This window comes from Tachypleus tridentatus, chromosome 13 (genome assembly GCF_004210375.1).
Source record: "Tachypleus tridentatus isolate NWPU-2018 chromosome 13, ASM421037v1, whole genome shotgun sequence".
NCBI lineage: Eukaryota > Metazoa > Arthropoda > Merostomata > Xiphosura > Limulidae > Tachypleus > Tachypleus tridentatus.
This window is the reverse complement of record NC_134837.1, coordinates 125,993,099-126,065,187: the sequence shown is the minus strand read 5'-3', so window position 1 is coordinate 126,065,187 and position 72,089 is coordinate 125,993,099. Positions and strand designations below refer to the sequence as shown.

The window sequence follows — 72,089 nt, the reverse complement described above, 5'->3', positions numbered from 1 at the left end:
TGGTGATGACTAGCTGCCTTCCCTCTAGTCTTACACTGCTAAATTAGCGACGGCTAGCGCAGATAGCCTTCGAATAACTTAGCACGAAATTCAAACCAAACTGTAATTATTTTGTTAAAATTTGTTTGGATTTTTATCTCAGGGGCATTAGTACGAGTGTCGTGTATACTCACAAACAGAACTATTTTCGTTTGGACTAAAGTTATCCTATAATTATAATTTATATTTGAAACAGCAATAAACGTATAAAATTAAATAAATAATTTGAATTAACTAAATTTTAACTCCAAAGTTTGTTTTTTTCATGTGTGGAAAAGAATGAAAAGTCGTTTTATCTTACTTTTTAATTTCTTGATGTAATTTTGTTTGTTTTGAATTTCGCACAAAGCTACTCGAGGTCTATCTGCGCTAGCCGTCCCTAATTTAGCAGTTTAAAACTAGAGGTAAGGCAGCTAGTCATCACCACGCACTGCCAACCGTTGGGATACTCTTTTACCAACGAATAGTTGGATTGATCGTTATATTATAACGCCCCAACAGCTGAAAGAGCGAGCATGTTTGATGTGACGGGACTCGAACCCGCAGCTCTTGGATTATGAGCTGAGTGCCTTAACCACCGTACTGGGCTCGAACTCATTTGATGCGATAACATAAGAATATGAATTAGAAATAAGAAAGGTGGTGTAGGCAGCCATGAATAGGGAATCATATTTGTTTGACTCTCATGACTTGGGAGGAGGACGTCGAGATTGATAACTATATGTGTAGCTAGAAACACCCCCAGTCTGTAATGGTGGAAGCAAATAATTTATTAATTAATAATCTGTTTCAAATTTATTGCTTCCCAAGTGACGTATCTTAACCATTGCGACTTTTCATGCTAATCTAAGATCTTGATCCTGCAGTATGAAGTTTTGTTTTTGTTTTATAATTTTGGTCAAAGCATACAGTTTGGTTTGTTTTGAATTTCGCGCAAATTTAGCAGCGTAAGATTAGAGGGAAGGCAGCTAGTCGTCACCACCCACCGCCAACTCTTTTACCAACGAATAGTGGGATTGATTGAACATTATAACGCCCATACGGCTGAAAGGACGAGCATGTTCGATGCGATGGGGATTCGAACCCACTTCCCTCGGATTACGAGTCGAGCACATTAACCACCTGGCGATGCCGGGCCTGAAAAACGTTTGATAATGTTATTCATTAAAAGTAAGAAGATAATATATTTTAATAAAAACTTTAATACATATGCTAAAAATACAATCGGGTAAAGTTTTAAATTGTAATAGGTACCACAAAGTAATATTATTAGTAATATTGTTGTTAAGCGCAAAGCTATATAAGTGGCTATCTATCCTCAGCCCATTGTGGTTATCGAAGCCTGATTTATGAGTGTTGTCAGCCGTCAGACTTATCGCGAAGTCACGTGATAGAAGTAAACTAACGAAACAAAAAAAAAGTGAAAAAAAAACAATTTAAACCAGCAATAGTTAACGAAGTACATATCTAAATAAAACTTTTGGTATAATTTTCGAAATATTTCTTATTATTTGAAGTAATGTCAACCTTGTTTTTAGTCGAAAGGCCTCTGGATGTTCACCCATTTATAATAATAGTGGCTTGTTTTCTGAACATCTAGTAGCCTTGTCTTTCCTAACTTTGTCGAAAATGACGAAAATTAGTAGAAGGCCACCTTTTGAAAATAATCAGGAGATTACTATCGAACTAGCAAGATTTTAAATCAAAACAGTACAACACAAATTAATAGCTCGTATTATTCATCATTGGCCAATTTATGATTAAATCATACGTGAAAAAAAGGAGAAAAACTTCAATGTATTGTGTTACGTATTACAATTTCAAATAACCGGAACTTTGAGTTTAGAAGTTAATTGAATATTAATATGTATCAACTTTATGATATTTGCCAACAAGACTTATACATATAATTTTCTTTCTTTTTTTTTTTACAATAATATATTTTAATATACAAACAAAATATAATACAATATATAATAACGGTTATTACTAATAGTTATTACAAATTATGGTTTATATACAAGAGTTTTACAAACTTACAAACAATACTGATTCTTATATCCGGTCTAGGACTGAATATTTTATCGACGATCTATATCCACAACGAGCACATTAATTCTGAGTTAATATTGTCACACCTCACTTAAGCAAGCTAGCTAGCTTGGTTGGCCTCACACCCTAACAAGAAATTTCCGGCAAAATATTTAATGTCCTCGTACAAAAAAGTTGAACTTTTTATAATTTTCGAAATCTACAAACGTTTCTGGTCCAATTCTAAAGCATTCCACTTGCGTTAATCACAGTTATAGCTTCCGAGGCCTATAACACACTGACTGTAGCTGTCCAATAATATTCTTCTACTGTCTCAGGGCTAGATGTTTTTATTCGAATCAAGCGAGTTTCTAAAACGTTTAACAATGATCTAGCGCGTTTTTTAAAACAAATATTGTTGATTATCACCCTCAATAATCTTCTACAAAATACGAGAACAAACAGGACTTACTAAATGCACAGTGAAGAATATACGTTACACGCAAAAGAAACTATACTGAAACAAGCGTATGCATTAAAATAAATGTATAGTGGTAAATCCATTACAAAAGTATGAACTATTCAAAGGCCCAGCATAGCCAGGTGGTTAAGGCAACCTGAGGGTCGCGGATTCGAATCCCTGTCTCACCAAATATGCTCGTCCCTTCAGCCGTGGAGACGTTATAACGTTACGGTAAATCCCACTATTTGTTGGTAAAGAGTGACCCAAGAGTTGGTGGTGGGTGGTAATGTCTAGCTGCCTTCTTTCTAGTCTTACTATGCTAAATTATGGACGGCTAGTGCAGATAGTAGCCGTCGTGTAGCTTTGCGCGAAATTCAAAAACAAACATAAATATGCGAAAGAATAAATTGTAAACTGGAATATTAAAGTTGCATTCACACAAACATTCCCAAGTAAAGGAAAGGAAGATGAAATTGAACAGAAAGGGTTAGGAAACCATAGGGACAATAATGCCATGTGTTTCCACTAGGGGAGCCACTGTGGTATTTTTTCAACTTTTATTGAATGTACTTACAAATACTAGTTCTTGTATCAGCAAGATGGTTGTTCCTCTCCTAAGCCCACAGAACCCAGGAGATATCCACCAATAGAGGGACCTATAAAAGCTCTAAGAAAAGTAAATTAGAGTATTATGTTAGTGCAAATAGCAGTGGATATATGAAGTAAGAAAATAAAATACGTCAGATAAAATGATAAACTAAAACACAGGTTCCCACCTTCTTACCCCCAAACCCACATAAATGTGTTTACTAAACAAAGTCTTACAGATTCTATCCTCCTCGGATCAGTAATTCATCCTATATTAAAGTGAAATTGACTTAGATAAGTTGGCAAGTTACTTAAATTTTCAAGTAATTTGTTTTAATCGAACGTGTTATCATTTCTTTCTTTCTTCTTTTTACCTATATTATGAAACTCAACATTTACCGTCGTGGACTCTCTACAATGCTTATGTCTTCACGAGACATCAGATTTCTCGTGATTTATATGCGCGAATGTATTTATTACACATCAGATTCTCGCTTACTATAGAAATGCTAATAGTTTGAAACAGCAACAAAAGTTTTTTTTCTTTAGTTGTACATTTTTAAAATTATTTTTCATGTATTCATTGATATTAGCAATATCTTCCATCTCTTTTCACGTTATCATAAAGAATGTACTTAAGCCTGAGTTTTAACCATCTAGTTTAAACCAATTTTAAATAATAAATATTGTGTTTAGTCGTGCTTCCGTTGACGCAAACGCAAACTAACGTGGCAGGGGTTGAGTTTAGAGAGAGAGGAATCAGAAGAATTCATTCTCCAACTGGGGTGTTCAGTAACGTTGGGGTTCCTCTTCGTCCCCTTTCGTGGAAGGTTATTGAATTTAGCTGGGTTTGTTTAACTCTTTTTGGGTGAAGGAGTGAAGTTGGTCATAATATTGATGAGCGAGGCAATGGTAGCACCGGAGAAAACAGCCAGAACTAGTCCCGAAAGGCAGATGGCATAGTAAATGTGAACATAACCGCGAAACGACCCGATTCAGGGCATGGCAATAAAGTTGCCTTGGCTGGAATCTAAAAATTCAATGCCTAAGATTTTGCTGTGGGGGGGGATGGAAGTGCCCCGAGTAAAACCCACTTTCACAGGACAGGTGCCGAAAGATTTGTTTGTCCACCTTGACCTTCACTTTGTCACCTCTGCCCAGACATTTTCCAGTACATTTTCTCTGAAACTAAGAATTCCGTTAACGATTATTTAACTAAGTTCTTATAGAAACAGATATTTTTCTAAGTATTATTCAAAACGGTTTGTTACCTAAGTTTCATGTGAATACTGCTTTAAAAATCGTGAAAAGATATTGTTATTGTATTGTTGTTGTTTCTTTGTTGAAGGAAATCAAATGAAAATTTTAGAGTTGGAAGTCTATAAACTTATGGGGATTCTAAAGTTTTCAAGGTACAATGTCGTAATTAAACTTATATTGCAATGCGTAAATTTTCTAATTACCATTCAATATTGAGTATTCTTATAAACAATGAAGTATGGTCAAATGTTAATAATAGCGTCAGCATTTCCATAATGAATTCAGAATATTGATGTATAAACATTTTCCATACATTCGGTAAGATAGTAGCGTATTCAAGTGATATATTCGTCCACTGTTTAATTTCTCCAGAAATATTTGTTTACATCTATGGCCCATTGATGTAAGCTGAAAACTACGTCTAGATGTAGACATGGCCGGCTATAGCCCCTTTGAGGCAATATACCGTGATAATGGAGACCCCTTTCTTAGGGCGATTCAAACTTGACACTTCCTTTACAGGAGGACTGAGGCCCCTATGAGGCTGCATGGGTTGCACCCCCACCCCCACCCCCATCTAAATCAGGTATTAGATGTAGGTCACATTTTGTGGAATCTGGAATTGTTCTTTGAGCCCCTGGACAAGCGAAGACTTATATACTTCAAGGAATTTACAGCACCAATGTAAATGATGTATTTTTGCTTAACTTTGATAACTTCTTTTGGGCGCTAAAAGTTAATTTAAAATAGATGCTATCAGCAAGGTTACTTAAATATATATCCACACTATCAACGTAATCACGTGATTTGGTCCACCAATGGTGTTTAGACGTTTGGGACAAAGTCTCTACATTCCACCACTTCACAAAACAAGTATCTCAAATTTTAGTTCTGCATGTCTTCAGACATATAATTACCAATTTCCTTCAGAACAAGTCATCAAACTTTTCATCATTGCGGTAACAAAACTTAGCGTGGAATTAGCCATGAAAATTAGATCATCCGAATCTTATCTGATGCAGCAATGTTTTTTGTTTAGGTTTTTTCTTTTTGTCGTTTGTTTGTGTTTGTATATACAGTTCAATTCGATACTGGCTTTAATGCTCTCATCAAATTTTAATCAGGCCTACTTTTACTCTCACAGTGAAGTGCAAATCGAATGACGTATTTAGTCAGTCTTCTGGAAAACTCTTACCATATACTATTGTCAATAACTGATCACTGTTAGTAAAAACAAACAAACAAACAACAATAATGTTCAGCCTTACACGAACCTGGGCGTGAACATCTTTCAATTCCTACTTCTTCTCCACTGTGGAATACTGGTATTACCTGGTATTTTCTGGATCACTTTATCTTAATTTATCCAAATAATTTAACTCATTTAGTAACTTACCATACAAACTTACTCCACTGTGTGGAATAAATCTGGAATCCTTTTTCGAACTTTCAGGTGTTGTAATAACTTCATTTTTGGTGCATAATTTGCTAATACAATCCTTTATTTTTAAATACATATATATCAAAAGAGAAAAAAATAAATAATGCCCTCAACACATCCTAAAATTAAACGTAGGTAGATGGCACTAGTTTAGCGACTGTCATTTCGTTTTGTTTTTCTTTGTGTGAAATTTATTTTATCTTATTTTTTTCAGCTTAGAATTGTTCAATTTATCAGGGAAAGGCAGCCAATCAGCATCAATTTACTACCCCCTCCTTGTTCATGTTAAGGGATTGACTGCTTCTTTTATAACGCATTCAGAACTTAAAGTGCAGGAAATATTTTGTAGTATTGCACGGATTCCAACTTGGATCCCTTCCTGCGCAAAGAAATTACTGGATTTCAGTTATAATAGTATGATACTAATTACAATAGTACGGGGTGTAGCCTAACAAAATTATTAAACCAGGTAGAGAAATATTACGAGAAGAAAGATGTAAATTACGTTTGAGGTATTCAAACTCAGTATTTCCAGTATTTAATAATCTTATAGAGTCAATAACATTAGTGTTTGTTTGTAATTAAGCACAAAGCTGTCCACTACAGGTATCGAAAGACGGTTTCTGGCGTTGTTAAGTCAGCAGATATGCAGCTATGTCACTGCGGGGTCCGTTAATAATATATTGTTGCGTCATGCAGTGTTCGAAGTAAGTGTTTTTCATCATTATTTAACTCATGTAGTGCACACTGGTGTGCTGAAGGCGTGTTAATATTAGAAGTAAACGACCTTATAATTCCAAAATGTTTTTACTTAATTAGACACTCAAAAACTTCACATCTTCTGCAGAAGCTTTCACTAAAACACAAACTGGAACTTACAGTACAAAGTTTATTAATGAGGTTGTTTATTTCTAGTACTAATAAGTATTGCTGATGAAAATGTTAGTCATTTCAATTGCAAGGTGAAATTTTTATATGTGTAAATATTATTATTTCTCCAAAATACATTAAATGGCGTGTGTTTTCAGAAAGCAAAGCCACATTGAGCTATCTGTTGAGTCCACCGATATAGGAATCGAACCCCTAATTTTAGCGTTGTAAATCCGAAGACTTCACCGCTGTACCAGCGGTGGACTACCTCAGAGGGAAGTCCATCAACGTATTTTCCAAAGATTCTGCGAAATAAAGTTAACTTCGTTGTTACTTGTTGTAGCAGACCTTTCATTTAGCGCAAACTACACAAAGGCGAATCTGTTCTCTGCTCATCGTGGAGATTCGAACCTAAGATTTTAGCATTGTAAGTCTACAGACTTATCTATTACCTATCGGGTAAGTTTATCTCCCCCAAAAAGCTGTCCCTCGATGGGACAGCGGAAAGTCTTTGGATTTACAATGCTACAATTAGGGGCTTGATTCCCCTCGGCGGACACAGAAGATAACCTATTGCAGAGATGCCAACCATTATGATTTGAGCGTAATCATTACGATTTTGGTGTATACATTACGACTATACGCTCATACAGACAAATATTACGACTTGTTGCAAGTCCCAAATTATTATGTATTATATAGGCCTATACAATAAAGTGATAAATTGTTCCCCCAGGGCTTGAAAGAGGTGAAAAAAAAATTTCTAGTGAGATACAAATAAAGTTTTATAATAAATAAAATACATAGTCCAAATGGTTACTTGCGATAATCATGTTTATGCTTGAAATAATAAAAAATATTTGTATCTCCGACGTCTACCAATAGTTTGAGTGCGGTGCTTCTCCATATTGGGAACGTGGGGGAATCCATAGTTACGTCATCAGCGCTTGTCAGCCAATCAGCGCTCGCGAAGATTGGTATTTCTCGTTTTCTAAGCGGCATAGAAACACCAATGCGATCATTCACAAGTTGGAAAAAAAGAGGCCTCGTTCATCAGATTGTCTTGTTTCTGGCAAATCTAAAAGGACTAAAACTGTGAATCAAAAATTTAGGAAAGAGTATAGTGCAAAATATCCGGTCATTGCATTAAAAGTCAGTGACAGTCGTGCGTTTTGTACAATTTGTCACATCGATTTTTCTGTGGCGTATGGCGGGGTAAACGCTTGTTTCAGACATACAAAATCGGCATCTAACCAACAAAAGGCTGAGGGGAAGACAAAAACGATGCAGATAAAAATTCAGAATATGAAACCATAAATGCAGAAGTGATGTTCATGCAATTCGTTATTGCTCATAATTTACCCCTAGCTGTAGCCGATCATTCAGGACATCTATTCAGAAAAATGTTCCCAGACTCTGATATAGCGAAGAAATATGGCTGTGCTAGAACCAAAACTACAGCCATTGTACAAATGTTGGGTTGTGAAGATGACAAAATGATTTCAAGCATACTTTCTAACAGTGTTTACAGTTTAGCCACAGATGGATCCACAGACATGGATGACTCAAAACTGTATCCAGTGGTTGTACGATATCTGTACGGGTTCTGTCTACAATCATTACGCTCAGTCATTTGAAATAGTTGACATCTCTGCTATTGTGGCTTTGCTATAAGAATTCCTCTCAAAGAATGCTGTAGGTAATAAGGACTGGAAGACATTTTTGTAGAACATATTGAATGAAATACAACATCCGGACAAAATTAGAAGCGGAAATTTGAAACGATTAAGGAATGTGAGATTTTATATCCATTTTGTTAGAACTGGAATGTATTAATAGTAATGCTTCCACTAATATAAAATATGACTAACGCATTTTGTGTTGTATTGATGGAACATGAACAGCACGATGGAGAAAAAACAAGAACTGTATTTTGAATTAGTAAATAAAAAATAAAAACGCGTTTAACCATCGTGTCGTGATCCAAGAGGAGCAATTGTAAGTCTGAACCCTAAACTTTAAAATTGGATTTCGATACCCGCCATGAGCAGAGCACGGTAGCCCATAGTGCATCATTGAGCTTAACAACAAATAAACGATCTTATTGTACTAAACTGTTTTGTATAACACGACATTTTCTAAAAATATCCACAGAGATACTAAGACTTTTAGGCTATTAGCCAAAAACCTTATTCTATCCATATTATAGAAATCAAAACCCGTTTTATTTTTTCGATATTCAGACTCGTTAGAGAACCTTATTTGAAACATAATTTAAAATACAATTTTGTAGGCACCCTTGTTTTCCTCAATTCAGAAGACTTTCTTTTATATTGTTATATTGCAAAATAGAACAAGCTCTTGGATATGATGGCTTTAGTTGGACATCACTATTATCCTTAAATTTCCCTCATCCATTACTTTTATTCACTATAACGTGAACGATAAAAACTAGTGGGTTATAATTTACTGAGGGTTAATCACAATTTATAGAAAAGAAAACTTATCCCACTATTATAATATTAAATGTATTTAGATGCGAGAGATGGCGCCAACAGAGATGCAACAGGCACATTAATGTATATAATCTCACAATGAAAACCAACAATTCGATGGTGTAGTGACATCTGGTTGCGTTAAAATAAATAAATAAATAAAAAGCCTTCAACATTTCCCAGAGAAATTCAAAAAGCAAAGTGATTAGGACAGTTACAGTTTGAAACTCTGTATTCCAAGCAATATGGAGCAACGAGCTCATTCGCGAAGTGAAAACCATGTTTAATACGAAAAAAATATAGCTTACACTTCTGTTGAACAAAATTAGACGAATTAATTAACACAAAATAATATAAGCAAGTACTAGAGGGTAACGAAGGTAAACAAGATTCCAGCCAGATCTGGACATAAACGATTGCTTTCCCGAGAAAAATGGCCGAAAATTGCAGGAGACATATTCTATCAAACATATGTTAAGTACCTAGATGCAACTCCATTAGACTTTGGTCTACTAAGACATGGTTTCAGAAGCCATTGTCTACAATTGTACTCTACCTAAAAGTAAACTCTCCGTCCTTTACATAACTTTATCACAATAGATATTTATTACAATAGATATTCCAATTTCAGACAACAATGCGTGATCAAAGACGTTCAGAATATCTCCAAAGGTTTTTTTTTGTTTGTTTGTTTTTGAATTTCGCGCAAAGCTACACGAGGGCTATCTGCGTTAGCCGTTCCTAATTTTGCAGTGTAAGACTAGAGGGAAGGTAGCTAGTCATCACCATCCACCGCCAACTCTTGGGCTACTCTTTTACCAACGAATAGTGGGATTTATTGTAACTTTATAACGTCCCTATAGCTGAAAAGGCGAGCATGTTTAGTGCGACAGGGATTCGAACCCGCGACCCTCGGATTACGAGTCGAATGCCTTAACCACTTGGCCATGTCGGGCCATCTCCAAGGGCAACGTGAAATTTCAGTGATTGTTTTAATAAAGTGTGATTAACCCTCGCTATTACTAAACCTTAACACAATGAGGAACGTCATAATAAACTATCGTACGACTTTTTTCAGATATTGTTCACAGTCTAGAACTACACTAAAATATAAAACAGGGTCACAACCTAGTAAGAATAAGCAATGTCTTATACACTCAACTACAACAATTCTGGTATTAGTTTTCTGGATTTAAGATAAATATCCTAAACTGTTATAACCCGAATTCGTTAACAAAAAAAGCCTCTAATATAATTTAATAATTCATTTAAATGTCCCTACTTTGATTTAATAAAATTATCTAAAACCTTGGTGCAGCCAATCAACAACCAAACACAACATTCTTTAATAGTATGAAACAATGGAAATAAAGTACACAGTAAGTCTCAACTATATCAACAGAACCAATCACGTTAATATAACATTATTTTCAACAATAAAGTAATTCAGAAGATTAGTATTGGTCGATAAATCTTTAGACGACCAATCAGGGTCTGAATATATTTTACTTTCAACTATTTATAGGATTTAAAAACAAACACGATGAGCTAATGCTCCATGTTTTCTTTTTTCAATCAGTATTAATTTACAGAATTATGCATTTGATCCTCAGAAAGAGTCACGAGGATTGACGAAAACGTCACTTGTACGACCAACATTTAAAACGAACAGAAACTGTCCAAACAGCTTACTGGCCCACCTCAAATAATGCATTCTTCATTAACAAAATGAGTATGTTGTTTTCTTTCTCCCCTTTCACACTCTTTCGTTTCATTTTGGTTTGTTTTTAATTTCGCGCAAACCTACACGAGAGCTACCTCTGTTAGCCATCTCCAATTTAGCAGTGTAAGACTTGAGGGAAGGCAACTAGTCATCACCACCCACTGCCAATACTTGGTCTACTCTTTTACCAACGAATAGCGGGAATGGCCGTCACATTATAACGTTCCCACGGCTGAAAGAGCGAACATGTTTGGTGTGATGGAGATTCGAACCCACGACCCTCAGACTACCAGTCAAGTGCCTTAACGACCTGGCCATGCTAAGCCTCGAGAAAATAACGATCAAAGATTCATTTAGTTATACATAATCATAATTACCATGTTCGTTTTGTTTGATATTCTTACTGAATATTTTATAAAACGATTGTACTCTGCATTTTAAATTTTTCTACGTCATAGTGCATAAAAAATCACTTGTAATTTCAAAATAGCTCGACATGACCAGCTAGCTGGTTAGGGAGCTTGACTCGTAATCGGAGGGTCACGGGTTCGAATTCCCATCACCCAAAACATGCTCGCTCTTTCAGTCGTGAGTCCGTTGTAATGTGACGCTCAATCCCACTATTTGTTGGTAAAAGAATAACCCAAGAGTTTGCGGCGAGTGATGATAACTAGCTGTCTTTCGTCTTGTCTTACACTGCTAAATTAGGGACGGCTAGCGCAAATAGCCTTCATGTAGTTTTGCGCAAATTTCAAAAACAAAGGTGTAAGTTCAGAATAAAGAACCAGGGTTTTTAGTAATATAAGCCTTCAAACTTACCTCTGATCCACTGGGGGGGGGGGATTAAAGTTGAACGACCCAGTAAAATCGTGTGACCTAGTTGTAGCGTCTGTAATTAGTCGAACACAATGGATTATCTGTACTCTGTCAACCACGGGTAACTAAAGCCAGTTTCTAGCGTTGTAAGGTTGGAGACGTGCCGCTGTGCCACTAGAGGACGTGTTAGCAGTCAATTACAAAAATGGTAACAAGGTGATTAACTGCTTTAAGCCTCGAGAAATCATGAATGAAACTCGGGCACAATGATCCAATTAAAGTTTTCGAAAAAATATAGCAATGATATACAACTGTGTTATGAGACACATGATATATACGGTCTGTGGGGAGACAAAAATCCAAATATCTGAATTAAAACTTGTAGATTGTTAGGTTTATCACTTCAAGTGGTTCCACGTCATGTAGAACAAGAGGATAAGAATGTTCAATTAAAACCAGAAGTACTACAAGTTGCCCGAAAACTGGAGAGGCTAATAATACAGTAAGCTGGTAAATTCCGAACACTAAACCGTACTCGGTAGGTGTCGCTCTTTTCTTTTCTGCCTACATATTATAGTGAAAAAAAACCCACCAAAAACATCTTTCTGTAATGTAACAAAACAAATTTAAGTAGATCATTAGCCAAACGTTAATGTTTATACCTACTTAGACATTTATAATTAAAATTAAACTGTTTATTTAAGACTAAAAATTCTGTTTAATGTGTATTTGATATTTTCAACTTAAAAAGGCGCTTATGCAATAAAGATGTTAAGTGTCAAATAAAGAGAAAACTACGGTTCAGCAATAGCCATTCCTAATTTAGAACTACTAGCAGTTAATAGCAGATATTCTTTATCGAATAGCGGGAGTGACTGTCACGCTTACAACACCTTTACACCTGAAAGTGCGGGGCGTTTTCAGTAGCATATCCTGACTCGAATCTTGAATTCTCCTATCCGCAGCCCAACACTAATCACTAGGACAGGTTCAATTGATGCATGTATACAGTAGTTTTTCTAACAAGACAAGAGAAGTCAAATATACCCTCTATATTTATATATATTAAATCGAGCGCCTCTGTTTACGTACAAATTCAATGTTCTTTGTAAAACAAAGTTATAAACCTATCTTATTTCCTTTAAAAAACGTTTCTGAAGTTTTCCATTAAAGTAATATACTTACAAATAAATTTTACATCAAAATTTATCCTAATAAGAATCCTAATAGATGGTTAATACAATTTTTCCAAAAATACTTTTACCGGCTCTAAAACGTGCGCCTTATTGCACGTTTCATAGGCAGGATATACCAAACGTTCTTTGCTTTATCACAAAGCTAAACAATGGGGTGTCTGGGTAATCAAACCACATATTTTAGAATTTATTGTCTGCAGACTTACCGGTGAGCAACTAGGTAATTTACCAAACACACGATATCATTGTGGAATAAAAGCTGTGGTATTAAAATCTTGTGAAGTCTGTGGTTTTGAACTTAATTGACCGTTAGTTATCTCTGTCAAAAGTGCAGCCATTACAATCGTTTGTTTGTGAATTTCGCGCTTAGCTACACGGGGGTTATTCACATTAGCCGTCTCTAATTTAGTAGTGTAAGACTAGAGGGAAGGCAGCTAGTCATCACCATCTACCGTCATCTCATGGACTGATACGAGAAATTGTGGATGGAAATGGTTCAGAATTCTTGGTGTGAGAGACGAATCTTTGCTTGCAGGACACTACAAAACGTGTACTGACGTATACAATGGAACTTACCTCTTGCGGGAAAAATGGTGCCTGAATGGCAAACAGTGCACCAACGCAGAAATTGATGAACCCGTGTAAAGCTAGTAAAAGCCACTGCGATCTGTTAAACTTTGTCCGAGGGAGTTCTTCGACGATCTTTGTGGTATGAGTTGGGTAAAATGACATTACTGGACCATCTGAACAGCTCAGGTTTGTAAACTTAAGCTGACATTTTGGTGGATTCTTGTTTTGTATTCCCATATTGTTCGATTACTAAGAAAATAATAATAATAATATTATATCATGTATTCTCAGTTTATCTAAAGTATGTAAATACAGGAACATAAAGTGGGCCATAATTATCATAATGCTTTCTGTTAATCACTCCAAAACTAAATCTATTAAGGTTCTTTGCATAAAACTTTAGCTAAGTAAAGTTCCTATTAAAGTAGGATTCCACGCCTCTTACCGGCTTAGCGGAATATCTAAAAAGTATAAAGTCAAACATCGAGTTTCTATACTCGTGGAAGACAAGCTGTGTAATCCATTGTGTAACGAAACTAGGTTTTTAGTATTAAACACTTTCAGGCTTGCTCCTGAAGGTGGGGAAATTTTTTATAGAGGGGTGGATACTTTCATTTATGAGAATAACAAGTGGAAAAAATGTTTATAATGTATTTCAAAAAAGTAGTTGGCTGGCTTAAAAGAATTTAGAAGGTATTCTTTGAGTGTTAATTGTAACAGACGAAGATTGGAAAATAGATCTGACAGAAAGTGTATATACCTGAAACACACGCCACAAAGCTGGAAAAACTAATATCATACTGACCTCTTCCTAGCCTATTATTTTGTCTTTATAGCACCAGGTTATCATATTCAATGTCAAATCATCGCTTTGTTCATGATAAGTAATACTTCGTACTATTGTTGTGAATAATTATTTCATCATTGAACACTTTGTATGTAGCCAGAACAATAGAATTAGTGTCAAACTCTACTTAACACACAGAAATAACTTTATTCATTTCTTATATATTTATAGATAACTGAGCTAGCTTTTTTATATATATTTGTGTTTGTGAAATTTCTATAAATAACATTTACGTTGCACAATAATATTTATTTATTTTCTTCTTCTTTTTTTAAATATTAACAACACCCCTAGTGGCTCAGCGGTAAATCTGTTAGCTTATATCGTCAAAAGCGAGGTTTGATACTCATGATAGGCACAGCACAGATAGTTTGTTTTGTTTGTTTTAAAAGCACAAAGCAACACAGTAGACTGCCTGTGGTTCAGTGGTAAATCCGCAGGCTTAATTAAGACTCTAAGAACTAGGTTGCGATTATTCGTGGTGGGGCACAACGCAGATAATTTGGTTTGATAGTTGTCAAGCGCAAAAACACGCAACTGATTATCTGTTCCATTCCCACCAAGAATATGAAAACCCGAATTTTATCGTTTTAAACCTGCAGAATTAACGCTAAACCTGAGCCACAGGAGGTCGCACTGATAGCTGATTGGGAAAAATTACCAGTAACACAAAGTAGTCGTACATCCTCTTCGCATGAGAAGATCGTACAAATGTAATTTTGTAGACGTAAATATCTGTGTTTGAAGTACAATGTGATCATAAAAAAGTAATGAATTAATATATTACGTTCGCGGTTTAATACGGATTTTACAATAGCCGATTAACAAAAAATACATTGTAACAAACGTAATATTAAACCCGCGTTGAAGGTAATATACAAATTCTAAGAGATACAGTTTGAAATAACACTAAAACAAGAATGTACTGTTACGCCTCATACATCAAGCGCTGTCACAAGACTATGAGGGAAAACAACGTAGTTTTGGAAGCAAAATCAATATTGTGTGTTGATGTATACAGGTTACAGTGATTTATGTGAGTAAACTTTATTTTATTTTTTATTTTTAGTAGTATTTTGGAAACTATCTTGTTGTTATAATTCTACTAATTGTAAACTTTCTTATTTGTCCTTGGCATCGTTACTGGTTTCTCAAACATTATTATGTTACTTTGTCTTTAAGCCATAAATACATTATTTAATTAAGAATTTTTAGTCCAGCTTAATATGGAAAAATTTAATTACATATTTTGTTACTCACTTTTAGGGAAATACTTAGCCATTTATGAATGGCAGTGGAAGAAATCTGGGAGATCACTTCCTTCTAGATTTATGTAGAGGGAGCAGGTGTGAGTGATAGCAATCGCCCTCAAGCGGAGGAGCTGAGTTCTTATGTCATCCAAAGGAATAATTTATTTTTATTCGTCAAAATTACTGATAAATAAATAAACGTATATATATGTCTATATTGTATATATTTTCGCTAGTTACTCAATATCAACCTCTGTCATGTGTGATTTCAAGTTCGTCGAAACTCGCTCTCCCCTGGCACAAATATGCATGTTCTTAGGGCACTTGGCAGCGCTAAGTGACTCCACATATTCCATGAGAATATCATATAATTTTAAATTTCGCGCAGTACCACTAATGATCATAATTAAAGACCATTGTGATTATTACTGAAGTCCATTCTGCCGATGTTTTGGAAAGGCTAGATTCAAGGTTTGTTCTAATAAATGTTTTTAGTAAAAACGCTACAGTTAAGTTTGGTTTAGATGTTGTTAAGCACAAGTCTATACAATAGGTTCTCTATACTCTGCCCATTATGGGTATTGAAACTTAATTTTTAAGAGTCGTAGTTTTGTTTGTTTTAAATTACGCGCAAAGCTACTCGAGAGTTATCTGCGCTAGCCGTCCCTAATTTTGCAGTGTAAGACTAGAGGGAAGGCAGCTAGTCATCACCACTTACCGCCAACATTTGGGCTACTCTTTTACCAACGAATAGTGGGACTGACCGTCACATTATTACGTCCTCATGGCTGAAAGGGCGAACATGTTTGGTATGAAGGGGAATTGAGCCCGAGACCCTCGAATTAGGAGTCGAGTGCCTTAATCACCTTGTTATGCCGGGCCCACGTAGTTCTAGGTCTAGGAGGAGGGCAAAAATAGTGCAAAGAAGTTGAATAAAAAATTGTCCCTCCCCCTTAGTTCAGCGGTAGGGCTGGAGGCTTATAACGCCAAATAACTCGTTGTGTGACTTTATGTGTTTTTTTCGTGAGCAAACATCCTGTCACATATAGCTGCAGACAGATAAAGATGTGGGTAATGTTGTGGTCTAGAGATCCACATGTGCTCAGTTTTTCTCTCTCACTTTTGCGAACTCAGATTTAATTATATTTTATTTAAGGTTTGGATATGCTGGGTAAGATCTCGTTGGATTTCGGTTTGATGTAGTGTCTTTTTTTTTTTTTTCAATTTTAAGATTTTCCAAATAAATATGTTTATATATATATAATTTATTTATTTATTTTACATTAATAATAATAATAACCAAAAAAGTGAAATCAACAACAGAAACAAGTACGACTAACTTCATGAACAAATCTCTAACGATAAGGGTACAGTTATCAGTAAACTACTTACATCACCCGTAAACAAGTCGTGCTCAATTAAGATCTCAATACAGATAGGAAGAGTTCACCGATAGCTGTCACATGCTGTTAGCTTAACTAATTTACAAAGTTTATCTTAATAACATATGCATTTTATCTTACGTCATTTCGTTGCGTAAGTCCATTTATAGACAGTCTAAAGTCAACATGGCTACCAAGTATTTTTAAATTTAGAAACAGAACAAACATTCGTACCCCAAAATATTGCAATACTGAAGTCAGTACTTTTTTTATCCCTTCTTCATAATCACCTTCACGGATTATCTTCCAACCTACCCTATTTGCTATAATTATACCTACCAACCTATCTTCGTAACACTGTCAGTCACATGTAATATGATAATTATAATATTTGTTTGTATGAGTGTGTTCTCAATTATGAATCGAGACAGAAAAAAGTATTAAACCTAAAATAGGTTTTGGACTGAAACACATAAATCATGAGATATTGGAGTCATTTCATCTACAAAGAACAAAGAAAGCCCTGAATAGAAACAAAAATACTGTGAGAGATGAACTATACAACAAACATTCAGTCTTCAACAATTGGACATCAGTGTTACTTGTAAGCTACTCAAATCAAGTCCTAGTAGATCCGAAATGCTCTCTCCCCTCCTTAACGAATTATAAAGAAAGCATAAAAATTCAGGTCTTGATTTACGCATGGACTCACAGGGCGACTTATTTCTTAGATACCTCATTTTCCAAACTAAATTGTTTTAAAAAATGACGACACATCTTTTCTTTCAAAAAGTATTTCTTGAAATTTTTATGATTTATATTTAAAGTCAAATGTTTTATTTTTCAAAAAATATTTCTTTAAGATTTAATTTCAGAAATAATAATGATAATTGTAGAAGGCTCTCGTGAGTCCCAAATTATGTTTAACCCTGGACTATCAATGTTTAAATTAAGCTGCTCTCCTAATAATTCGACACAGATTCATTGCTAAGTATTTTAAATACGGGCATTGTTGATTTATTGCAAAGATACACAATGGGCTACCAGGGCTCTCTTTATTCACCGCGGGGAATCAAAACCTGGATTATACTGTAAATCCGTAAATTTGCCGCTGATCCACCGGGAAAGGAAAGAATGAAAGCGCCAACCTGGAAATGATCTAAGCGACTGTGCCGTGGTGTCCGGCATGGCCAGGTGGTTAGATAGGCTTGACTCGCAATCTCGGGTTCGAATTCCCGTCACACCAAACATGCTCGCCCTTTCAGCAGCGGAGGTGTTTTAATGTGACGGTTAAATGTGACCAACTATTCGTTGGTAAAAGTGATGACTAACTGTCTTCCCTCTAGTCTTAAATTGCTACATTAGGGACGAATAGTGCAGATAGCCCTCATGTAGCTTTGCGCGAAAATAAAAAAAAACCAACAAACAAACCATGACAATATACATGTTGTCTCTACTCGAATTTAAAAAAATTCACTGAGTTTCAATACCATATATTTTATTCAGATCCAGTTGTTTTGTAGAATTAAATTTCACTCCTTTGATGTTTTATTTGTATTAAACTTTACAGTCCCCGTCTGTTACACTCACAATGTTTTGTTCTTTATTTTATTAACTTTGGTTTAGCGCGACATAGTCGTTAGGCCGCTTATCTGGCAATCTACGAGTCAAAGTCTCGAATCCTGTAACTGAAAAGACTCGCTCTTATTAAGAACTGTACATTACTACAAATTATAGAATATCTAAGAAGCTATGCGTATAATGCTCTGATGGCATTAGTTGGTACATTACTGTTTGGAGAAGGAAGTCTATAGAAGGAAGTCCAAAATTATATAGTATAGAATCATTTTTATCAAAGATATTAATATTATAATAAGTTTATATAATATGCATCAGTATTTGAAATAGAAGTGTTATCAATTTATTAGACTGCAGAATAGTCCTACCTATGTAATTATGTATTCCTGGATTATCAATGCGTAATTAAACATGTAAGGTTTACGTTGCAGTTTCTACAAAATTATTTTGTTAAATTTTGTTTTTTTTTCTTGTGAGCAACCACCTTATCACATCAGGTTGTAGACAACGAAAAGGGGTTAAAAATGTGGGTGTGTGGGTAGAAGCACACACCTTTGCTCACTTTTTATTATTATTTTTTTAATAATGTGAGTCCAGCGAAGTTAACATTAAACTGAATAGACGGTGTATCCTAAACGCAGTTTGGGTCGTACTTCTACCAATACCTATAAACACCAGGGTACATTACATAATGACTCCAACCTTATGATTTGTGCCCTGATGTTGGATATTTGAAATGTTATTTCTTCTATTTTTTCTTTCTTTTTAATGAAATTACCATTTATATATATAATGGAACACAGAGGTCACATGATTGGAAACTGCTTAACAATTTAGTAAAAATGTGATACTCTGGGATGTTGGTATACAGTAGGATTATTTTGTTCAATTAATATGGTTCTTTAATTAATTAATATGTATTTTTCGTTTGTTGATATTTGGTTCTTTATTTACAATTATAGTGTTGAATAGCTAAACCACAGTAGAATTGTTAAAAACAACTTTCTTGTCATCAGATATGTACAGTAGTAGCAGACAATCATTAATAATGTACGCCAACGTTTTCTAAACCTTCGTCATCCACGTTTCTCTTTCATAAATATGGTTTCGTGCGCCTTTCCCTATTTCTATAAAGGAGTGAAAGAGTAGGTTAAAGAACAAGATGTACTACCTGGGTACACATTAAAATACTGTATGTGTTTTAGTAATTATGTCTTTTCTACTGTATGTGTTTTAGTAATTATGTCTTTTCATTAATGAACGGTGTATTAAAATGATTAATTATGCATAATTGCACTATTGATTCTACTCCAATCATCTCGTGCTCCCTAAGGCATCAGATGCGCGCCCCATATTTTGGGAAACTCTAATGTACACCAACAGTACACAAAGAGAAGAAAGAGTACACAAAAGACAGTTACAGAGTGTCAGATTTACCATAAAAACTGGGTGTAGATGTGATGCACATTATTAATGCAACAGCATTTCGTCTCTTGAGTGGTTTAGAAAAAATATAAAAAAGATGAAACTCTAATAAAATATTCCTAAGATTTTTGAAAGTTGGAAAACTTGTATTAAGTTAATAAGAACTTCATAATAAACATAAAAACACAATGTTTATTGTGTCTGCACAAAGCAACAAAATAACTATAAAAACATAATATTTATAAATTCAATATAATTGTCATAAAACAAAATTTAATATAGAACACTTTAATAACCATAAAAACAGTGTTTATGTATTATGTTTGTAATATATAATAGCCACAAAAACACGTTTATTATGTTCGTACAGATCACCATAATAGCCACAAAAACACGTTTATTATGTTTGTACATAGTACTATAATAGCCAAAAAATACAATGTTTATTATGTTCGTGCAAAGCACCATAATAGCCGTAAAAACACAATGTTTATCATGTTTGTACAGAATGCTATAATAGCCACAAAAACACAATGTTTATCATTTTCGTACAGAGCACCATAATAGTCACAAAAACACGTTTATTATGTTCGTACAGATCACCATAATAGCCACAAAAACACGTTTATTATGTTTGTACATAGTACTATAATAGCCAAAAAATACAATGTTTATTATGTTCGTGCAAAGCACCATAATAGCCACAAAAACACAATGTTTATCATGTTTGTACAGAATGCTATAATAGCCACAAAAACACTTTGTTTTGGAATTTCGCACAAAGCTACTCGAGGGCTATCTGTGCTAGCCGTCCCTAATTTAGCAGTGTAAGACTAGAGGGAAAACAACTAGTCATCACCACTCACCGCCAACTCTTGGGCTACTCTTTTACCAACGAAAAGTGGGATTGACCGTCACATTATAACGCCCCCACGGCTGGGAGAGCGAGCATGTTTTGGCGCGACTCGGGCACGAACCCGCGACCCTCAGATTACGAAGTGCACGCCTTAACGCGCTAGGCCATGCCAGGCCCCCACAAAAAACACAACGTTTGTAATGTTCGTACAGAGATCCATAATAACCACAAAAGTACAATGCTCATACAAATTTTCACAACAGCTTTAATTACAGAAAGTTAATGTTTCTGATTGATTATACGAATAATATCAATATAACGGAAATTTTTACATGTAATACGTCAAAAAATGTCTTCTATGAATAGTTGCACTTTTTGAAGCTCTTGTAATTTTATTGAAAGTAATTATGATAACACTGTTAGTTTGGTAGATGTTGTTCCAACTAATTGCTTTAGAATGTAACTACACTGTTTTATTTTTGTTGGATACATCACTTCATATTGTCTACATCGATATGTTTTAAAGAGTCCTGACAGAAACTGATCGCAGTTAAAATGATAAGAAATTAAACATACCGCTGTGTCACTGGGGGCGTTGGATATTTCCTTTATACGACAACGTAATTAATATATAGTTTCACCTTTAATATTTCAGATAGAAACAACTAGGATTGTACTTCATACTAATTGTATTTTTTTATTTTATATATGTTGTCGTTGTAATTTATAATTTATTAATATGAGCTAATAAGAGCTCCCTCTTCTAGTAGCTCAGAGTAAATACGAGAACTCACATCGCTGAAAACCAGATTTTGAAACTCGTGGTAGTCACAGCACAGGTAGCCCATTGTGAAGGTTTGTGCTTAACATCAAACAAAGAAGAAATGAATTATTATATTGTTTGCTGATGACTAAAAATTACACAACAAATGATAAACAAGAACCCCATAAAAGGGCGGGTGACATTAATATACATCTGTTAGTTACAAAACACAACAAGTTTTGTAAATTTCATAACTTCTTTTTATCCTCAACATTATAAGACTGCTCTTAATTTTTCAGTTGACTTTGTTGAGTTTTTCCAATCTCGTTTGATAAGGGAAGTTGCGATATTTAACAGGACATGAAATTCTAATCTTGCTCAATTACAATTAAAGCTATAACGGAAATACCGAACTATATGAATATTTAAACATTTTAAGGGCTTCATTGGGCACCTAATTTGTCAACGATCTTATCGTGATGGTTGTAGTTTAAAAATAGTTAAATGGATTATAGGTTTTGCAAAATGTGGGAGGTTCAACTGACTATAGGAAAAACAACTGTAAAAATATAACAGTAACGTTTAGTTTGATAGTTTCAACTTGGACGAGACCTTATTCGACAGATTGATCAACCTTAAGTGTCAAAAATAGATTACCATCCTTAATTCAGGACTTCCGATAAGAGGATGGACAACCATCCCTCACAGGACTACTTTTAATCGAACAAGGAGATTGCATTACTTACACAGCTAAGGATCAGGACCGTATTTTGCGAGCTCGAAATTTGGACCTTCCGATTCGCATCTCTTCGGGTTAATCATTAGGTACCGCCGCCATAACATCCACCATTTGCGTAAATGCAATTATCAGTCATTATAAAATTGTTTATAGAATCTCCCAAAAAATATCCAACTTACGAATGTTGTTACAAATAAGAGACATCAAGTTTTTAAACAAAAAGAAATATTTTTAAAAAATACTTGCAACCGGAAAATTGAAATTAGGCCAAAGCTCATGAATACAAGTTTTCTCAAACAATGTTCTGGAAGAAAAAAAAAACAATTATTCAAAGAATTAACGAAGTTAGATTTGTTTTGAATTTTACGCAAAGCTACACGAGGACTGTTTACGCTAGCTATCCTTAATTTAGCAGTGTAAGGCTAGAGAAAGCAGCTAGCCATCACCACCCACCTCCAACTCTTGGGCTACTCTTTTACCAACAAATAGTGGGATTCATCGTCACAATATAACATCACCACTGCTGAAAGGACGAGCATATTTGATATGATGGGGATTCGATCCCGCGATCATGAAATTACGAGTCGAGCGTCCTCACCACATGGCCATGCGGGGTGTTAACGAAGATAGCCTAGCTGGTGATCATTGGAATTTTGGCTTTATCTTAAGTACATAATAGATTTATCAGAATAATGAGTGCAGGAGAATATACTGCGATTATTTATAGTCGATTGTCCTCATTTCATGGTGGAAGTGTATATTTACCCTGTTAATCATCTGATATTTTGACCTGGTTGTCAATGTGGTCTCAGAAAAAAAAAATCCAGAATAATGCACTCCTCCCTTTGGGAACATGGATGTATTATAAGGGTGACGGTAAAATCCTTCAATTATATTATACATGAGTAGCCCAATATTTGATAATGGGCGCTGTATTCGCTTTAATTCATCAGTTCATTATTTGAACGACCATGTACATGAATTACTTTATGTGAAAAATTCTTAGATAAACAATATTCTTGATTTATAGATGTTCATAAACCTTGTGGTGTTTGAGCTGAACAAAGCAAGCACATTCACACCACCACACCTGTACATGACCTTTTCAGTGGTAAGACATGCAACCTTATTATCGTTTAACACAAGGTATGATTAGGTTCAACATACTCACAACTTTAGGCATCAGGGCCTAATTTTGAGGTCTGGCATGGCCAGGTTGTTAGGAAGCCCTCGACTCACAAACTAAGGGTCATGGGTTAGAATCTATCTCCCACCAAACATGCTCACCCTTCCAGCCGTGAGGACCTTATAATATGACGGTTAATCTCACTATTCGTTGGTAAAGTAGTATTCCCAGAATTGGCGGTGGGTGGCGATGACTAGCTGCCTCTCACTGCTAATTTAGGGACGGCTAGTGCAGATAGCCCTCGTGTAGCTATTCAAACCAAACAAAACGTAATTTCTATGGAAAATGGAGTGGTTGAAAATCTCCAAGTCAAAGTAGGATAGTTGTTAATCATGAATCCGATAGTATTTCGTAATAGGACTTAAAAAATGACCAAAACCCTAATAGAACGTTCGGGTAAAATGCACCTTGAACAATAAAAATTCAGTTCAAACACACTTTAAAACCTTTGCCATTGACTGCTAAAGCTTTACACATATAAAAATAGATAAAAAAGCACGCTTTTTACACTTACAAGGAAAATAAAATCCACTCTAATAATTGTAATAATTATTGTTCTCTGGCCAGCTGAAAATAGAAATGGCTTGGTATATTGCATCCAAACCTTTTGTAGAATACTAAATAAGGTAGTGCGAAGTCGATTTGTTTCTTCTATGTTTCACGTAAACTTAAAAGCTTCACAATTCTAATGTAAATTATTACTCCTTGATGTTGGCCTTCTTACGTATAAAGTGTTTCTTTAAAAAACTTAAGTACAGTGTGGAAGAGGAATTACCAGCCAATAATAGATGAATTTAACATGTAGATATTTATTATTCAATGCTTTATACACTTTACAATTTATGTTTTTAGGGAGTCAACCCCTTTTTTATGTGTGAAGTAAAGGAGTAAAAAGAAAATCACATATTAAATAGTTTTACCCACATTTGTGGAGTAATAACTTTAAAAGACACGAAGGTTTATTTTAAGACGTATAAATTTTGATTGAAAAGGCTGTTTTTTTTTTACTAATGGAATCTTATAAGCGTTTTGTGTGGGTTATGTCTCAGTCTAGGTATGTATTTGTTTATTACTATGCATTACGTATAGACGTTTGTTACACAGAAACAATAAATGTTCAATATATTCTCAAACAAATATCTACAACAATCTGCAGCTGTAGCTTAACATTTTACATCTGGAACTAATGCGATCAAATAGCTAATAGCTACAGTAAATCATCACATACCTTATCAGCTAGCTATTAGTTATGTTTATTATCATTATGATGTATAAAGTTAGCTACCATATCAAGTACTTCTTTATTCATAATTAGGAATACAAAAGCCAGCAAACAAGATAAATAAAAGGTAAGAAAATTAAAATCATGTAAATGGGAATCTTATAAGTACACCAATAAATCTTGAGATACTGTCGATAGTATTTACTCAAACTACAAATTCCTATTTTTGTCTTCATCAAATATAATTCTAGGTAACAGCGTCACAAGCCTACAAACTTAATAAGGTACGTGTAGAAAATAAGATGAAATAATCAAATGCATGTTTTCCAGTAGATTGGTTAAGAGTACAACACACTGTGGTGTTTCAGAATTTGCATTCAAAGTTAAAGACTTTAAGTTGTCGCGAGAATTAATATAAAAAGTGATACGTCCAAAGAACAAGACACGGTATATGGTTGTAAAGGTTAACATAAACTGATACGTCCTTAAAATAAGACACTGTATATTGTTGTAAAGGTAAGCATAAACTGATACGTCCTTAGAATAAGATACGGTATATGGTTGCAAAGGTTAACATAAACTGATACGTCCTTAAAATAAGACACTGTATATTGTTGTAAAGGTTAGCATAAACTGATACGTCCTTAGAATAAGATACGGTATATGGTTGCAAAGGTTAACATAAACTGGTATGCCCTTAGAATAAGACACGGTATATGGTTGTAAAGGTTGACGTAAACTGATAAGTCCTTTTGTAAAGGTTGACATAAACCGTTAAGTCCTAAGAACAAGACACAATAAAACACCTTACAATTAGCTGTAACACATAACCTTCAGTAACTGCTGATTAAATTTATAATACAATAATCATCACCAGTAATATTAAATGGTACGATATAAAATATCACCTTCTCGACAAAGATAAACTGACATAATCCTCATCTGTATTCAGTGAATACAGATTCTTATATCTAATCATTTTAACATTTCGTAGAGCATTTGAAAGCTCATTCTCCAAGCCCATGTAAGTTTCACAGACAAAGTTAATATTTCGTGATCCGCTTCTCATACCATACTTAAACTTTCTGAGATTCAGAGATCAGTTTTTTCTTTTCTTCCATCCTGTCCTGTGGTCCTTTCCGTAGAACATAGAACAGCAAAATGGGAATCTGAAACAAGCATATTTTATCAATGGTTTGATTTGTATTACGCGCAGAGCTACATGACATCTCTCTTCACTAGCCGTCCCTAATTTGGAAGTGGAAAACTAAAGGTTTGTTTGTTTGAAGTTAAGCACAAAGCTACACGAAAGGTATCTTTACTCTGTCCACCATGGGTATCAAAACGCAATTTCTAGTCTTGTGAGTCCGAGAAAAAGAAAACGGTTAGAGGGAAGTCAGCTAGACACCAACTGTCAATTCTTGGGCTACTCTTTTAACTGAATTGTAGAATTGGCCGACATAGTTTAGCACCCCCATGGCTAAAAAGATGAACGCCTTAACTACCTGCTCATGCTAAGTTATTGCGTTATAATAACACGGTCATTGGTAAAAGAGTTTGCGGTGAGTGATGATGACTAGCAGCCTTCCCTCTTGTCTTACACTGATAATCATAGGGACAGCTAGTGTAAATAATCCTGTTGTAGCTTTACACGAAATTTGAAAACAAACAAACAGTAATATAAAAATGTAAACACCAAGTACCTGTTATTTTACTTAGTGCAACCCTACACGATGCACTGTGTCCACATCGGGAAATCACACTTCTGATTCTTGCGTCGTAAATTAGTAAACTTACAGCTAACCTACCATAACTAATCTAGTCATACGTTCATCTGATTACCTGAAAAACAATTTTAGGAACCAACTGGATTCAACTCCGAATACAAATATTGTTCTTACGTTTTTAGTGGATATTTGAAAATATCCGATGGAAGAACAGATCATCGATTCATATTGGCACACAGACATACTTATGTCCAAATCATCGATTCATATTGGCACACAGACATACTTATGTCCAAATCATCGATTCATATTGGCACACAGACATACCTATGTCCAAATCATCGATTCATATTGACACACAGACACATACTTATGTCCAGATCATCGATTCATATTGACACACAGACACATACTTATGTCCAGATCATCGATTCATATTGACACACAGACACATACTTATGTCCAAATCATCGATTCATATTGACACACAGACACATACTTATGTCCAGATCATCGATTCATATTGACACACAGACACATACTTATGTCCAGATCATCGATTCATATTGATACACAGACACATACTTATGTCCTCTAACTTTCAGTTTCCTTTTCCTGGTATTAATATGCAGATCATAAGATTCCGTTCTTGGTTTCATGTTTTATGAACCACAAAGATTGAAATGTATTAGATTCGAACGATCTTTCGTCATTAAGAAAATAAAATGATACAATGATGGGGCTAACCACCTTTCAGTGTATTCCATCAGCTTCCTTTGACTTTCTATGTAGAACAGCCTCTATAATCAGCTCGTTTTGACTTTCTAGTGTAGTACAGCCTCTATAATCAGCTCGTTTTGACTTTCTATGTAGAACAGCCTCTATAATCAGCTCGTTTTGACTTTCTATGTAGAACAGCCTCTATCGTCAGCTAGTTTTTACTTTGTAGTATAATACATCTTCCCTGGTATTTTCACTGTTTTTAGTGTAGCTTGTATCTTCCAGGCCGGCTTAGTATTTATAGTATAGTACAATCTTAATTATAATCATTATAACATTGCATTTTATGGACGACTAGCCATAGTGCAGTTCTGTGTAAAGAATGTTTGATAACACGTTAAATGTGGGATTGAGTTTTACAAATTACTGGATAAACTTCTTTTAAAACACTGAACTCACAATGAACACACTGATTAGACATAGGAAAATATTATAATTAATATCGAAGTTTCATCGAGGGTTACAAAAGATCAATCCATAGATACTTACATGTGACTATAATATCAAGGATCACATACATATGACTGTAATATGAAAGATTACATGTGACTGTATTATGAAAGATCACATATTTACTGTGGTTATAAGATCAAGGATCACATATTTACACGTGACCGTAACTTACCAGTAAAGCTTCGAGAGTTACAAGCACCAGCGTACCATATTCATATCCTGTTGTGTCTAGAAGATAACCTCCCAAAGATGGTCCGATGAAAGCTCTGTATATAATATAAAAACAAGCAACAATATCATGTTAAATATGACACGTAAGTTATACTGTTGGTGAGAATGAGTTTATATATATAGGTTTAAAATAAAAATTATATATATCTTACCATAAAAATAACCCATTATGTGTATGTATCTATTTATTAACATCCATCAGTCAGAGTTGGCTTGTTGTCAGAGTTGTTTATGGTGAGCTCTAATTCACCCACTTTTGTTTCCTGTTTAAAGTTATTCAAAAAACGAAATATTCAAGTTCACAGTATGAAAAGAGCATTTTAAAAACTAGTTTAAAATTACACGAGATGTTAGTGAAGAAAACGCACATCAAAGAATCATAAAAGACCTTCCTTATAACTGGTGGATAAACATTTGAAGGAGGGAGATTTCTCGATGTTGTAATATTAAATTAAATATAAGACTCGAAGTGAGTTACATTCAATAGTGGATAAATACTATAAGGAGGGAAGTTCCTCGATGTTGTAATATTAAATTAAATATGACTCGAAGTGAGTTACATTCAAACATAGGAAGTAGACACTGAGAGAGGACATGTACCTCCAGGTATATGACACTGTAGCAAAGTGCTATTTTGTAAGAGGAAACAGACTTGTTAGGGAAAGTTACTGTCTCAACTTTGAATTCAATGGTCGCAGTTAACATGGCAAATAAGTGACCCTCGTTGACTCCCCCACGATTCCAATCTGTTTCACCATCGGAATGGTTGATCACTATATCAAACGAACTCCAACAGGAAAGTTTCAAATTTACAAGAAGGAAAATATGGGTCACCCTATCGAGGACACACAAACGACCATGCTCTCAATCATAGCTTCTAAATGTACAAGCAGGAAAATATGGCTTACCCGATTGAGGACACACTTGCAAAAATGCCACCAATCATTCCATAAGTGGACACATCGTCAGGAAAGCCACGATCACTTGAAATAAAAAATATTATAATCAGAAACAAGAAATGTAATAAATTACAGACAACGGAATATAACGTAAGTGTTATTTATACATAAAAATGGATGTCATGTTTCTAACCAGACTTCACAACATCATAAGCCAGGTGGTTAAGGCACTCGACTCGTAATCAAACATGCTCGCCCTTTCAGCCGTGGAGATGTTATAAATTGATGGTCAATTCCACTATTTGTTGGTAAAAGTTGGCGGTAGGTGGTATTGACTAACTGCCATTCCTCTAGTCTTACACTGCTAAATTAGAGACGGCTAGTGTAGAAAGTCCTCGTGTAGCTTTGCGCGAATTCAAAACAAGCCAGACTACTACATCATGACCGACTACCGATAATCCCCCGCACCACCTGACCAATTAACTAATAATTGACATTGAATCTTAATTATGTTTACAATGCTTGCCTCGAGTTACTTGATGTACAAATGTTTTTCGCTTTTATCTCCCCGACACACACACACATGTGGGCTTAAAATTAACACCCCGATTTTCATTCTCAAAAATATTACTGTATGATAGCAGTCATCCTCACCCACGCGACACACCACTAAAGGATGCCACACGCGTATTGACCTTAGATAATGGGGAGGGATACAAGGGGTGGAGCTGATGACGTCACCAGAGATGATGACGTTATAGTTCTGAGACGTAGTAACAGAGAGCATGTTGCTATGGCTGTATGACAGGCGGGCATGACGTCATAGTTTCATGAAGCGGAACCACAATCTTCACGACATCATCATATATTTTTGTACATGTAATCAATAGCCAGATTCACTTATGATCTACAGTATAAAAAAACTCCACTAATTATTTAGTTCTGCATTTAATCCTACTTTTTTAACCTTTCCTGACCTTTTATATTTAAATCAGTTATCGTCCTAAAAAGCGCACTTATTTAACATGCAAGCTTACGACAATCTCACCGTTTCTCTTATTTTTCTTCCTTCATATAATTACATTCTTGACAAAATCTTGTTTCTTACGATAAAGAACCAGGAAGTACACAACCAATTTTGATTTAACATACTAAGGACGTCATCAACTCTACCTCTTCTTTTCCTCTTCATTGCGTGGAGTCGACACGCATGTGGCACCCTCTAGTGGCGTGCCATGTGGATGAGGAGTAACTACTGATGTGACTTCGTTAATAGCAGTAAATAATTTCAAAAGAAAAATAACTTACTTTTCATTACATGTTCCATGATTGGTGGGAATTAAAGCATGAACTTATCAAAATTTTTTAACATTTATTTTTATTTGTCAACTTTTAAATTTGAATGTTATTAACAATATTTAAAAAAATTTAATTTAATATTGTTGACAATTTTCTTAATTATCGGTGCTGATTATCGTCTAATGTTGTTTAAAGTTAAGCACAAAGCTACACAATGGGATACCTGTGCTTTGCCCATTATAAATATCGAAACCCTGTTTCGCTGTAAGTCCGCAGACGTAACGCTGTGCCACTGAGAGGCGATTATTATCTACTTTACTGAAGTACTTTCGTTGTTTGTTCGTTGACTGAATTTCGTGTGAAGCTACTCAAGGACAACCTGCACTACGAGTCCTTATTTCAGAAGTAATAGACAAGAGGGAAAGGAAGGTAGCCAACACCACCCACCTTCAACTCTTGGCTTAATCTTTTGCCAACGAATAGTGGGATTGACTGTAACTTTATAACATCCCCTCCCACGAAGAAAAAGCGAGCATGTTATAGGGTTCGAACTTGAGTACTGTTTGTTTGTTTCTGAATTTCGCACAAAGCTACGCCAGGATTATCTGCGCTCTCGAGTGGTGTGGACAATTATGGATTAATTGCAGGTTGCTCGACTCACCTCAACTCGTACGTTATCAGTAAACCTTAGCAACTTATTATCCGTATAGTTGTTCGTGTTTTGAAACAAACGAAGTAAACGTACGTTTTAAGCACTGTAAATAGGAAAGTTATGTGTGGCAGTTTCAAGCGCCCTGAATGATATTGTCGTGGCAGGTTATATATTAACCTTCGTATAAAAACACATATAAACGAAGATATCAATATCTATGTATTTTCGGTCTCTTCAATGTATAACTTTACAATTTTATGAATATCATTGCTGTGTTCATTAACATATATTTAAATCACTAATAATAACCAACGAGTTATCTTACAATATAACTATCAGTATTTTACAAATGTTAGCCATTATAACAAGAAATGTTTAATGTGGATCACTTTGAATTTCGCATAAAGCCTCTCGAGCGAAGTCCATCCCTAATTTTGCAGTCATAAAAGGAAGGCATCTAATCAACACCACCCGCGTCCTACAGATTGCGAGTCGACCGCCCCAAACCACTTGGTTATACTGAAGATGACCTAAGAAGGTCGAAACGTTGTTCTCTGCTTTATTAGTAAAAGTGTTAATACCTATACCAGTCGTTCTGAAATATATTTTTACTCACAAGTGGGTTTCTCGTCATCACGAATTACCTCACATGACTTAACTGGAGATATCTAACACTGAAACTGTTCTAATTGGACCATGTACGAATTTAGACTGTTGTGATTGGTCAAGCACGACTTTGAAACTTTTAATTCTTTGAGAATAATTGCTTTGATTATTTAAAACTAAAAGTTAGAGGTAATTGCATAAAAACAACAACACGCTAGAAAAGTTTATTATCAAATAAACAACTGTTTCCCTCCCTCTAATTGTTTAAGGGACTTGCCAACACATTAAGCAACGAAGAATATTGGTAAAGCTTGATGTCGTCACTAAATAAATTCAAATCGCCGACCACAGGACTAATCGGCCAGTAGCAACCAATTTACTCTGTACTTCTAGCATTACATAAAAACTATACGCTTTACAAAAAAAGTAGCCGTCAACTTACGTGGCATTCTGTAACGCCATCGTAAAGGTGGAGACCAATTTTGCAGACAGTCCTAGCCCTAGAAGGGCTAGCGTAAAATAATCAACCAGAGGTCACTGAAAGAACACGAAATAATTTATTTACACAATTATTTAATAGTAAACAATATAATTTGTTTGTTTTAGAATTTCGCGCAAAGCTACACGTAGGCTATCTGCGCTAGCAGTCCCTAATTTTGGAGTGTTCGAATCCGCGTCGCACCAAACATGCTCGCCCTTTCATCCGTTGGGGCGTTATAATGTACGGTCAATCCTACTATTTGTTAGTAAAATATTATCCCAAGAATTGACAGTGGGTGGTGATGACTAGCTGCCTTCCCTCTAGCCTTACACTGCTAAATTAGGAACAGCTAGTGCAGATACCCTGGTGTAACTTTGCGCGAAATTCAAAAACAAACAAGCAAACAATATTTCAGTCAGCACTGAAAACGTGAAAAAAAATTAACATTCTCTTATTGGCGTATTATACCTGTATTAAATTCTTCTCTACCTTCATTCGTATTTTCCTATGATTACTATTTCAGAAATACGTAGCTAATTACCGGTGCTTTTAGAGTGACATTAAACTTAAATTTAGTTACGTAAATAAAATTCAATCTTACGCTTCAAAATTGAAGAATGGTACTGGGCCCACTAGAAGAAGACTAATGAAACACGTCACACATCCTACAAGACACATCAAGCGTGGGTTTGACTAAAGGAATAAAAACGTAAAGTATATTTCATGTTTTTAAAATAAGCTGGAAACTCTAACTAAAGTGTTTCATTTTTTGTGCGATACAGAGCTATCTAAGTAAGAAATTCAAAATAAAACTTTTTTTATATCAACCGTATTTTTGTAATGTGTGAAATAGAGTGTTAACTTTAATTTTCATTATTGTCCTAGGGAATACAATTTTGTATCACAGAATAAGGACTACATATTCTCTCTTGAATATTTTGAATAACAACCATATTAACACAAAATAGTACTCGGATGGCCATGTGGTTACGTTGCTCGACTCGAATCCCCGTCGCACCAAACATGCTCGCCCTTTCAGCCGTGGGGGCGTTATAATGTTACGGTCAATCCCACTATTCGTTGGTAAAGTGTATTGGCGGTGGATGGTGATGACTAGCTGCCTTCCCTCTAGTCTTACACTGCTAAATTAGTGACGGTTAGCGTAGATAGCCTTCGTATAGCTTTGCGCAAAATTCAAAAACAAAGAAACACAAAATAAATTCTTGCCACGGCTGCAATATTATAAAATCTTGGTGGGTCGGAAGAGAGAGGGAACTTTTGGGACAGAATTTAGCTGTTTGCTATATTCCTGTAATTGGCATGATATGTAAGCTTCGTGTAATTTGCACAACACCAGACAAGAAAGAATTTGTTGTTGGAGAAAACTGAAGTAATTCTGGGTAATTTGATGTGTTATTGGTTTTTAAAAAGTGTAGTCAGAATTTATCCATCACTGTGTAATGTCTTTACATTTTATGGACACTGTGTGAAATATTCCATGCAGTCAATTCAGTAGAATAGATTTATGTTGTGAACATTTACTTGAACAATTTAGTGGTAAAAGACATACATTTTTCATAACTTCAAACACTGACTGTATTGTATTGTTGTAAACTCCCAAATGTATTGTTTATCTATTTTGTTAGTTTTCAACATAATTCTAGTGAATTGCACCACACACTCACTTTGGACACCATTGAATCGTAAAACCTTCACGTGCTTAGTTTGCTATAACATTCGAAAAGTCTATCTGAGAATGAAAGAGGCGGGGTCAGACACCTCTCTGGCAGTTGCATCTCACTCACTCAGTCGGTCACTTCGCCTCGGCCCGGCATGGCCTAGCGCGTAAGGCGTGCGACTCGTAATCCGAGGGTCGCGGGTTCGCGCCCGCGTCGCGCTAAACATGCTCGCCCTCCCAGCCGTGGGGGTGTATAATGTGACGGTCAATCCCACTATTCGTTGGTAAAGAGTAGCCCAAGAGTTGGCGGTGGGTGATGATGACTAGCTGCCTTCCCTCTAGTCTTACACTGTTAAATTAGGGACGGCTAGCACAGATAGCCCTCGAGTAGCTTTGTGCGAAATTTCCAAACAAACAACCACTTCGCCTCGCTACACGTGCAGTCAAAACAAAGTTCAATCTTCTTCCCACATCATACCCGTGATATAATGAAATTCTGTAAAATTTCGTGTTTCCTTTTTACATCTATTGAACCCTAGTTCAGTAAACATAAATTGTCTTGTAATTTTTGATAATGATTTGAAATACTGGCTGCATCCATTCCTAGTAAAGTCTGAAAGTACAAAAACATCCAAACAGTTTTTGCTTCGTTTGTGGAAAATATATCACAGTTTCACGAGGGAAAAACATCACACATGAGGTAAAGGTAGTTTAATATCACTAGTCTGTGTATAAAATTGAGGACCAAAAAACAAACAAGAAATGGGCTCCACATATATGTTTTACAGTTTGTACATCTAGTTTGATGTGATGGTTGAATAAGAAAAGAGCAATTATGCTTTAGGCCATCAAATATTATCACCATACTTGGAACATAAATGGTGATCTAAACGTTACTGCATCCCTGCTAGACCTGCAGAGTGGATAAACCAAGCATTGTTGCTTTTTTGTGTCTTTGGTACAGCCCAGATGATAACAATCATTTCACAAAGAAGGAATTGGTAGTGACAGAGAATTAGTTATCAGAGAAACAAAATATCGAGTATCAACTTTTAGTGATTCCTGAAAATGTGTTTCACTTGATATTAAACTAAGACTCGTGAAGTTATAATAGTAAAATAAATGAAAAAGATGGTTATGGTTGTCTGACAAGTTTCTAAAATTTAGGAGGTATCTTTTTTGGACCACAAATTCGAGAAGTGCTGATGGATTATTATTTTGGAACAGTATCCTATCAGAAAGAAATTGTCGCCTGGAAATAATTCAAACTGGTTGTCAAAATTTCTTAGAATATTACAGAGATGAAAACCATGCTGCAATGATTAATTATGTGCTCGGGAATTACAGGAAAATGGAGTCTAGGATGTCAGCAAAGAAGTTCTTCTTTCTCTCCCATTTATACTTCTTTCTGAATGATTTAAGTGTAGTGAGCGAAGAATGTGGTAAATGCTTCCACCAATTTATATCTACAAGGACGATTAAAATCCTGCGATGACAGGAGATTACTGTTGATTCTTGCAACGTGAAACTGAGAACACACAGAAAAGGTGCAGAAGATCAAGCAGATATTTTATTACAAAAAATAATACCAAGATGAACGTTTTGAACATAAACTGAATGTATTTTCAGTTTGTAATATTATCATACTCATTGCTTTTTTAAACCGATATTTTTATTATGTTCTATTTTAAACATTCTTAAATGCAATTTTCAAATAATAAATATAGAGTTAGGAAAGGAAAAGTTATTTTGAATAAACCTATCGTAACTCGAAAAATAGGGATTATTACTAATTTTCAACAACGATTTTTAGAATAAGCATCATCAAATTACTCAGAAACAGCAAAAAAAAAAAAAATAGAAGTTTGTACTTACACCTTTATCACATAAATATCCCCAAAACGGTGTAGTACAGGCATACACTCCTCCAACAGCAACGAATATCATTCCAAGAACAGCTGGCTTTAAGTCGAACTAAATAATAATAATAAATATATGTGTATATCAGTTGCTCAGTTGAAATGCAAACTGGTCATGACTTACGCGTGTGAATATTGTACGATGATGTACACTCCTGCATTATTGTATACCACCAATTGTTTCAATATTGTCAAACCTTAACAAACTTTCTCCACATAGACCTTTACTTTAAGACGTAATGTGTTCCTAGGATAGCTTGAAAAAAGTTACGACAATCGAAACTTTCTGAATACACTGTTGTTCAAGCATCTCTTTTAGCTGGAGAACGTTTTGAAAGCAATTGGGGAAGAGATAATAATTTGGAATCTATGATGAAATTTTTCGATCCCTTTTCTTGAATTAAACGTATGAGTTTTCCATTCACATTAATCTTTTATTAAAGGTTACTAACCTTCCTGAGATGTGGTTCTAAGGTGGCGTCATTATACCCAAAGAAAATAAAGCCACTAATGAGCACCATGACACATGTCACCATCTTGGGGTCTAGAAGTAAACGTTTGTATCCACCACTTGTGTTAACTTCAGCTTCTAGAATAAAACCATTTGATGAAGCTTAAATATCACGTTGAAATTAATCACAATCTCTATAAATGTATTTGTTCATAACTAATTATAATCGTACTTACATGACTACGACCTTTAATTTTGATTTATTATCGTTCAGAACGAAAACATTTAACTGTATTCAGACCTTCTGAAGACTACCAATATATTTCAGCATTTAACTTTATTCACAACACTGGTACATCTCAGTATTTAACTTTATTCACACGATTAATATGCTAGAAAACCAAAGTATGATACGAGATTTATTTACTTTCATATATATATAATGTAAACCTTCCTACAGCTGTCTGCAGGAAGTAAAGGGTGGTGATACATATTGCTGTTGTTTTTGTTGTTTTGAATTAAGCACAAAGCTACACAATGGGCTATCTGTGCTCTGCCCACCACGGGTGTCGAAACCCTGTTTTTAGCGTTGTAAGTAAGTCCGCAGACATACCGCTGAGCCAATGGGGGACAGGTGATATATATATGGGACATTGTAGGCTTTAGCTTCCACGTCTTCCTCAGTTATTATTTTTTCATTTATTTTTCTTATTATTATTTTTTATTTACTAGTGAGGCTTTGAGAACAGAAGGTAAGACTGATAGTCGCCTCCAAAAACCAGGAAATCTCTTGTTCTCCACATTATAACTTGTGCCCTGGTAACTTATAGTTATAGTTATTATGTAACGAATGCATTACGTATCATCGATTAGAGAATGTCTGAACTTTACAAGTGCTTCACGATGTTTTAATTCCCACTCAAGATTTTAGTTACGTAACGAATATATTAGTTTTTCATTGTGTAATGTCATGTATTTTTATCCTACGTTTACCCTTACTGTTGTGACACATCATGAACAGTCGTATGACTAACTCTCAAACTTGGGTTTAGACCACCCAAGAAATGTGTTCACTGCGTATTGGCGATATCCATGAGCAGCTGTGCATTGAATAATGCTGATATGTTAATTCGCACGTGTTGTTATCATATCCATCACGTTAGTTTTAAGACCGTATAATAACTATTGGACCAACTGAGCTCTTTTCCATTGATAGTACATGTGTTTAATAAACTCATGTTTGTTGTACCGCGTTCTAGTAGCATTAACAACCGAGCCTGGTTGATAATTCCTGGTACTGAATTATAGACCTTCATAGTGACTTGTAAAAGGTGAAATATGGAGCTCAAAAGGTAATTTTACATGTCTGCGATTTATTTGATTTGGTTTGTTTTGAATTTCGCACAAAGTTACACGAGGGCTTTCTGTGCTAGCCGTCCCTAATTTAGCAGTGTAAGACTAGAGGGAAGGCAGCTATTTATCACCACCTATCGCCAATTCTTGGGCTACTCTTTTATCAACGAATAGTGGGATCGACCGTCACGTTGTAACGCTCCCATGTCTGAAAGGGCGAGCATGTTTGTTGTGACGGAGATTATGAGTTGAGTGCCTTAACCACCTTGCGATGCCGGGCATTAAAATTCGTAATGGACTAATTAAGAAAAGAATGGAGAGAAAAAAAGTCTGTAGTCAATTGTCTTTTTAGGACTTGTAACTCTAGTTTATGGAATGTTATACTTAATTACACAATTATAATAGTTTGTTGTTTTCTTAGTGTAAAACTACACAGTGAGCTATATGTACCCTGCCTCTTGTGTGTTATCAAATCCCAGATTTTAGCATTGCAAGCCCTCAAGCATGTTGCTTATCAATAGCTTAGCGGTAAGTTTGAAGGCTCATAATTCTAAAACCCGAGTCTCGATACCCGACACAGCACATAAACTTCATAAAATCCATTTTAAAAATAATTTAAAGGGAATGTTTAAAATAAAAGCATTTCCGCCTTTGCATGAGTTTGAAATACGAGATATGTAAGTTTTATGAGTTCTTCTAGAGTCAGAGAGCGTGTTTAATGGTTCGTAAGTTTTTATTGAATTACTGCTTCAAATAAGTCTTCTTCCAAGATATTTACCTTTAATTCAAAATGGGTTCGCCCTCTAGTGGCTCAGCCCTAAGTCTGTGGACTTATAACGCTGGAAGCTAGGTCTCGATGTGTGCGGGCACAGCACAGACAACCCATTGTGTAGCTTTGGGTTTAACTAGAAACAAATAAATAAAATCAATGAAGTTAGATGACTGTTGTGTTAAGTGAGTCAAGCTTGTTTAGTACATGGAACGAGTGATCTTAAACTTGAATTGATGGATTAGTCTTCTAGTGTTTCCTAATAAGTCACTTTTAAAACTTGAACTGGTACATTCGTTCTTCTCTCACAAACTAAGCCCATCCTCGAGCCACAAACTTCAAGGTTATGTGATGACCGTTTAATTATTTGTCACTGTAGTAATTTATATTTCATCGTCTCGTGCTTGAGCCAGATTTTTCGCACACGAAGAGAGAGCTCTACCAACTGAGCTAAAAAGCTATTTCCCCTAGCGTTGACTAGTAAGGCGCTTTAACGTGTTATTACAGAGTAACTACATTCGGCTTAAATTAGACTAAAACGTGTATGTTTTGAGTGCCACATACTGAACCGTCAGTTCAAAATAAGCTGTGTGAAAGAACTGTTGTGGAAGTGATTGTGTGTTAAATGGATTACTTTCATTTCTCTTGGGCCAAAAGTAGTCCATTGGTTAAGGTGTCATCCTATGTATATATGGATCCGCGGTTTAAGTCCTGTTGTCACCACAAAAACACAACAGAATCGCTCTCCATACTATTAGGCAGTGGATATATCAATTTCCACTATTTTAATATAATAAAAATAGCTCAAGAGTTGGCGATAGTTGGTCATCCCACAAATCTGTCGCTTCAAAATTAGAAATGTCAGCGCATATAGGCTTTGTGTAGCTTTGTATAAGATCCAATAGACAATTTCTCTAATAAGTCATACATTTTTTAGCGACAAATCTTATGATATTATGCCACTTAACCATTCAGAAATTTAATAAACTCTTTGTTCATTTTAGGCTTAGCTATTACAGTTTGTTCACACGTGTAATAAACAAAAATGTACCGATATCTGGAAGAATGAAGAATATCATTAAAGATGAAAATAGCAGAAGTAAACCCAACACTAAAAATGGTAGAATGTAGCCTCCGACCTAAAAAAGAAAAGGAATTTTAAAAATCTTGTTGCAACAAAAATACCAACTAAGAATTAACGACAACTTGACTTTTATTATATTATTTGAACTTAACACAAAACTCCGAGTTAATTTAAAATGTTACAAATGAATGACTAGTGAACATTATTGGTCTCTGATCCTCCTGTCGTATGTGCTGTTGTAGGTGTGTCAGTCAACATTCACCTAATTGATAACCCGTTTAGTCAAACTAGTATGGAGGTCAGTAAAACCTGGATGTCCCTCTTGTAAATATCAAAACAACTCATTGCTTAAAGTCCTATGCGAAGACCTCAGACTAGAAGTTTTGTCAAGGAGACCCAGGACAGAAGCCCGACCCCTTCCCCTAAAAGGCCTAGGACAGAGTCCCGGCCTGTTTTACTATAAGACCAAGGACAGAATTGCGGCCCTTTCCACTGTAAGGCCCAAGACAGAGTCACAGTTTTTTGCACAATAAGATCCAAGACAGAATTGCGACTTCTTGCACCATAAAATCCAGGACAGAATCGCGACCTCTTCCATTGCAAGATCCAGGGCAAACTTCCGACCCCTTTTACTATAAGACCCAAGACAGAATCTCGGCGTAAGTACCTTAAGGTAGAAGTTGTTCACAAGATTAACCTTAAAAGAAAAGCGTCAGGGTAGTTGAGGTTAGTGATCAAGCATGGTGTTTATGTTTTACATAAATTGACTAACGTGTTACAGACTACAGTATAAATTATATAAACATATAATACGCATTTAACAAATCTCCGCTTTTTACAATAATAACGCAGATAAACAAGATATAAGGCCAGGTGGTTACAGCACTCAACTCGTAATCTGAGGGTCGCGGGTTTGAATCTTCATCAAACCACACATGCCCGCCTTTTCAGCCGTGGGGGCGTTATAATGTGACAGTCAATTCCACTATTCTGTGGTAAAAGAGTAGCCCAAGAGTTGGTGGTTGGTGGTGATGGATAGCTAGCTCTCTTCCCTCTAGTCTTACACTCCTAAATTAGGGATGGCTAGCGCAGATAGCCCTCGTGTAGCTTTGCGCAGAATTCAAAAACATACAAACAAACAAGATATACTGACTATGACAAATGTACAACGGTACCTCAATATGTTAGTTCTGTCACAGAAACACGTTCCGTCTAATATTTACAACACTAACACCAAAGAACCGAGATATAATGACCATGGCAAATTTACAGTAGCACATCAAAGTGTATCTCTCACAGAAACACGTTCCGTCTCCTGTTCACAACAATAACATCATTCGAACGAGATGCATGTATTAAGCATAGCAATGATGACTTTTTCCCACCTCACCGGTCTGTACAGTTGTCGATTTTAGTTTCTTTATATTAAATCAGTTTACAGGAAAATGTTAATATTTGTTATGATGTAAAGGCCAGGATTTGTGTTCGTTCGAATTCTCTTATCAGCCTCTCTCTAAAAATTGTCAGTTTTTCAGTTCATCTGGTATTTACTCGTGCTAAGGTACTAACCCTTTAGTGGAGAAAACTTCAATAAACTACCATTGAAATTATTACCCTACGTAAACCACAATGATAATAAGGCGGTTTGACAGTGTAGGAAAATTGAGTTGTTTTTTTTTTGTTTTGTTTTTTTGTATTTAGGGTGAGTGGATCAAAAACTGGTTTATATCGCTTTCTATTTTTTATTATTCCTTTACATATTTTCCGAAATATTTTATTACATAAAAATAAATATGAAAAGTATGAACAAACATACCTGATACAAACCTCCTCCTACTGTTGGTCCAATCACCATTCCTACACCAAACATCATTTCCATGGTAGACTAGAGAATCCAAAAAGATAACATAAAATATCTGTGAGTAAAAGAGTGTAATGCTTGCTCTTTGTTTGTAACTGGTATAAGTTTAATTACTAGTTCACGAATTTCAAATACGGTTCTTTGGCAGAATACATCTTAAAACGACTTCAGGACAAAAAATATTTGTCTTCCCCTTCTCTCTCTACGTGTATTTCTCTAACTTCGGGATAAATCTGTAAACGTAAATCTAGTGACAGCGATAACAAATTAATTATATAAATAGATACAAACATACCTGGTCAAGACATACAAAGAGAAATGACGGAGTGAATAAAAGCAATATGTGATTCTCGTAAGTTTACTCGTTGCTGATATGGTACGATAGTTAAACACTTGGTTGTTGGTATATCTCTCAGAAGAAAGAGAGACAGCTGGTGACAGACTCGTATAGCATGATTGACTCTATCATTAATATATTTCCTAAAGCTGAAAATGCGAAGCGTGTTCGGGAATATATAGCGACTTTAATCTCGGATCTATCTGTTACTCAACCTTACACGCTAACCATTAGTCGTAGAAATGTAAGTGGTACAACATTCAAAATTAAGGTACTTTGCTTGAATAGTTTGTTTTAGAGTTAAGCACAAAGCAACACAATGCTTTACCAATCACGGGTATCGAAACCCGGGTTATAGCGTTATAAGTCCGCAGACATACCGCTGTGCTACTTGGGTAGCTGCTTGGGTAGTTAGTTTTGGGCTCACTCGCAATGGACTAAAGAATTATGAAGACAGCGGCATCTACCGCAAGGAAATTCGTGCTGTAAAAATCACTGTCGTACACGTGGGGAACTGTTAGAGTTTGTTTTGAGTTGCTAAAAATTCTATTCTAATTCGCATGTTAATAGATTTATCTTTGATTTTTATTCTAGTTATCCAGAACCTCTTTGAACCTCAATATTATTTCATCTGATGCTTCAAGTAGAATATCATCATGTTCGAACTTAATTCAATCACTTTTGAAATTATAAAGTTTGGATTTGTCTGTAGACATCTCTTCTCTTTCAAGGACAAAATTATGAAAATGCAGAAATTTCTGCGTAAGTATTAATGTCCATTCTGCTTGAAAAGCTGTATTGGGTCCACCATCAAATGTCTCTGGCAAAGGATTCTAAGGGCTTCCTACTTCTTCTATCTATAACACATTACGAGTTTTACATAATATAGAGTGTGGTTGTAGTATTAAATCTGAACACTTTGACGTTGTTCTGATGAACGAACAGTGAGGTTTAAAGAGGTTCTGGCCATTAAAGCTTTCCAGTCGTAAATAAACTTTGTGGGGGACTTTTTATAGCAATTAAATCAAACAATTGAAGAAATTGATGATGACGTGATATTAAAAGTTGTTTTCAGTTTCTACACACTGTGTCAAAGTGAAACAGTTTATGTTATTTCCAGTCTCCAATGGTCATTGGCTAAACTTAACTGCTGTATAGTTAGTAATAGTGTCATTGGTCGGATGTTAACAGGACTATAAACCACATGGCCTGGCGTTTTTCGTGCTTTGAGTAACTTATCCAGAGCCTAATTTACCAGACACGTAAGAAACGCGATTAGATATTTATTGATCATCAAAACTGTAACTAATCAACAACAAAAAAACTCTTAAAATCGTCTTAGTCAATTAAGCTAACTTGTCAAAACTTCACTCAACTGATTTGTTTGATTGTTTGTAATTAAGCACGAAGATGCACAATGGACTATCCGTACCCTGCCCACCACAAGTATCGAAGCTCGGATTCTAGCGTTGTAAGTCCGAAGAGATGCCGCTGTGTCTCTGGGGAGATCACTTACCTCAAAAGTTAGTTATACGTGTCGACGTGAAAGGGTGTGGATGTGTTGTTTGTTGGATTTCAGCTATTTAAGGGCTATCTGCGCTATCTGTCCCTAATTTCGATATAATAGTTTACAGAGAGAAGATAACTAGTTAACAACACGCATCGCTAACGCTTGGTCTGCTCTTTTACTAATTAAAAGGGGGATTGACTGACACATTATTACAACGTCCCCACGACTAGAAGGGCAAGCATGTTCGATGGCAGAATTCGAACCAATGGCCAGCAGGTTGCGAGTCAAGCACCCCAACCAGCAGAATCGTACGGATGTATACTTGAAATTGTAAAAAGGAAAAAGAAATGACCATTATTACCATAGAAAATTAAGAACTTTACAACAACCATACAAAAAAAAAAGGACCTCGAGTTTTATAAAACAGCTTTACCATGAGGTACTTGCAAAAGTCTTATGTAAAATGTTTAATCAAGTGGATATATTACTGGACGACAGTTTTGTTTTGTTTTTTCAGACATTTGTGCAGAGCTACAACGCGATATCTACACGTAGCCATCTTTAATTTTGAATTGCTGAACTATAAGGGACCTTTGGGTAATTGAATATTGGGTTTTGAATATCATTCTGAAGCCACAACCAGAGACCCTTGTCCAATTGAAGAGTGGGTTTTTACTATAACTCTTATGACGTAACCAGGGACCATTGTCTAATTGAATAGTGGGTTTTAATTATTATTCTGATGGCACAACGAGGGATCCTTGCCTAATTAAATAGTGGGTTTTGACTGTCACTCTGGTAGCATAACTAGGAACCCATAGTGTGGAGTGCTTCCTTTGTTGCAACGAGCCATGAGCCTTGAATCCTAAGATTTAGGATCTGGGCATGCAAGTCACAAAACAAAACCAGATCCATCTTGAACATAAGGAAACCTTAAGGGAAAATGACCGTTCTCTTTAAGTTTGTAATCATTTTCCGTGTCCATTGATCATGAATTTACACACATATTTATTCTAAAAGCGACACTAAACTAAACCGAATCGGAAGTTCAAGAAAATAAACTGGAAACTTTCAGATATTCTCTGAACTGTAAAAGACGCACATTATATTACTGCACGTATTGTTAAAAAAGAGGGCTCTATTAATATTAGATACTCGGTGGTTGTTTTTTTAAATTTTTGTTTATGTGATCTTTTCACAAAGATACATAAAGGGCTATTTGGTTTGGTTTCTTCTGAATTTCGCTCAAAGTTACTCGATGGCTATCTGCGCTAGCCGTCTCTAATTTAGCAGTGTGATACTAGAGGGAAAGCAGCTAGTCATCACCACCCATCGCCAACTCTTGGGCTACTCTTTTACCAACGACTAGTGGGATTGACCGTCACATTATTACGTCCTACACTGCTGAAAGGGCGAGCATGTTTGGTGTAACGGGGATTCGAACCCGCGACTCTCAGATTACGCGTCGAGTGCCTTAACCACCTAGCCATGCCGGGTGCACAAAAGACTAACTGGACTCTGTTCACTGAAGATATCGAAACCTAACTTTTTAGGGTTATAAGTTCACAGACTTGTCACTGAGCCATAGAGGAAAAGGTGTGGAATGAATGAAATGTCTCAAGTAACAATGACCAGTATGAAAATGGTTGGTAGCAAACGACTGATACTAAAGAAAATGGCCCCCAGTGGCACAAGGGCATGTCTGCGGACTTACAACGTTAGAAAGCGATTTCCGATACCCATGGTGAGCAGATCACAGACAGCCTATTGTGTAGCTTTGTGCTTAACTTTAAACAAACAAAGAAACTAAACAAAATATCAGGAAAATAATATAAAATCAATTAAATTATGGGATGTTCTAGAATGAAATAAGTGTATAGTAAATTTTGCCGCACGTATGCAGTATACTGTGCATATGCGTGTGTCTGTATGTGTCAAAACTTTACAAGTAAATTACATGTTTTACGTGAGAGTTCTGTATTCAAAATAGAGGTGGTAAGTAGGGGTGTTTGAACTACTTACAAATGCGGTTGTTGTTTTTCCAGAGAATTCCGAAACACAAATGGCGGGACTAGCCGTGTAGTAGGCTCCTCCCCCTAAGCCTTCAATAATCCGTACAGCAATGGCAAGAATAAGAAAAGTGGAACCTGATTTTGCTTTATCCAGGAACCTGTAACATAATTAGGGTTGTAACATAAGAGAAAATTCCACCAGAAACACCACAAACATTGCGTTTATAAAAGCCTTTATGCCAGATCGCGCACATTATAGGTAAGATCAAAACACTTTATTTGTTTGTTTGTTTTATTGCAAGGCTACACGTCAGACTGTCTACGTTTTGCCCACTGCTGAAAATCTAATGCTGTGCATCAGTGTGTGTGTGTGTGTGTTTCTTTTATAGAAAATCCACATCGGACTATCTCCTGAGTCCACCGACGGGAATCGAACCCCTGATTTTAGCTTTGTAAATCCGTAAGCTTACCCCTGATCCATCGGAGAGAAACGCACCTGAGGAACAACACTTGTATTTTATTACTCTGAACAGCTAGAATCGATGTCTTGTGAAAGTAAATATCCATGTATCCTTGTAAAATCTGGAATTATTGTCTATACTGCATAAAAAAGCTTTTCAACCATCGCTCATTCTCATCAGTCCGACGACAATGGCAAAATTGTCTAACATCGCAGTTTTCTTGTTAACAAACTTCTGCGGTAAATAGCAAAGTCAAATATACCGACAAAGGATCCACAGATCGTCTACTGTACGCAGACGTCGACTTCCAAGACCACATTTAATTAGCTGAATCTAGGGACGCACCTGTTATGTGATCAAGCGCAGTTGATTTGATTTTCGTTTCGTTGTCTAAAACCATTGTATATTATCTAAGTAATGATACTACGAGATATGCTAAGCTTTAACGCAATAGCAATATGGGTTGGAAGGTTCCTTTTCGTAATCGTAGCGGATGAAAGCTTTGCTGATTGATTTATTGGCTTAGAGTACACTGGTATTAATAAGCTGAATAATGTGAGATTAAAATCTGTACATTTATTAAATACTATTCCAAACAAATAGTAAAATAAAATATATAAAAAGTTAATACAAATTGGTTAAAACATTTTAAAAAGTGAATGTTAGTCGTGCCCAGTGATGCATACATTACTTTACCTAGCTTTTAAGATAGATATTTGGTTTTAGTTTTACTTGTATTTTCCTGGATTCTTAGCATTCGTGGTGACGTTATTAAATTAGTGATAAAAAGGAATCTAGGCTTAAAAGAAAGCCATGTGTATAGTTGGCGTTTCATTAAATATTTGAAATACATCACTTTGAGTATATATGTGTTTATAATTTTAAGCCGTAATTAAATTTGTAGCAAGGTAGAATTTTTTTTTTATTTGTTAAGCATCTGATCAACGCAGGTGTCGAAACCTAATTCTTAGCGTTATAATCCTCAGATTTACTTACTTTACGCCACATGTAGAAAGTCAGAAAATAAATAAAAATTGCTATAAATACAATTTTTAGGCACAGTTGCTCATTGTTTGTAACTTCCAAAATTTAATGTTTGTATAAAACCCGTGATCGAATAACTAGTGTCTAGACGGTGAGACTAAAATACTGTGTGATCTGTCATTAACACAAAATTGTACAAACGTATTAGAAAATATTTGGTTTTTTTAAGAACTTCGCGCAAAGCTACACAAGGGCTATCTGCTCCTAATTTAGGAGTGTAAGACTAGAGAGAAGGCAACTAGTCATTACCACCCACTCTTGGGCTACTTTTTTACCGATGAATGGTGGGATTGACTGTCACGTTATAATGCCTCCACGGCTGAAAGAGCGAGCATGTTTTGTGCGACGGGGATTCGAACCCGCTACCCTCAGCTTACAAGTCAACTGCCTTAACCACCCGGCCATGCTTGGCCTATTAGGAAATGAGGCTTCATAATTCATGAAATACATGGATAATTGGAATCACGTACAGATGTTCCCTTTAGCCTTTTGCTGTTAAATTAAAGACGGCTAGCCAGACAGCCATCGTGTAATTTTACGCGAAATGAAAGCAAAAAAAAAACTTTGTCTGACTTCACCAGTTGCATACAACAGCACAGTACCCGCTCGTTTGGGTCTCATTAGCATGTATTATTTGAAATCGAAATGTAAACATTCATTTTTGCTATAAGATAAGCTCAATCACAAAGTATTACTACAACTAATTGTTAGAGAAAACAACTGTAATAAATGCAGTTTTTTGAGTTATTTGAATGACAAAAAAGTAATAAAGTCACTTACCCAAACAAAATAGAGCATGATCCACAAACAAAAAGACCTGAATAAGTTAAAAATTTAGGCTTCAAGACAGGTAGCTAGAAGTAGATTAATAAATAATTAGAAATATTTATAGGATAGAGTAAAACATATTCATGTATTCAACTTTTAATAATCAATAACACTACTTTATTGTTTGATTGCCTGAAGTATGTCCATGTTTCATCCTAGTATAACATACAAACAGCAAAGTTTCATGCTGACATCCTAATATAACATACCAATATGAAAGTGTCATGTGATCCTTGTAATATAACTACAGCAATCTGTCGTGGTTTTTCCAAGATAATATAACATACGTCCAACAAGGAACCATTTGGTCTTTCAATATAATATAAAATACGAACAATAAAAAGTCATTTGGTCCTTCAAAATAATATAACGTTCAAAGTGCTAAATGCCTCTTATAACCATAAATATATCTTAATATTCTGTTAGTTTTGCTGTGAACAACAGAGAACTGTTTCGACGGTTTCAGTATCAAGAGTGTATTTTTTATTCAAGCTATTGAGTCAGATATAACTTATATCAAAAGTGTGATCAATATTACCATAATTTCACTGCATTTACATTAAAATTTGAAAGTTCATTTATTCAGTTTACGATTTTGTTGTTGTTTTTAAAGTATGGACAACAAAATTTGAGTTTTCCCTTTCTGGCATTTAAATATTGTTATTTTTTTCCAATTCCTTTTTAACCCTTGTCTAATACTTTTGGTTGTTTTCAAAACGCACATTTTATGACACCAAACTTTTTATCACAGAGAGCCATCGTGTATCTTGTTTGGTTCCTTTTCTATAAGTTCAGTAGCCAGTCCTAGATAACTTTTTTATTTAGCGACAATTTTTTTCTCCTAATACTTGATTAGAGTCTACTAAGTCTACTCATGGCTTTCATTTATTTTCAACCATTGACTAGAGGGATTAAACAGCTAGTCAGTTAGCACCCATCATCCACGATAATGGATCATCAATTTTATAACTTACCCTCGACTTAACGAACGAGGTATATTTTGTGGTACTCTATGGATTCGAATGCTAATCACCAATTTGGCATTCCATAACTCTATCGCAGGGCGAACCTGCGCTCCTACTAAAATTGTTATCACATTTTTAAGACGACATCATAAAGAAATGTCTTCATAAGGGCTACACAAGAGTAAATACTTAGGCCTTTTTGTTTCTGCACGTGAACACAGAAAGACGTTAAAATACGTACGTCCTTAGCCTAGAAAGTTGTGGCAACTATATATTAATCGAAGCCTATAAAATCATCGACATTCCATTATTGATTATTTATTTATTATTCGTTTTTTACTAATTTTTTATCAAATGTCATTATGATAACGGATGCTTTTCCTGCATTAAAGTTATTCGATTGTGTTTCTGTTGTATTGAATTTCGCGCAAAGCTACACAAAGGCTAACTGCACTAATCCGTCCTTAATTTAGCAGTGTAAGACTAGAGGGAAGGCAGTCATCACCACCCACCGCCAAGTCTTGAGCTACTCTTTTATCAACGAATAGTGAGATTGGCCATCACATTATAACGCCCCAACGGCTGAAAGGGCGAGCATGTTTGGTGCGACGGGGATTCGAACCCGCGACCCTCAGATTACGAGTCGCACGCCTTAACCCACCTAGCCATGCCGGGCCTAATACGTAAAGCTGTTTGTTTGTTTTTGTGTGTGAGAGTCAGTCTCGGTGCAAAGCTAAATAACATTAGATATACACATATGTTTCCATTACTAAAGCCCAGCACTGCTAAGTGGTTAGGGCTCTCGACTTGTAATCTAAGGGTTGCGAGTTCAAATCTCCATCATACTAAACGTTCGTCATGTTCGCCTTTTCAGCCAAGGATTGTTATTGTGTAATAGTGTATCTCACTATTCGTTGGTAAAAGGGTAACCCAAGAGTTGACGGTGGGTGGTGATGACTATCCCCCCCCTCTAATCTTACACTGCTAAATTAGGGACGACTAGCGCAGATAGTCCTCGTGTAACTTTGCCGAAATTGAAAAAAAAAACAAATAAAATCTAGTAATAAAGTTCGCTGGCCTGGAAATGAAACGAGCAAAGCCATACAGCGCCCTGTAGAACTTGATAATAAAGTCATATTTGTGATAACTGTGTAGTATTTGTTGATTAGAAGGTTTATTGAACTTCCAGTTATTGCAGTGAAATTCCTTAGGCTTCGTGAGTTCTTGCTTTGTCAATATGTATTAATTATGGTATGCATTTATGAGAACTTGTTTGCCAAAACGCACTTGAAAGGTAAAGTGTTTTTTTTTTCTTTTTCACTTCCAGAATTGAACAAATTTCGTTCCAGCAAAAGCTTTTTTTTTAAATTTCGCGCAAACCTACACGAGAGCTATCTGCGCTAGCCGTCCCTAGTTTAGCTGTGTAGAGGAAAGGCAGCTAATCATCACCACCTACCGCCAACTCTTGGGCTACTCTTTTACCAACGAATAGTTGGATTGAACGTAACATTATAAGGTCCCCACGACTGAAAGGGCGAGCATGTCTGATGTGACAGGGATTCGAACCCGCAAACCTCAGATTACGAGTCGAGTGCCTTAACCACTTGGTTATGCCGTGCCGGCAAAAGGTATGGGTAGGTAAACAGCATAGATCCAAATGGCCTTAACACTATTGTTTGAGGTAATGATGTCAAAAGCCTTAACCCACTTGGCCATGCCGAGCCTTTTCTGTTGTTTATTTTATACAATTGTGAATATACAGAAAACAATTCGTAATGAAAGAACATCAATGCATTAACGAACATAAGACAGATTTTTCGTCTGTATACACTTACAATACTAAAACTCAGCTTCTTATGTTTCTGTTATAGAGTCAACCATATATTTTAGTGTCAGCCTCAAGGACGAATCTCGACAAGACAACACCTTTATTAATGTGTTAAAAAGCTCCCTAAACTTCTAGCTTTTGAATTACTCTATCAACGACATTTGTACAGCTACTACCTGGTGGCACAGTTGTATGTTTTCTGACTTATACTGCTAGAAACCGGGTTTTGATACCCGTGGTGGGCGGAGCACAGGTAGCCCAGTGTGTAACTTTGTGCATAATAACAAACAAACAAACATACAAAAAACTATGCAAATGCCATATAAAAACCAAAATAGGGAGTAACTTGAAGGTACCCCTCACTCTTGAATATTACCTTAAAAGCAGGGATATTTTAATTTTCAATCTAAACAGCACTTTATGCGCAACTGAACTTCTGAGATTCAGATGTGTACTTCGTAATTTGGAGCTAATAACCAGAGGAAAGTTATCCAGCTAGCAGTACCTACCCTTACAAGACAAGGCCTGGCATGGCCAAGTGCGTAAGGCGTGCGACTCGTAATTCGCGGGTTCGCGCCCGCGTCGCGCTAAACATACTCGCCCTCCCAGCCGTGGGGTGTATAATGTGACGGTCAATCCCACTATTCGTTGGTAAAAGAGTAGCCCAAGAGTTGGCGGTGGGTGGTGATGACTAGCTGCCTTCCCTCTAGTCTTACACTGCAAAATTAGGGACGGCTAGCACAGATAGCCCTCGAGTAGCTTTGTGCGAAATTCCAAAACAACAACCTTACAACCTTTGTCCGGGTCCCTCAATTAAACAATGTGACTGACGTTTATAAAACGTGCATAGTGTTTTCGGCAGCATTACGTCTCGGACCCCGGATCCTCCAATAAGCAGCTCGACATGCTACTCGGCAGGGCAAGCCCTAGAAATATCGCACAAACAAGAAAACGTGAACGCGTGTGACTATTACTGAAATTAAGCCCACCAATTACTGTTGAAGATTCCTCTATCTTTTACATACAAGTAACGTCAGTTTCAAACTCTCTAAACTTTATGGTACCGTTTTTTGTTGTTAAACGCAAAGCTACACGAGGATCAAACCCCACATTTTGGCGATATTAGTGAGATTACGAATGAAAATATTGCTGTCAAGAAGGGTAACCATTTGATGAATCAAAGCATTTCAATCACTAAGACTTTAAACGAAACGCTATAGTAAATATTTTTTTCTTTGGTTTTCGAATTTACGTTCAGTTTGGGACAAATACAAACACGTCCTAAAAATAATTATTTGCTCGTTTGATGTTAAACATAGAGCTGCACATTGGGCTTTTTGTGTTCTATCACGGGTATCGAAACTCTGTATAAGCCTTCAGACTTACTGCAATGCCACTAGGGAGCTTTTAGCTGGAAAGTAAAGTTTGTGACATGTAAACTCAGATCTTTTGATTTTAAACAATATTTTATCATTACATCTGAATACATGAATCGCTGTATTATTATGTGTTAGACCACAAGATAAAATCAAACCCGCGTATTCCACTACACGTATGGGTGCTTCAAAGCAACTGTAACTTATCTAATTTATAACGCTTATACAACCAACCATAGATATAATTATCGATTAATGTTTATATAAATATCTTTTTCATGGAGTGTGTGTGTTTTCTTATAGCGAAGCCACATCGGGCTATCTGCTGAGCTCACCGAGGGGAATCGAACCCCTGCTATTAGCATCGTAAATCCGTTGACTTACCGCTGTACTAGCGGGAGGCGTTTTTCACCACAATATATTAATTGTGGAAATTAAAACTAAGAAATTTCGATATGTATGTTACATATAAGAAGATGAAATCGTGTGTCACTTAAATTCATTATTGAAGCAAAAACTGTAATTATATAATACAATACATTAAATGTATACTAAATCGATACTTACAAAACACAACTGGTTATTAAATACTTTTACTGCTTCGTTTTAATTGTAACTTTTAACGATGTACGGTTAAACGTTGACTACAATGTTGACGTCATATATTAAACTGTAATCGATACTTTAAAATAAAACTTTTTTTGTAGTTTGATTTATAAAAGTGGAATAGTAGGTGTGATAAATATTAAATGTAGAAACAATCACATGTTAAAACACCCTACGGCGAATTCAACATTATATTAAATTATGCACCTTAGTCATAATGACATTAGTATGACCATCTGCCTATAGTACTTTAGGAAGACTATCCGCCTCATTCCTTACTTTTTCGACGATGTAAAATAAATAAATAAAATTGTAAAGTGTACAGTATAAAAGTTACAAGAAATATTAATTTTAAGGTTTTAGTCGTAACTGAACCTAAAACTATATATATAAAGTTCATGATATGTTGAGACACGCTGATATATGTTCATATACACTACTCCCTAGTGGTTTGCCCGTGAACTATCTGTACGCCCATCATAGATGACATCATCAATCCTACCTTACCTCTAGCGTGAAACTATGACAAACCATTCCTAGAATCCACCCTCTGGTGAATAAGACACGAACTATAATGTTATCCACTGGCAACATGATCTATGGTGAAGCACTATGACGAGAGCTATTCTTCTTTCAGTTGATCATTGGCACACTAACAGAGGCTAAATCGGGCTAAATGCATTGCTGGTGTAACAGAATAAACGTGCAATAATTCCAGAGCATCAAGTCAAAGATTATGCAAACAATCTGAGCTCGTCACAAATAAACATGGAATACTCAAAGAATTTGCTAATGTATTTGTGGACCCAGATAGCCAGTCAGGTTCCACAACAGTCACACGTCATTGCATGGACATACAGATAATAAATGTATGATAAAACCACCCAACTCGGGCTTTCTTGAAACAACAGCACGCATCTAGTACTTAAAGACTAGCAGTTGTCGAAGGACGGAATAATAGAGCCTTTAAAGAGTGCTTGTTTTTCTCCTGGCGGTAAGTTTCAAAACAATCTTTCAAGGTTCATTTGTAATTACAACTTCAAACGATCTTTGTTGGATCGGGTAGCAAAGTGTAAATTATTACTCTAAACGTGATGTTACAGTATCTAGCAAGGAGCAAAGTCTAATATGGTACACGTTCTCAGCGTGTGCAATACGGTAAACTGTAAAAGTACATATTTTGGTGGTTAGTTGTCTTGTTAAGCGCAAAGCTACATAACTGACTATCCGTCTCTGCCCATCACTGGTATCGAAATCCGATTTTTGGCATTGTAAGCACGCAGATGTACGGCTGAGCTATGTTGAATTATTTTACTGTTTTCACGTCTCTAAATATGACAGTTTGATTGTAAATATGTACAAGCAATCAAATAATGAAAACACGGAAAACTAAAAAAAAGCAAAATAAACAGAGTACGAACTTACAGTTGTGGGGCTTTTAGTGTAAAGCTACACAATAGGTTATCTGCAGTCACTCACGCGTGGGAAATCGAACCCCGGATTTTAATATTGTTAATCTTCCATGGAACAAACTACAAACTTGAGATGTTTCAAAGGGAAATCGTGACCTTCAGTTGTTTATTACTGACACTGTTTTCCACACAAAACCACAGTCATGATATTTATTATCACTGAGCAATAAACGTTAGTAGAGAAACACTTAGGCACGTTTATCCATAATATCACTAACTTAGAATGCTCGGCATTCAGTACCCAACAGCACTTTAAGAAATGCCCTCTCTTTTTACGTTTCTCTTTAATATCACCAGTTCAGAATGTTCGGCATTCAGTACGCAATTAGCATCACTCTGTCACCAACTATTCACACTAAAAATTGACTGTTACTCTTACAATGCACCTACAGTTTACAGCGTGAGGAATATTTTGTGCCATTGCATGGAATCGAATCCAGCTTTCCCGCTTCGACATCCTGAGCCAATCCACCCCCGTGGATAAAGGATATTAAGGTGGAAACATATCTCAACAAACGTTAATTTGTGGGGGTTGAAAGTTACTCGTCATATTTCTGTAAATGTCTGTGAGACTTACATTGGCGGATGCAAAATTATTTTCCAAGTTTCCTTATACAGATGCGAATTTCGTTTCCGACACCACTTCATGCGAATTCGAAAATTGCTCTATAAATGCCTTTATACAGGTGCACAAGTTACTTACCAAACACGTTTCTGGCGAGTTTCAAAATTGCTTACTAAATACCCTCACATAAACGTACAAATTACTTGGAAAACATATTTATTTCGGAATCAAAGATCACTTACCAAATACCTGTATACATGCACAAATTACTCACAAAATAATCTTGTGTGGGTTTGAAAATTCTTCATTATATATATATATATATACTCTAAATGCTCTCTAGTGAACTGCAACTAAATACAAATATTACCGACCAAATTAAACGTCTTTATATATTGTGCAAAATTTACTTACCAGACGTCCATAAATAGGTGCAAAAATAAATCCCACTAGTTCATATACTGAAAACACCATGCCGTATTCTGTTGGACTTGCACCCTTTTTTTCAGCCTAAAGATATATATATATATATATAATTAATTAGTAACATTGTCTGAATGCTTAAATCGTGAAGGAAGAGAGTACTGAAGAATCGTTTGATTTGTTGGAACTTAGAACATTCTCAAGTTTCATAATATTACATACACTATATGTTCTGGTGGCAAACATATTTCGTATGGAACTAAAACACAGTGATGAACATATATTAAATAAATTATTATAACTCACCTCGAAACAAATTAAAACAATAAAAAAAATGTACTTCTATGTGATCTGAAGTAGGCAGCACCTAACTCTGAGATATTTCCAACGAATAGTGCGATGGACCGTTACTTTTTACGCCCCCACGGCTGAAAGGGCGAGCATGTTTGGGGTGACGGGGATTCGAACCCGCGACCCGCGGATTACGACGAGTCTAGTGCCTTAACTACCTGGCCATGCCAACCTTTCTGCTGTTGAATATTGAAAATTATTTTAATGTATATATACTCATGAATATATATATATATATACACGTATGTACGCATATATGTCCTTATACATATCTACCTATCAATACATATGCCCCTCCCCAGTGGCACAGCAATATATCTGCGGATTTATAACACTAGAAACTGTTTCGTTACCTGTGGTTGACACAGCAGAGATAGTTCATTGTGTAGTTTTGTGCTTAACTTCATACAAACAAACAATGTATACAAACACAGACACTATTAATTCGCCTTCATACATTCAAAGTGATCTTCAGCATGAATAGATGACAAACATATCACATTTTTGTCTTTAATTATGGAAGTTGAAACTGAAAAAACAGTTCACGTTTCACTTGGATCGTAAATTTTTTTCAATAAAAATTATACAGGCTCTCTTATTTCGGGCCCGACATGGCCAGGTGGTTAAGGCAATCAACTCGTAATCCAAGGGTCACCGATTCGAATTCTCGTCACACCAAACATACTCGAACTTTCAGTTGTGGGGTCGTTATAATGTGACGGTCAATCCCACTATTCGTTGATAAAAGAATAGCCCAAGAGCTGGCGATGTGTGGTGATGACTAGCTGTCTTTCCTCTAGTCTTGCACTGCTAAATTAGGGATGGCTAACACAGATTGCCCTCGTGTAGCTTTGCGCAAAATTCAAAATAAACAAATAAAAAAAAGCTATCTTATTTCACTCAGAAATAGGCTTAGCGAACGATATATTCCTCTTACATTTCAGGTCTGCACAGCGAAAAGGTTTCATATTGTTAAGTAGAAGATCATGTCATAGATTTGGTACGAGAAAAAATACACATCAAGTTCCAGACGTCTAAGATTTTTTATAAGTAGGCTTCAGAAGATGTTTTTGTTTATAATATGTTGAACTTGCTTTCGAAAACAATAATTAAAATGGTCAGAATACAAGGAACACTGGCGTAACCTGTAAAGCTGTAAGCATGTTTCGGTATATTCTCAGACGTTTACGTTATATTCGGGTCTGAAAATGACTTAGTTTGTTATAAGGATTTGAAGTTGTAGTCTTAAATAAATAATAATAGTAAAGCATAAATAATGGTTGCCTCATTAACCTCATATTAAGGTCTAGAAAGAAGTCAATAAACTAATTAGAAAGTTACACACACACAGAGGTTTCAATCAGACAAGACAGAAATGAAAAAAGTTGATCCGTGAAGCTTAAATTCCGTCTTTAAGTAACAGTGAAGAGATATAATAGAACAGCTAGTCTTACTAAAATTAACTCGAGTTTGTTTATTTGTTTTTCAATGAAATAAGACAATGAAAACAAAACCCTGTGTACCTCTTGGGAAAGCAGGGCATAAAAACAGAATACATCACTCAATCGATATTAGTTAATCATAAAATTGATCGAAATAAGAACCGAAACAAAGATCTAATAAAACAATATTCACTATCTAAAAAGTGGTATTAATTACCCACGAATTATTATGTTTATGTGACTACTTTTCAAACGAATAATGCTCTCATTTGTAAAATAACAGACACAAACATTGTATTACATAAGCAGAACACGATTACAGCCAGATAAAATAATGGATTCTTTTTTTTTTTTTCACTCTGTATACTAATTATAATCAGTAGTACATCTTTCAAGGCTTCCTTTATCTTTGTCTCCAACGTAAAGCGGTATAGATAGGCCTAACCCTTCTATTTGCACTAACCGTCCCTAATTTAGCAGTGTAAGACTAGAGGGAAGGCAGCTAGTTATCACCACCCACCCCCAACTCTTGGACTACTCTTTTACCAACGAATAGTGGGATTAACTGTCACATTATAACGCCCCCACGGCTAAAAGGGGCGAGCATCTTTGGTGTTACGGGAATTCTAACCCGCAACCCTAAGATTACGAGTAAATCGCCTAAACCACCTGGCCATGCCGGTTCCGAGTTTAATGTCCAAAAGCTTTTAAACAAATGGTATTTACAGGTTTGTATGCACTATTATTTCAATATCAACTAAATTTACGAACACAGCTTGTGATAAAAATAATGATGAATGGAATCAGAAACGTTATTTTTATAACAGAGTTGTCATCTGTGTACTAATTAAATAGCACCATTACACTATATATAAATATGGTTGTCATTTATACGACAATGAAGTAGCAACATAATCTATATATAAAACTCAAAACCTCTGTTTCTTTGTTTATGTGCTTGTTTGTCTGCCGCATGCACTACGCATGTCACACTTTTCTGACGTAAATGTGCGCAAAACGACAATTTGTCGTTTATATACGCGTCAATCATCTGCTAGCTGAACCTTTAATTTTATCGTTATTATATACATTCCACGAATATAAATTCTACAAACAATTAATATTTTTGGTAAGTTGGAGTTAACATTTAATTTAGAATATAGCATTATAGGCCTATTCGGTTATAGATCATTAACTACATATCTACTAATACATCATATATTTAACCTCGCACACAGAGAAGAATTGTGTATAGAATTAGCATGTTGTGTGTGAAAAAGCCTATTCGTAAGCCGTATGTAAACCGTAAGCCTATCCTATATATAAACATAAAATGAAATTTTATTACGTGAAAAGATTAAGGCTTACATTATAATACTTATTGTGTAAAATCAGATTAAGGTGAAGTCAGGGAATGTATTTTATTCTCTTTTTTTTTTTTGCTCTAGGTGGTTTGATACCTGAATTTATTATTATTATTATAAAGTAAAATATTGCATCTTGTGTATAATATATTTCATACATAAATGTCACAATGTCTGGTATCACATTCATAAAGATATATTAAATTTACATTAAGACAAATTCAACATAATATTACACTTATATTTACATTTGAAATTTTAATATTTGAAGAGGGATGACGGGGAACTAGAGAAATAGAGCTAGGCTTATCCTGTTCGTCAGGATGCATACTCATAATGTGCAAGATAATCTAAACATTCTTGAAAAGAGCCTACTTAGTCTTGCTAGTAAAATCATTTTTCACAGGAAAACCCTAATTTAAAACAGGTTCGTGGTTTATTTTAAAATTCAAACCTAAGAGTTATTTTTTCTTCATAACTTCATAAAATATTTATTGCCTATTGAAATATGGAACAAAGAAACAGAAATAGTAGGATTTTTTCCAAAAATCCAAGCAACCCTGGGTAAGGTTACCAGTATTTACATATATACACAAATGCAGTTTTAAATAAAAGGGTTTAGCAGCTTAAATATGAATTATTTTCACCAGGTCTTGTGAGTTACTATACACCCTTGCTTTATCTACCGCTTCAAAGAAGTGGAATTTTATTGGTTACTTGAAAGTGGGTGTGAATAAGCAGACCTAAAGTTTACGTGACCACAGTGCTTAAAATAAAGTTATTGATTCGCTGGTTTATATGTACTGTACACATGAAAGTAGCAGTTGTAAATAATGTACTGCCAGAACTGAAACATAATTTGAATTGTTAGGACTGAATTCTGGTAGCTACAGGAAGAAGAGAAAGGGTTACCATTGGGTTGCTTGGTGAGATTGACCGTATTTAAATTTCCTCAATTGGATTAACATGACAAGTGATGATTTCTACAGCCATAAAACCTTTTTTTGACTTGCGACTGATTTGTCTTGGGGCTCCCTCGTCTCTCAGTTTTTCTCTCCACTCAGTCATCTTCTAATCATTCGCACTGATATTCTAAAGCTGTAAGCATTTTTTGTTATCTTATGCCATTATCGTGTAACATGTCTTATGTTTCGCTACAATCAACTCCTGGGATGTGTTAGAGAAAATCCTTTAATGGGTGTTCTCCATTTTTTTTTTTCTTTTAGCTCTTCATAGACTGTTATACCCTGTATTTCGTTATAATTAGCTGTTGGTATCTGTTGACAATGCATATTAGTGTTAAATTAACATACCACATCTCGGCAAGATGGTTATTGAAAAGTAGGTGTAATCCATTCACTAAGGAATCAGTTTAAAAGAGTTCTCGATGGGTTAAAACTTAATTCAGAAATTAAAGCTCAGAAACAAATATTTCATAATGTTTTCCTTTCTTAAAGTTCTAACCAAAAGAAAGAAAACAAAGGCAGAGTCTGAATCTTCACAGGCTTGAATGCTCCTTCACAAGTTTAAATATTCCTTCACAGGCTGGAATGTTGCTGTATAGATTTGAATTACAGAAACGGCCTAGAAACTTGCCAAGAATGAGAGTTCGTCAGATACGGAAAAAGTTTCTGGTTACAAAGTTTTTTTGATGTTGTATCAGACACTGTAGAAAGAGAGTTGGACGACGTTTAAGTACAATGGAGTTGTTTTTGTGACAGGTTACGAACTGATGAAAAATATTAACAGCAAAGACATAACAAGGACATGCCACTTTGACGATTTAAACTGAGGGTTTTTATTCTCAGTTTTTCACCAATTTTTTATAAGTGAACCTTAAGGACGACTTGGAAAAGAAGACGTCCAATGATTCTCTGTGATGTTCCCTATCACAGCAACAATAGGCTTAGTATGTGGTTTTCTTCCTTCGATAGCAACCGCTGATGATTGGAGTTGCAGCACGGTAGCATTAATCAAGACCTAACAAAGAGTTAGGGAGCACGGAGCAAGAAAGTTCAAGCCAAACGATTAGAACGCTCGACTCGTAATTTGAGGATCGCGGGTTCGAATCACGTCACCAAATACGCTCGCCCTTTCAACCGTGGGGACGTTATAATGTCTCGGTCAATCTCACTATTCGTTGGGAAAAGAGTAGCTGAAGAGTTGGCGGTGGGTGGTGATGACTAGTTGTCTTCTCTCTAGGCTTACACTGCTAAAATAGGTGTAGCTTTGCGCGAAATTCCAAACACAACAAACCAAAGAAAGGTTAAGCGACGTGATGGTTATTTCCCTAGAAAATTTTGAAAGATGTATAGACTGGGATGAGCTAATCGATAAAATTTACTTTAAAGAAGTTGTTAATTTCCAACCACACGGCTACACAGCAGAATCTCTGTTATGCGCCCACCACGAAAATCAAACCCGGAATACTCGTTTCATTGTATTCATTGTAGGACTATTTAAGAGAGTCCTAAGATGGTATTTTCTACTTCATATTGTTAGTGTTGTTGTTTTTTTGCGGTGGATTTGAGACTTTGGATTTGAGTCTTCAGTGGAAACAGAAACTGAGGACTCGTAAGAATCTGTTAATGGTTCATTTGAAACGAACGACGAACCAATAAAATAGGTTTAGCCATTCTTCCCAGATCTGCAAGATTCTTCAGAAACTGCATAATCGTTTGTCTTTTAACAAGTTATCAGAACACTTCCTACTTTGTTTTAAGTTTTTTTATGGTCACCAAAATTTAGCTGTTGTACTGCGCTACCTGGTTAGGTTAGTTTATTCACTCACATCATAAACGTTTTTTTTTAATTTCGCGCAAAGCTACACGACAGCTATCTCCACTAGCCGTCCCTAATTTAGCAGTGTAAGACTAGAGGAAAGGCAAATAGTCATCATCACCCACCGCCAACTCTTGAGCTACCCTTTTACCAACGAATAGTGGAATTGATCGTCACATTATAAGGCCCCCCACGGCTGAAAGAGCGAGCATGTTTTTGCGACAGGAATTCGAACCCGCGACCCTCAGATTACGAGTCAAACGCTTTAACCATCTGGCCTTGCCGAGCCCATCATAAACGTAAAAATACTTTAAAAGGATACAAACCGTGAAGGAGGTTTACCTTGCTTCTTATCTAACTCGTTTGGGGTCAGCTGGTGTTACTGTAAGCTTAAAACATTTACACCCCTCTCCCTGGTCAAAACGACAACCGTACAATATGAAAATGACACACAAGGAGAACACGAGCTTGCGCGTCTCAGATTGCGAGTCGAGTGTCCTGACCACGAGACTGGGTTTTGATGTTGTTTGTCGTTCCTAACATTTTACAGTGTTAGTAATAAAGTCATCAAACGAGGTGAGTAAATGTAATAAGTTCACAAACGACATAGAAATCAGATATAGTAGAATATCGTTCCAGCCTTGAGTATTTTAACCATGAGAGTTAAATTTATCAGTGTCGTATAAGAACAAAAGATAATGTTCTTGTTATATTTATATCCCCTCCCACAAACGTCAGTTTTTATGGGCTAGTTTGTCTAGTAAAGAAATAAATGTTCACAATCTAAATGTACTTACCTCTTGAGGAAAAAATGGAGCTAAGAGAGAATAGCACGCCCCTACCAGGAGGTTTCCTATACCTAACGAACATAAAACACTGATCTGACGGCGTGAGAAGCCACCGGGACCTTTTTTTACCACGTCGTTTTCAGTAGATATCCAATTTCCACTTCGAGAACTTTCACTTTTGAAGTTCACTCGCTCTTTTGTAAAAGAGTTGTCACACGAACCTTGACCATCTCTTTTTGTTGAACTCAGGTTAGTGGAATTTTGATCGAAGGAGTAAGACAAATTCTGGTCTGACCATTTTGAATTCTCATGAAAGCTGGCTCTCGAAGAGGGCAGCAGTTTCCGTGATTCGTCCTTCTGGTGCTGAATTATGTGTTTTTTATGCAGTGTCTCATCCCGTTTTCCCATGGTTATGGTACTCAACTAAAATGAACAATTGTCTGTTATTAAACGTTATTTATCTAATGAATATCGACGATCAATTAAAACCAACAAAAACATAAAATCTAACGATAGCTTCTGAATGTTATGACGTGTTAATTATTTTGATTTCTCAAACTATGTTTTTTTCTTATTGTTACAGAAGTTTATATGTTCGTATTTTTGTACAGAGGACGATGACGAAATAGTTTTTATTTGAATGAAATCATAATCCAACGAAATATTTTCTTTAATAACTCTCTATAACGAATTACATTCTACAATGACTCTCTAAAACGAAACACTTTCGGCCTGCCCCCAGTGGCACAGCGGTATGTCTGAGGACTTACAACGCTAGAAACCGGGTGTTAGTACCTGTCGTTGGCAAAACGTATATAGTCTATTATGTAGCTTTATGCTTAACCTTAAACAACAGCTTTCACTCATGACCTCTAGAACGAACTACTTTCTGTAACAATCCTCTATTACGAATTACGTACTTTTTGTCATGAAGCACAGTAGTGGTTCATAATAAAGGTCGTCAATTTCTTCTTTATTATTATTTAGTACATGGGTTTCCAACCGGTGGGTCGCGACCCCAAGGGGGTCGCAAAGCCTTGGCAGGGGAGTCGCGTAGCCTTGTTAGAAGTAGCTTGGGATAACATTAATTTTATTTCATTAATTACATTTTCATGCTCTTACTTTTTTTTTGTATCGGTGCAAAGCAAAACGTGTGCTACGTTAGTTCAATATCATTAGGTGATATTATGGGTGTATGTACGAGGTCTGTTCAAAAAATACGCGGACTGACGTCATAAAACAAAATGTACTTTATTTAGAAGTTACAGGTCTGGAACCCCTTCAAAGTACTCTCCTCCCCAACGCACACACTTATCCCAACGGTGTTTCCACTTGTTGAAACAGTCCTGGTACGCTTCTTTTGTAATGTCCTCCAGCTCCTTCGTCGCATTTGCCTTAATCTCGGGAATCGTCTCAAATCTTCTTCCTTTCAAGGGTCTTTTGAGTTTGGGGAACAAGAAAAATCGCAAGGAGCAAGGTCAGGTGAGTAGGGGGGTGGGAAAGAACAGTGATCGAGTGTTTAGCCAAAAACTCACGAGTTCTGAGGGCTGAATTTCGCAGCAACGCGGTGCATCTTCAACTTTTCGGTCAAAATCTCGTAACAAGATCCCACACTATTCAGCAAGCTCCCTGACAGTCAGACGTCGATTTGCCCGCACCAGGGTGTTGATTTTGTCGACGTGTGGGTCGTCAGTTGACGTGGAAGGACGTCCAGGACGCTCATCATCTTCAATGGACTGTCGACCATCTTTAAAACGTTCATGCCACTTGAAACATGCCGTACTCTTCGTAGCAACATCACCGTAAGCCGTGTTAAGCATAGCAAAAGTTTCAGTCGCAGATTTTCCAAGTTTAACACACAATTTCACAGCAAGTCGTTGCTCCTTCAAGTCATTCATTCTTAAATCCGCCAAACGAAAAAATCGCACTTCACTTAAAACCGCGTAGCTAATACACAAATGAAGATATCTGCAATCGGGAAATGGCGTCGTAATCAGCTGATCTGTGCAAACCTAGCGACACCAAGCGGATTCCCCTGGAACCAACTGGAGCCGCGCAATTCAAACAGTCCGCGTATTTTTTGAACAGCCCTCGCATGCGTGCCTGTGAGTGAATGTGCCTGTGTGAATGTGTATGTGTCTGCAACTGTATGTATGTGTGTACTAGTGAGTAGCGAGTATGTGAGTGCACGCGCATGTACGTATGCTTGTGTGTCTGTTTAGCTGTGATTAAGTGTGTGTGTGCTCGCTGTCGACACGTGAGTCACATGTCCGTTGCTGATTGGTGGATGACGAATCTCGCAACTGGCCTCGCTCCCTTCCCTCCCAATACTTACCCCATCATTACTCTATCTGCACCCCCCACAAGTAGTCAGTGTAAGATCTACAGTTGCCAAAGCGTTCATTATTCAACATTTTTATTTTATTTTAACAAGGAGATAAGTAAGCAGTAGAGGTGAGTTGTGTCCATGGCTAAACGGCGCAGATACTCAAAATTCTACCTCAACATTGGCTTTACCACTGTGTTCGCCAACGACGGCATCGAGAAACCACAGTGTGTTTTGTGCCATGCTGTCCTGAGTGCAGAGTCAATGAAACCATCAAAACTCAAGCGTCATCTCGAGACGAAACATCCAGAACACGTAAAGAAGGGTTTGGATTTCTTCAAACGGCATGAACGGTGTCTTAAAAGCCAAAGAATCGATAGAAGTGGGTCGTTTCAGCAACAGAGTGCAGCCGTAGTGGAAGCTTCATATGAGATTGCATTCGAAATTGCTAAACAAACTCGAGAAAGGAAAGATCTTGTAGCTCACTTCGAAGATGAAGCATGGAATAAAAGGGTTGCGTATCTAGCCGACATTTTTGACCAGCTGAACAAGCTCAATTTGAAGCTTCAAGGAAGGGAAACACGTGTTCTCCTTTTTCAAGATAGTCTTCGGGCCTTTGTTTCCAAACTGCAGAACTGGCGTCGGAAAACCAATCTTGGAAACATCGCTATGTTTGAAAAACTTTGTGGAGTGACGGATGAGTCTCAGATCCAACTGGATCAGTTCCTCAAGGATGAGATTACCGAACATCTTCAGTCTCTAGAAAAGGAAGTCGAGCGTTACTTCCCTGAGCTATCACAGGAACAGGAAGCCCTGGTAAGGAACCCATTTTGTACTGAACTTGATGTATCCAGCATCCCAGATGATATCCAAGATGAATTTCTGGATCTAAGGAACGACTCTTCAGCTCGTGATCTCTTCAAGGTGAAATCCGTGACTCAGTTCTGGTGCGCTATGTATCAGTCATACTCCAAAGTCAGCATGATAGCTTTACGTGTCCTTGTTCCATTTGCTTCTACCTACTTGTGTGAGGCAGGATTTTCCACTCTTGTCAATATAAAAACAACGAATAGGAACAGATTGGATGTTGGAGATGACATGAAACTGGCTCTAACAAACGCTCGGCCACGAATTTCAAAGCTTGCTGCTGAAATGCAACATCAGGCATCTCATTAGCTGGGTTGGATAGCTGTTCAAACCTATGTTAATATTATTTTAAGAAATATATGTTCATTTTGTGAATTCAGGTTGGACCAATGTGATTTAATTTGCTAATAAATAATTACAGGATTTTTAAATATTTTTTTAGATGTTTCTTTCCCTCTCCTTCACAGAAAATAAAAGAAAAATTAAGCTGCTGATAGTAAGCCCTAAGTAGGGGGCACATGGGTTTCAAACTTTTAGGTAAGAGGTCGCGAGTGCCAAAAGATTGGGAACCCCTGATTTAGTAGTTCTGCCAGCTAACAGAAACAAAAAGAACTGTGACTATTGTAATAAAACCTGGGTAATGCTACTAAACGCATCACTGCGCATTCTGTAACTTATATTTTAAGTTTATATCACAGATTATTAACCTATTGGTGCAGCTGTACTTATGTTACTTGTTTATTTATAATGTTCCTGGCCTTTTATCACTGCGTGATTTTCTTCGGCCATGTTACACAAATATCTAGGTTCTTTCACATAACAGAAACACCTTTAAACCATTTAGAGACGTAACAGTGACGTTACTTACTCAAGCTACAAATCCCTGTTTTGACTCTCCTAAACGTTACAGCTTTAAGACGTGGAGTCAAAACAGGAACGTGTAGTTTGAGAAAGTAACGTCAGGATTATGTCTCGAAGCTTAAATTTATCTGTTTTAGCCCGACGTGGCCAAACTGTTAGGGCATTCGAGTAGTAAATCGAGGACCCCGGGTTCGAATCCTCGTCACACCAAACATGCTCTCCTTTTCAGCCATGGGGGCGTTATAATTTTGATGGTCAAATTCGTTGGTAAAAGAATAGCCCAAGAGTTGGCAATGTGTGGTGATGACTAGTTGCCTTCCCTCTAGTCTTACACTGCTAAATTAGGGACGGCTAGTGTAGATAGCCCTCGTGTAGCTTTGCGCGAAATTGAAAAACAAGCAAATTATATCTGTTTTTTTTATTGCATTTTTACTTTAAATTACTCACTTATCTTGTTTGGTACAGCGGTGAGACTTCGGATTTACAACGATAAAATCAGGGGTTCGTTTCCCCTCGATAGACTCAGCAGATGGCCTAATGTGTCTTTGCTATAAGAAAACATACACAGTTGTTTTACTTAAATTAACAATTTTTAATAACCTTGTGATACCGCCTACAACAGATAACCTTATACCATAACCTTTATAACAAATGATTTTCTATATTATTATAGAGCTGAAAAGAATATCCAAATAAGAAAACATTTAACTAATATCCAGAAATAAAACTTGAATTTCGAATATTCGAGTTTTTTTAATACGTTATATTTCCTAGGAAACAATCAGATGTCATCAGATCCATCAAATTTTGCCAATTGCAAGTAAAACCTCTGAGTACAAACTGTTAGAACATATATTTATGTACAATTAAGGTAAAAGACATCCTATACTAATTTTGCTTGTAACTTTGCATTTATATACGTCCAATTTTAAATCTAGCAAACTGGCTGTGAGTTGCTCAAAAAGTGCAGCCTCCCAGTGGCACAGTGTTATGTCTGCGGACTCACACCGCTAAAAACCGGGTTTTGATACCCGTGGTGGTAGAGCACAGATTGGTCATTGTGTAGCTTTATGCTTAATTCTAAACAAACAAACCAATTATGAATTACTTTGTATTATAATCTGTATAACGAATGACCTTCTATCATAATTTCTATGAGTGATAATTTTCAATCATAACTTCTATGATGAAAGATCTTCTCTCATAACCTCTATGAACAATAACTTTCTATCACAACCTCTCTGAGGAATTACTTTCTGAAGAACTGACGTCAATGCGAAATACTAATAATTTTTCGTAATTTTTAGGACTCGTACAAATACGTCTAACCAAAATATTTTCAATGTAACAAAACAGTCAAATCTGTATAAAGAGACCAAACATACAGCGGTTTGATATCTCATTTAAAAAAAAAAAGAAAGAGACACAATATATATACGAAGCTATGTCAACATGTAGTCTGCAACATCAGCCAAGTTATATCAAGATTAGACATTTATAGACCTAATGTTAAAATAACTAAGTTTAACAAGAAACAACTGAGGAAATAAGTAACAACATGAATAAAAAACAAGAGAGAATTCTCAATAGCCGCGGCATTGGAATTATTTTATGTAGGAGTAGAGTAAATTAATCCACGAGATCTTTCTCCCCCCCCCTTTTATTAGCTATATTTTCACCAGTAATACCAAGCATGAGGAGCTCGTATACCCAATTCGATTTTATTACACATCAGGATTTCTACCGGTCTACCTTCAAACTGAAATTCTTCCAGACATGGTAAGAGCAAATTAAACTGTGAGACCTTAGGTGTGATCAAATAAATCGCATGATAGACTTTGACCTCCTGAGTCCAAAAATGTAATTAGATCTCAAATTGGTCAAGTGATGATGGAGCTATGATCTAAAAAGTGTGCACAAAACTCAGAGACGTTCAATGAGCCGTTGTGCCGTGGCTAACAAAGATAAGAAGTTATATTAACTAAACTGCTAAAATCAAAGTGATATTGATTTGAACTCAGGTTAATTTCAGTTCGTTGCCTTTGCCTCGTTCCATTAAACCAGATAATAGTATTTGTTTGGGATATTTGTCCAAAGCCTTACAAAACCTGCATGCGCTAGTCAAACGTAATTTTGAATGGCTATATTATGGAGGAAGACAGCTAGGCAACCGTAGCAATTGTCAACGTTTGAGTTATTTCAGTCAAAGTAATGCAGTTTGACAATTACTCCCATAATGCACTCACAGCCTCCAATGGAGAAGGATGCGAACCATAATCCCTTAGCTCCACAGTGTAGCACGCAAACTGATAGGTCACGCCCACCTCGGGTAATATTAAAGAATTAAATGTATAAAGTGGCACGTGATTGGTTCACAGTTTGAAACAACAACCAGTATAATATGTATATTACCACTACAAAAATCCTGGTCTTCTTACGTAACCAGTTGTTGTTGTATGAACCTGTATAAAGCAGTGACAAGTGGAACATCGGATGTTAGGTTAACATTAGGTTAGGTTAACGTTTCATTTAAAACGACCACTTGTTTTAATCACCACTTCCATAAGCCATCGTTATTATTAGTTCATAGGCAACTGAGCGAGAAAAGTGGCATTCATAAAGGGTTACACGACCCTTTTGAGGGTATTGTCTTGAGTTTCAAATAAAATATGTCGGACGTAATTTAAGTTATTTAATACACATAATGTGAAAAGAATATTTAACACGAGCCAAAGGCAGTGTTACCACGTAGAATCTCACTATTCGCCAGGTCTTCCTTATGCATTTTTTTTTATTCATCCAGAACATATTCAGGCATGTTAAACACTACGTCACGTCCGTCCCAATTACACAATGAATCAAACACGTGTGGATTATACCTAGAACTTGTGGTACTGGTATCTGTCCTCTCAGTAGCTCGTGCCCGGCATGACCAAGCGTGTTAAGGCGTGCGACTCGTAATCTGAGGATCGCGGGTTCGCACCCCCATCGCGCCAAACATGCTCGCCCTTTCAGCCGTGGGGGCGTTATAATGTGACGGTCAATCCCACTATTCGGTGGTAAAAGAGTAGCCCAAGTGTTGACGGTGAGTGGTGATGTCTAGCTGCCTTCCCTCTAGTCTTACACTGCTAAATTAGGGACGACTACCACAGATAGCCCTCGAATAGCTTTGTGCAAAATTCAAAACAAACAAACAGTAGCTAGTCTAGTCACAGTGTCCAGCCAAACTGGCTTCTGTAGATCACGACACTCGTTTAGTCACAATACATTAGCTCCTGTAGATCACAACCCTAACGTAACCATAATATGGATCACCATCTTAATGAGTTCTTTTCCGCTACCACTTCACATCTTACAATTTATATCTTTAATCAAACGTTTTCCTGAAGAACTAACTACATCACTTTCAGACCTTGGCTCATCAAGAACTAATTACATCATTTTCAGGCCTCGTCTCGTTATCAGGCGCTAATATTTAAATATTTTTGGAACTTTGAAGTGTGTACGTAAATAATATTTCAAATATAAGTGAGGAAAATAGTAATAAACTTAATACTGTCATTTGGCGTTAGTACATCAGTGACTTCTGGTTACAATGAAAGATTTTTGTTTCTTCTTCTGTAATTAACAACAAAGCTACACAATGGGATAGCTGTGCTCCACCAACAACGGGTTTGGTTTCGTTTGTTTGGAATTTCGCGCAAAGCTGCACGAGGGATATCTGCGCTAGCCATCACTAATTTAGCAGTGTAAAACTGGAGGGAAGACAGCTAGCTTACTCATTACCATCAACCGCTAAACATAGGCTACTCTTTTGCCAACGAATAGTGGGATTAATCGTAACATAACTCCCCCACGGCTGAAAGGGCGAACATGTTTGGTATGACGAGGATTTGAATCCGCGACCATCAAATTGCAAGACAAGCGCCCTAATCACCTGACCATGCCGGTCCTACTAGCGTTTTAAGTCCGCAGACAATTCGCTATGACACTGTAAGACTACAGTGACGGTGTTGTTGTTGTTGTTTTGAATTAAACACAAAGCTACACAATGAGCTATCTGTGCTCTACCCACCACGGGTATCGAAACCCGGTTTTTAGCGTTGTAAATCCGCAGACATAACGCTGAGCCACTGAGGGCCTACAGTGACGGAACAGGGAATAAGGTATTGTTTGTTCGTATTTGAGAAAAAGTCACATTGAAGTGTCCATTCCAGGAAATCGAGTACCGAATTTTAGCGTTATAACTCCGTAAACTTACCACTGTTCCACGAGAGAAACCAGGCAATAATTCGCTGTAACGTAAATCGTAATATTTAAAGTATACGTTCAATTACTTTAAAAAAAATGTTTTTCTATGAATTTATATTAACTTCTAAATTCTTATTAACATTGAATTCAAAGTTTCTTTTCATTTAGATACAGTTGTTGTTTTTTATTTCTTTATTTTATTTGATAATAAATACTTATAATCTCGTCATATCAGTTTTCAAAAGTCCTTGAACCATCTTTAACTGTAAGAATTGATCATAGTACTTAGATGAGTAGCTTATCGAAATCGAGATTTTTGAAAGCACTCAATAAATTAAGTATTGATGCTTGTGCTTGCCGGAGAAAATCACGTGCTCCTGGATCTACAAGGTTATCAGTTAGAGAACAATGTGCTGTTGAAACCAACAAAAGAAGTAAAACGTTTACTTTCTTTAATCACATGAAAAGTGATAATAAGTCTTCGGTTTTCGAAGTTAAAAGAACGTGTGACAAAATAGGTATCTTAATATTAAACAACAGAAAAGAAATGAATATTTCCCAGTATGTGGCACATAGGACTTACATCGCTAGAATCTGGGTTTCGGTATCCGTGGTGGGCAGAGCACAACTGACCCATTGTTTAGCTTTGTGCTCAATTACAAACAAATCAATTTCAAGCCTTGTAAGCTTCACACATTTTAGCAGATGCTATCACAGAATACTTTTTCGCTCTTGTCTTGATAAATTGGCCACATACATAGCAGAGTGTGTCTGGAGAATGCTTGCAGCTTCTTGATGCCATCTCTGATAAAATCAGATAGGTCTATGTGGTGAGCGGTGAGCCCCTGTATATATATTACTATGGAAAGTTCTAGAAATTTCTTGTAAGTTTGAGAAAATTCTCTATAAACTACTCAGCACTGAACCTACCTGGAATGTTCTGGAAAATGAGTAAATTTGAAAATGCCATTACCCAGGTCACAAAAGCAAAGTTTGAAGAGAAAAATGGGTCTTTTCCATTTACTTTAGGCATAAGCGATTGGGAAATAACACTTTCTGCCCAGGAACAAGAAGAAGTAAAAATGTTGTTACATAGTGTTATCATATTTGTAAACTACTTGTCGTCTCTCGATACTACTCTAATTTACGTGACTTCCAGTTTAGAACTTTCAAGGCGTACCCCTACAAACGTACTTCATCTTAACGTTATGTGCCATTTAACTAATATCTAGATTTCAACAAAATATACAGCTTATAACATTATAACGTACGAAATATTACAAAACGCATCTGTGTTCATTAATAACAGGATAAGAAAACTTGAGCTTCGAGTACGAAACTTTTTTGTTGTTGTTGTAGTATTTAATATTTAAATGTACAAAGTTTACAACAACAATTCCATGTATTTAAAGTAATCAATAAAGTTAAATGACGCATCTAGACTATTCACGTATGAAGTTAGATACCTAAAGTTCTGAACGAATTTGATGGCCGTGTAGGACGTCTCAATGACTGCGAGGTTACATCTATTCCAGAACACAATATTCTCCAAATACCTCTAGCTCAAACAAGAATTTAAAATGTTTAAAAATTACAAATTGGTCGACTTATCTCGTAGGAGACATCGTATTAAAACCTGAGTGTCGAGAACAAGTATTAAAACTCAACAGGATGACATATATTCTAAGTGTTTATAAACAGATCAAGAAATTCATACAGAAATTTTTAATACATAAACACTGCTGCCTGAGATTAGGTTCTGATGGATAAAGACTCCATTCTCCAAATACCTTTCTCTATACAATACATATTACTGTCTACATTTACCCCTTCTGATGCATATGGTAACGTTTCAATATTTCCATACTCCTGGTTTCATTTTTGCATAATTTAATAAAGTTTAAAAAGCTTTCTACGAACACTACTCAATTAATGATATTTATATCCTGTTAAAAACAGCATAAAAGTGTTTATATCCTGACAAGGAGTAGGTTAATTATTTGATGTTCCTCGGGTTTTTAATTTGCTGTTTTTTACGTATATTTTTAACACAAAGCCCTCTGTCAACCACGAGAAATTGCACCCTGTATTTTAGCATTACGAGTTCATAAACGTGACGCTAGTCCACGTGTTTAGTTGTTTATACTACTTCACAAGGACGTAGACAGGAATGAAAAAAATTGGGGGAGTTACTTTTTAAAGAGAAAAGAAATGAATATTAAAGTTCCCGAAAAACAAAAATAACGAATTACTCGAGAATGAGAAATATAGAACCTTTTACCTGAAGTAGTAGTGTGTGCTTGAGATGCGTTAATCTGGAAGGATTCGTGAAGGATGCGATAAAAGTCGTCGTCGTTCACATAGTTCTTGTGAAATACTTTGTGTTGGAAAAGAACCAAGAAATCAGTTTTTAAAACTGAACTTTGTTCTCCGACTGTCCACTGATGTGATGTCGCCCAATCATAGCAATAACGGAGTTGTGACGTGCGAAAATGGCTCACTTTGGACTCCATCGAGTAAAGTGAAGTTACAACGTTGACAATTATCATTTTGTACGCTCACTTAGCTGGAGATTGTTATTTATACAGCGAGTTACACTTTACGTGTGGCCTACGGAGTTATGGCATTCAATGATTTGTTTGTATTTC

At 36.1% G+C, this 72,089-nt stretch overlaps 2 protein-coding genes and 2 long non-coding RNA genes across 7 annotated transcripts; 1 reads left to right on the top strand and 3 right to left on the bottom strand.

Annotated features, from left to right (window-relative positions):
- Positions 1–1,305: 1,305 nt before the first annotated feature.
- Positions 1,306–13,737, bottom strand: LOC143239569 (uncharacterized). Its single transcript, XM_076480765.1, has 3 exons — positions 13,499–13,737; positions 3,108–3,200; positions 1,306–1,693 (listed from the first exon to the last, which is right to left on the bottom strand). The coding sequence occupies exons 1-3, from the start codon at positions 13,727–13,729 to the stop codon at positions 1,679–1,681; spliced, it is 339 nt and encodes a 112-aa protein (XP_076336880.1). The 5' UTR covers positions 13,730–13,737; the 3' UTR covers positions 1,306–1,678.
- Positions 13,738–14,760: 1,023 nt separating this feature from the next.
- LOC143239570 (uncharacterized) lies at positions 14,761–15,806 on the top strand. The gene is made up of 2 exons (XR_013021242.1): positions 14,761–15,375; positions 15,606–15,806. It is a non-coding gene; the product is annotated as an uncharacterized LOC143239570 (long non-coding RNA).
- A 10,063-nt stretch (positions 15,807–25,869) lies between these two features.
- Positions 25,870–28,763, bottom strand: LOC143239089 (uncharacterized). Its single transcript, XR_013021020.1, has 3 exons — positions 28,532–28,763; positions 27,873–27,966; positions 25,870–25,909 (listed from the first exon to the last, which is right to left on the bottom strand). It is a non-coding gene; the product is annotated as an uncharacterized LOC143239089 (long non-coding RNA).
- A 76-nt stretch (positions 28,764–28,839) lies between these two features.
- LOC143239088 (MFS-type transporter SLC18B1-like) lies at positions 28,840–71,880 on the bottom strand. 4 transcript variants are annotated; one of them, XM_076479899.1, is made up of 13 exons: positions 71,723–71,876; positions 65,638–65,738; positions 61,146–61,559; positions 54,402–54,497; positions 47,128–47,201; positions 44,853–45,000; positions 40,939–41,007; positions 39,090–39,177; positions 35,918–36,054; positions 35,422–35,520; positions 32,470–32,561; positions 31,830–31,924; positions 28,840–28,914 (listed from the first exon to the last, which is right to left on the bottom strand). In XM_076479899.1, exons 3-12 carry the CDS (start codon positions 61,542–61,544, stop codon positions 31,897–31,899), a joined length of 1,230 nt encoding a protein of 409 aa, XP_076336014.1. In that variant the 5' UTR covers positions 61,545–61,559; positions 65,638–65,738; positions 71,723–71,876; the 3' UTR covers positions 28,840–28,914; positions 31,830–31,896. The 4 variants fall into 4 exon arrangements, with proteins under 4 accessions (XP_076336014.1, XP_076336017.1, XP_076336015.1 ...); XM_076479902.1 differs by lacking the exon at positions 54,402–54,497 and having other exon boundaries at positions 71,723–71,880; XM_076479900.1 differs by lacking the exon at positions 65,638–65,738 and having other exon boundaries at positions 71,723–71,877.
- Between the last annotated feature and the right edge of the window lie 209 nt (positions 71,881–72,089).

What these genes read in the sequence shown, in the direction of transcription:
- LOC143239569 (XM_076480765.1), bottom strand. Translation starts at nt 13,729, where the DNA reads ATGGGAATACAAAACAAGAATCCACCAAAATGTCAGCTTAAGTTTACA. An exon ending in CACCATTTTTCCCGCAAGAG is followed by an intron (nt 3,201 to 13,498) that starts GTAAGTTCCATT and finishes TACTTTTCTTAG; the next exon opens with AGCTTTTATAGGTCCCTCTA.
- LOC143239088 (XM_076479900.1), bottom strand. Translation starts at nt 61,544, where the DNA reads ATGGGAAAACGGGATGAGACACTGCATAAAAAACACATAATTCAGCAC. An exon ending in CACCTATTTATGGACGTCTG is followed by an intron (nt 47,202 to 54,401) that starts GTAAGTAAATTT and finishes ATCTACTTCTAG; the next exon opens with CTACCTGTCTTGAAGCCTAA. An exon ending in TAGAACCACATCTCAGGAAG is followed by an intron (nt 35,521 to 35,917) that starts GTTAGTAACCTT and finishes ATTATTATTTAG; the next exon opens with TTCGACTTAAAGCCAGCTGT.